The sequence below is a fragment of the Schistocerca gregaria genome, unplaced genomic scaffold (genome assembly GCF_023897955.1).
Source record: "Schistocerca gregaria isolate iqSchGreg1 unplaced genomic scaffold, iqSchGreg1.2 ptg000280l, whole genome shotgun sequence".
Taxonomy (NCBI): Eukaryota; Metazoa; Arthropoda; class Insecta; order Orthoptera; family Acrididae; genus Schistocerca; species Schistocerca gregaria.
Window position 1 is genome coordinate 818,727 of NW_026061773.1, and position 72,089 is coordinate 890,815.

Sequence of the window (72,089 nt, forward strand, 5' to 3'; positions counted from 1 at the left end):
GTCACATTGGCCGCTCTTCTCTCTGAAACGGTTTTACTTATCGTCTGCAAAGCTAGGTCGCGTGCTGCGGTATGCTGAGACACTAAAAGCACCATAGTAGAACACAGATCAAGCTTCTAAGTTGATGTAATAGCCAGTAAGAAGTAGTACCATTCAAGTTTTAGGTATTGAATATGGACCTTTTAGCTGGCTTAGGTGCCTTGGACATGAGCTAGGACCTTAAGATTCTGCATGAAAGGAGGACTAGCAGCCGAGTTGCACGGGAGAATGTGAAAAGTGTTCATATGTAGTAATAACCTGAGAAATCCGTCCTTTTTCGTCATTTGTTATCGAATCGACTTAAAGCCAGATCGTCACATTGGCCGCTCTTCTCTCTGAAACGGTTGTGCTTATCGTCTGCAAAGCTATGTCGCGTGTTGCCGTAGGAGCAAACAGGAAAAGCACCATAGTAGAACACAGACGAAGCTTCTAAGTTGATGTAATAGCCAGTAAGAAGTAGTCCAATTCAAGATTTAGGTATCGATTATTGACTTTTTAGCTGGCTTTGGTGCCTTGGACATGAGCTAGGACTTAAAGATTCTGCATAAAAGGAGGACTAGCAGCCCAGTTGAACGGGAGAATGTGAAAAGTGTTCATATGTAGTAAAAACCTGAGTAATCCGTCCGTTTTCGTCATTTGTTATCGAATCGACTTAAAGCCAGATCGTCACATTAGCCGCTCTTCTCTCTGAAACGGTTGTACTTATCGTCTGCAAAGCTATGTCGCGTACTGCAGTATTCGGAGACACTAAAAGCACCATAGTAGAACACAGATGAAGCTTCTAAGATGATGTAATAGCCAGTAAGAAGAAGTACAATTCAAGTTTTAGGTATCGGTTATTGTCTTTTTAGCTGTCTTTGGTGCCTTGGACATGAGCTAGGACCTTAAGATTCTGCATGAAAGGAGGACTAGCAGCCGAGTTGCACAGGAGAATGTGAAAAGTGTTCATATGTAGTAAAAACCTGAGAAATCCGTCCGTTTTCGGCAATTGTTATCGAATCGACATAAAGCCAGATCGTCACATTAGCCGCTCTTCTCTCTGAAACGGTTGTACTTATCGTCTGCAAAGCTATGTCACGTGCTGCGGTATGCGGTGACACTAAAATCACCACAGTAGAACACAGATGAAGCTTCTAAGTTGAAGTAATATAAAATAAGATGTAGTACAATTCAAGTTTTAGGTATCGATTATTGACTTTTTAGCTAGCTTTGGTGCATTGGACATAAGCTAGGACCTTAAGATTCTGCATGAAAGGTGGACTAGCAGCCGAGTTCCACGGGAGAATGTGAAAATTGTTCATATGTAGTAAAAACCTGAGAAATCCGTCCGTTTTCGTCATTTGTTATCGAATCGACTTAAAGCCAGATCGTCACATTGGCCGCTCTTCTCTCTGAAACGGTTGTACTTATCGTCTGCAATACTGTGTCGCGTGCTGCGGTATGCGGAGAAACTAAAAGCACCGTAGTAGAACACAGATGAAGCTTCTAAGTTGATGTAATAGCCAGTAAGAAGTAGTACAATTCAAGTTTTAGGTATTGATTATTGACTTTTTGGCTGGCTTTGGTGCCTTGGACATGAGCTAGGACATTAAGATTCTGCATGAACGGAGGACTAGCAGCCGAGTTGCACGAGAGAATGTGAAAAGTGTTCATATGTAGTAAAAACCTGAGTAATCCGTCCGTTTTCGTCATTTGTTATCGATTCGACTTAAAGACAGATCGTCACATTGGCCGCTCTTCTCTCTGAAACGGTTGTACTAATCGTCTGAAAAGCTATGTCGCGTGCTGCGGCATGCTGAGACACTAAAAGCACCATAGTAGAACACAGATCAAGCTTCTAAGTTGATGTAATAGCCAGTAAGAAGTAGTACAATTCAAGTTTTAGGTGTTGAATATGGACCTTTTAGATGGCTTTGGTGCCTTGGACATGAGCTAGGACCTTAAGATTCTGCATGAAAGGAGGACTAGCAGCCGAGTTGCACGAGAGAATGTGAAAAGTGTTCATATGTAGTAAAAACCTCAGAAATCCGTCCGTTTTCGTCATTTGTTATCCAATCGACTTAAAGCCAGATCGTCACATTGGCCGCTCTTCTCTCTGAAACGGTTGTACTTATCGTCTGCAAAGCTATGTCGCGTACTGCGGTATGCTGAGACACTAAAAGCACCATAGTAGAACACAGACGAAGCTTCTAAGTTGATGTAATAGCCAGTAAGAAGTAGTACAATTCACGTTTTAGGTATAGATTATTGAATTTTTAACAGGCTTTGGTGCCTTGGCCATGAGCTAGGACCTTGACATTCTGCATGAAAGGAGGACTAGCAGCCGAGTTGCACGGGAGAATGTGAAAAGAGTTCATATGTAGTAAAAACCTCAGAAATCCGTCCGTTTTCGTCATTTGTTATCGAATCGACTTAAAGCCAGATCGTCACATTGGCCGCTCTTCTCTCTGAAACGGTTGTACTTATCGTCTGCAAAGCTATGTCGCGTGCTGCGGTATGCGGAGACACTAAAAGCACCATAGTAGAACAAAGATGAAGCTTCTAAGTTGATGCAATAGCCAGTAAGAAGTAGAACAATTCAAGTTTTAGGTATCGATTATTGCCTTTTTAGCTGGCTTCGGTACCTTGGACATGAGCTAGGACCTTAAGATTCTGCATGAAAGGAGGACTAGCAGCCGAGTTGAACGGGAGAATTTGAAAAGTGTTCATATGTAGTAAAAACCTGAGAAATCCGTCCGTTTTCGTCATTTGTTATCGAATCGACTTAAATCCAGATCGTCACATTGGCCGCTCTTCTCTCTGAAACGGTTGTACTTATCATCTGCAAAGCTATGTCGCGTGTTGCCGTAGGCGGAAACAGGAAAAGCACCATAATAGAACACAGATGAAGCTTCTAAGTTGATGTAATAGCCAGTAAGAAGTAGTACAATTCAAGTTTTAGGTATCGATTATTGACTTTTTAGCTGGCTTTGGTGTCTTGGACATGAGCTAGGACTTTAAGATTCTGCATAAAAGGAGGACTAGCAGCCGAGTTGCACGGGAGAATGTGAAAAGTGTTCATATGTAGTAATAACCTGAGAAATCCGTCCTTTTTCGTCATTTGTTATCGAATCGACTTAAAGCCAGATCGTCACATTGGCCGCTCTTCTCTCTGAAACGGTTGTACTTATCGTCCGCAAAACTATGTCGCGTGCTGCGGTATGCGGAGAAACTAAAAGCACCGTGGTAGAACACAGATGAAGCTTCTAAGTTGATGTAATAGCCAGTAAGAAGTAGTACAATTCAAGTTTTAGGTATTGATTATTGACTTTTTAGCTGGCTTTGGTTCCTTGGACATGAGCTAGGACCTTAAGATTCTGCATGAAAGGAGGACTAGCAGCCGAGTTGCACGGGAGAAAGTGAAAAGTTTTCATATGTAGTAAAAACCTGAGAAATCAGTCCGTTTTCGTCATTTGTTATCGAATCGACTTAAAACCAGATCGTCACATTGGCCGCTCTTCTCTCTGAAACGGTTGTACTTATCGTCTGCAAAGCTATGTCACGTGTTGCCGTAGGCGGAAACAGGAAAAGCACCATAGTAGAACACAGACGAAGCTTCTAAGTTGATGTAATAGCCAGTAAGAAGTAGTACAATTCAAGTATTAGGTATCGATTATTGACTTTTTAACTGGCTTTGGTGCCTTGGCCATGAGCTAGGACCTTGACATTCTGCATGAAAGGAGGACTAGCAGCCGAGTTGCACGGGAGAATGTGAAAAGTGTTCATATGTAGTAAAAACATGAGAAATCCGTCCGTTTTCGTCATTTGTTATCGAATCGACTTAAAGCCAGATCGTCTCATTGGCCGCTCTTCTCTCTGAAATGGTTGTACTTATCGTCTGCAAAGCTATGTCGCGTGCTGCGGTATGCGGAGACACTAAAATCACCATAGTAGAACACAGATGAAGCTTCTAAGTTGATGCAATAGCCAGTAAGAAGTAGAACAATTCAAGTTTTTGGTATCGATTATTGACTTTTTAGCTGGCTTCGGTACCTTGGACATGAGCTAGGACCTTAAGATTCTGCATGAAAGGAGGACTAGCAGCCGAGTTGCACGTCAGAATGTGAAAAGTGTTCATATGTAGTAAAAGCCTGAGAAATCCGTCCGTTTTCGTCATTTGTTATCGATCCGACTTAAAGCCAGATCGTCACATTGGCCGCTCTTCTCTCTGAAACGGTTGTACTTATCGTCTGCAATACTTTGTCGCGTGCTGCGGTATGCGGAGAAACTAAAAGCACCGTAGTAGAACACAGATGAAGCTTCTAAGTTGATGTAATAGCCAGTAAGAAGTAGTACAATTCAAGTTTTAGGTATTGATTATTGACTTTTTAGCTGGCTTTGGTGCCTTGGACATGAGCTAGGACATTAAGATTCTGCATGAATGGAGGACTAGCAGCCGAGTTGCACGAGAGAATGTGAAAAGTGTTCATATGTAGTAAAAACCTGAGATATCCGTCCGTTCTCGTCATTTGTTATCGAATCGACTTAAAGCCAGATCGTCACATCGGCCGCTCTTCTCTCTGAAACGGTAGTGCTTATCGTCTGCAAAGCTATGTCGCGTGTTGCCGTATGCGGAAACAGGAAAAGCACCATAGTAGAACACAGATGAAGCTTCTAAGTTGATGTAATAGCCAGTAGGAAGTAGTCCAATTCAAGATTTAGGTATCGATTATTGACTTTTTAGCTGGCTTTGGTGCCTTGGACATGAGCTAGGACTTTAAGATTCTGCATAAAAGGAGGACTAGCAGCAGAGTTGCACGGGAGAATGTGAAAAGTGTTCATATGTAGTAAAAACCTGAGAAATCCGTCCGTTTTCGTCATTTGTTATCGAATCGACTTAAAGCCCGATCGTCACATTGGCCGCTCTTCTCTCTGAAACGGTTGTGCTTATCGTCTGCAAAGCTATGTCGCGTGTTGCCGTAGGCGGAAACAGGAACATCACCATAGTAGAACACAGATGAAGCTTCTAAGTTGATGCAATAGCCAGTAAGAAGTAGAACAATTCAAGTTTTAGGTATCGATTATTGACTTTTTAGCTGGCTTCGGTACCTTGGACATGAGCTAGGACCTTAAGATCCTGCATGAAAGGAGGACTAGCAGCCGAGTTGCACGTGAGAATGTGAAAAGTGTTCATATGTAGTAAAAACCTGAGAAATCCGTCCGTTTTCGTCATTTGTTATCGAATCGACTTAAAGCCAGATCGTCACATTGGCCGCTCTTCTCTCTGAAACGGTTGTACATATCGTCTGCAAAGATTGTCGCGTGCAGCGGTATGTGGAGACACTAAAATCACCATAGTAGAACACAGATGAAGCATCTAAGTTGATGTAATAGACAGTAAGAAGTAGTACAATTCAAGTTTTAGGAATCGATTATTGACTTTTAAGCTGGCTTTGGTGCCTTGGACATGAGCTAGGACCTTAAGATTCTGCATGAAAGGAGGACTAGCAGCCGAGTTGCACGGGAGAATGTGAAAAGTGTTCATATGTAGTAAAAACCTGAGAAATCCGTCCGTTTTCGTCATTTGTTATCGAATCGACATAAAGCCAGATCGTCACATTGGCCGCTCTTCTCTCTGAAACGGTTGTACTTATCGTCTGCAAAGCTATGTCGCGTGCTGCGGCATGCTGAGACACTAAAAGCACCATAGTAGAACACAGATCAAGCTTCTAAGTTGATGTAATAGCCAGTAAGAAGTAGTACAATTCAAGTTATAGGTATTGAATATGGAACTTTTAGCTGGCTTTGGTGCCTTGGACATGAGCTAGGACCTTAAGATTCTGCATGAAAGGAGGACTAGAAGCCGAGTTGCACGGGAGAATGTGAAAAGTGTTCATATGTAGTAATAACCTGAGAAATCCGTCCTTTTTCGTCATTCGTTATCGAATCGACTTAAAGCCAGGCCGTCAAATTGGCCGCTCTTCTCTCTGAAACGGTTGTGCTTATCGTCTGCAAAGCTATGTCGCGTGTTGCCGTAGGCGTAAACAGGAAAAGCACCATAGTAGAACACAGATGAAGCTTCTAAGTTGACGTAATAGCCGGTAAGATGTAGTCCAATTCAAGATTTATGTATCGATTATTGACTTTTTAACTGGTTTTGGTGCCTTGGACATGAGATAAGACCTTGACATTCTGCATGAAAGGAGGACTAGCAGCCGAGTTGCACGGGAGAATGTGAAAATTGTTCATATGTAGTAAAAACCTGAGAAATCCGTCCTTTTTCGTCATTTGTTATCGAATCGACTTAAATCCAGATCGTCACATTGGCAGCTCTTCTGTCTGAAATGGTAGTACTTATCGTTGGCAAAACTATGTCGCGTGCTGCGGTATGCGGAGAAACTAAAAGCACCGTAGTAGAACACAGATGAAGCTTCTAAGTTGATGTAATAGCCAGTAAGAAGTAGTACGATTCAAGTTTTAGGTATTGATTATTGTCTTTTTAGCTGGCTTTGGTGCCTTGGACATGAGCTAGGACCTTAAGATTCTGCATGAAAGGAGGACTAGCAGCCGAGTTGCACGGGAGAATGTGAAAAGTTGTCATATATAGTAAAAACCTGAGAAATCCGTTCGTTTTCGTCATTTGTTATCGAATCGACTTAAAGCCAGATCGTCACATTGGCCGCCCTTCTCTCTGAAACGGTTGTACTTATCGTCTGCAAACCTATGTCGCGTGCTGCGGTATGCTAAGACACTAAAAGCACCATAGTAGAACACAGATCAAGCTTCTAAGTTGATGTAATAGCCAGTAAGAAGTAGCACAATTGAAGTTTTAGGTAGTGAATATGGAACTTTTAGGTGGCTTTGGTGCCTTGGACATGAGCTAGGACCTTGAGATTCTGACTGAAAGGAGGACTAGCAGCCGAGTTGCACGGGAGAATGTGAAAAGTGTTCATATGTAGTAAAAACCTGAGAAATCCGTCCTTTTTCGTCATTTGTTATCGAATCGACTTAAAGCCAGATCGTCACATTGACCGCTCTTCTCTCTGAAACGGTTGTGCTTATCGTCTGCAAAACTATGTCGCGTGCTGCGGTATGCGGAGAAACTAAAAGCATCGTAGTAGAACACAGATGAAGCTTCTAAGTTGATGTAATAGCCAGTAAGAAGTAGTCCAATTCAAGTTTTAGGTATCGATTATTGACTTTTTAGCTGGCTTTGGTGCCTTGGAAATGAGATAGGACTTTAAGATTCTGCATAAAAGGAGGACTAGCAGCCCAGTTGCACAGGAGAATGTCAAAAGTGTTCACATGTAGTAAGAACCTGAGACATCCGTCCGTTTTCGTCATTTGTTATCAATCGACTTAAAGCCAGATCGTCACATTGGCCGCTCTTCTCTCTGAAACTGTTGTACTTATCGTCTGCAAAGCTATGTCGCGTGCTGCGGTATGCGGAGACACTAAAATCACCATAATAGAACTCAGATGAAGCTTCTAAGTTGATGCAATAGCCAGTAAGAAGTAGAACAATTCAAGTTTTAGGTATCGATTATTGACTTTTTAGCTGGCTTCGGTACCTTGGACATGAGCTAGGACGTTAAGATTCTGCATGAAAGGTAGACTAGCAGCCGAGTTGCACGGGAGAATGTGAAAAGTGTTCATATGTAGTAAAAACCTGAGAAATCAGTCCGTTTTCGTCATTTGTTATCGAATCGACTTAAAACCAGATCGTCACATTGGCCGCTCTTCTCTCTGAAACGGTTGTACTTATCGTCTGCAAAGCTATGTCACGTGTTGCCGTAGGCGGAAACAGGAAAAGCACCATAGTAGAACACAGACGAAGCTTCTAAGTTGATGTAATAGCCAGTAAGAAGTAGTACAATTCAAGTATTAGGTATCGATTATTGACTTTTTAACTGGCTTTGGTGCCTTGGCCATGAGCTAGGACCTTGACATTCTGCATGAAAGGAGGACTAGCAGCCGAGTTGCACGGGAGAATGTGAAAAGTGTTCATATGTAGTAAAAACATGAGAAATCCGTCCGTTTTCGTCATTTGTTATCGAATCGACTTAAAGCCAGATCGTCTCATTGGCCGCTCTTCTCTCTGAAATGGTTGTACTTATCGTCTGCAAAGCTATGTCGCGTGCTGCGGTATGCGGAGACACTAAAATCACCATAGTAGAACACAGATGAAGCTTCTAAGTTGATGCAATAGCCAGTAAGAAGTAGAACAATTCAAGTTTTTGGTATCGATTATTGACTTTTTAGCTGGCTTCGGTACCTTGGACATGAGCTAGGACCTTAAGATTCTGCATGAAAGGAGGACTAGCAGCCGAGTTGCACGTCAGAATGTGAAAAGTGTTCATATGTAGTAAAAGCCTGAGAAATCCGTCCGTTTTCGTCATTTGTTATCGATCCGACTTAAAGCCAGATCGTCACATTGGCCGCTCTTCTCTCTGAAACGGTTGTACTTATCGTCTGCAATACTTTTTCGCGTGCTGCGGTATGCGGAGAAACTAAAAGCACCGTAGTAGAACACAGATGAAGCTTCTAAGTTGATGTAATAGCCAGTAAGAAGTAGTACAATTCAAGTTTTAGGTATTGATTATTGACTTTTTAGCTGGCTTTGGTGCCTTGGACATGAGCTAGGACATTAAGATTCTGCATGAATGGAGGACTAGCAGCCGAGTTGCACGAGAGAATGTGAAAAGTGTTCATATGTAGTAAAAACCTGAGATATCCGTCCGTTCTCGTCATTTGTTATCGAATCGACTTAAAGCCAGATCGTCACATCGGCCGCTCTTCTCTCTGAAACGGTAGTGCTTATCGTCTGCAAAGCTATGTCGCGTGTTGCCGTATGCGGAAACAGGAAAAGCACCATAGTAGAACACAGATGAAGCTTCTAAGTTGATGTAATAGCCAGTAGGAAGTAGTCCAATTCAAGATTTAGGTATCGATTATTGACTTTTTAGCTGGCTTTGGTGCCTTGGACATGAGCTAGGACTTTAAGATTCTGCATAAAAGGAGGACTAGCAGCAGAGTTGCACGGGAGAATGTGAAAAGTGTTCATATGTAGTAAAAACCTGAGAAATCCGTCCGTTTTCGTCATTTGTTATCGAATCGACTTAAAGCCCGATCGTCACATTGGCCGCTCTTCTCTCTGAAACGGTTGTGCTTATCGTCTGCAAAGCTATGTCGCGTGTTGCCGTAGGCGGAAACAGGAACATCACCATAGTAGAACACAGATGAAGCTTCTAAGTTGATGCAATAGCCAGTAAGAAGTAGAACAATTCAAGTTTTAGGTATCGATTATTGACTTTTTAGCTGGCTTCGGTACCTTGGACATGAGCTAGGACCTTAAGATCCTGCATGAAAGGAGGACTAGCAGCCGAGTTGCACGTGAGAATGTGAAAAGTGTTCATATGTAGTAAAAACCTGAGAAATCCGTCCGTTTTCGTCATTTGTTATCGAATCGACTTAAAGCCAGATCGTCACATTGGCCGCTCTTCTCTCTGAAACGGTTGTACATATCGTCTGCAAAGATTGTCGCGTGCAGCGGTATGTGGAGACACTAAAATCACCATAGTAGAACACAGATGAAGCATCTAAGTTGATGTAATAGACAGTAAGAAGTAGTACAATTCAAGTTTTAGGAATCGATTATTGACTTTTAAGCTGGCTTTGGTGCCTTGGACATGAGCTAGGACCTTAAGATTCTGCATGAAAGGAGGACTAGCAGCCGAGTTGCACGGGAGAATGTGAAAAGTGTTCATATGTAGTAAAAACCTGAGAAATCCGTCCGTTTTCGTCATTTGTTATCGAATCGACATAAAGCCAGATCGTCACATTGGCCGCTCTTCTCTCTGAAACGGTTGTACTTATCGTCTGCAAAGCTATGTCGCGTGCTGCGGCATGCTGAGACACTAAAAGCACCATAGTAGAACACAGATCAAGCTTCTAAGTTGATGTAATAGCCAGTAAGAAGTAGTACAATTCAAGTTATAGGTATTGAATATGGAACTTTTAGCTGGCTTTGGTGCCTTGGACATGAGCTAGGACCTTAAGATTCTGCATGAAAGGAGGACTAGAAGCCGAGTTGCACGGGAGAATGTGAAAAGTGTTCATATGTAGTAATAACCTGAGAAATCCGTCCTTTTTCGTCATTCGTTATCGAATCGACTTAAAGCCAGGCCGTCAAATTGGCCGCTCTTCTCTCTGAAACGGTTGTGCTTATCGTCTGCAAAGCTATGTCGCGTGTTGCCGTAGGCGTAAACAGGAAAAGCACCATAGTAGAACACAGATGAAGCTTCTAAGTTGACGTAATAGCCGGTAAGATGTAGTCCAATTCAAGATTTATGTATCGATTATTGACTTTTTAACTGGTTTTGGTGCCTTGGACATGAGATAAGACCTTGACATTCTGCATGAAAGGAGGACTAGCAGCCGAGTTGCACGGGAGAATGTGAAAATTGTTCATATGTAGTAAAAACCTGAGAAATCCGTCCTTTTTCGTCATTTGTTATCGAATCGACTTAAATCCAGATCGTCACATTGGCAGCTCTTCTGTCTGAAATGGTAGTACTTATCGTTGGCAAAACTATGTCGCGTGCTGCGGTATGCGGAGAAACTAAAAGCACCGTAGTAGAACACAGATGAAGCTTCTAAGTTGATGTAATAGCCAGTAAGAAGTAGTACGATTCAAGTTTTAGGTATTGATTATTGTCTTTTTAGCTGGCTTTGGTGCCTTGGACATGAGCTAGGACCTTAAGATTCTGCATGAAAGGAGGACTAGCAGCCGAGTTGCACGGGAGAATGTGAAAAGTTGTCATATATAGTAAAAACCTGAGAAATCCGTTCGTTTTCGTCATTTGTTATCGAATCGACTTAAAGCCAGATCGTCACATTGGCCGCCCTTCTCTCTGAAACGGTTGTACTTATCGTCTGCAAACCTATGTCGCGTGCTGCGGTATGCTAAGACACTAAAAGCACCATAGTAAAACACAGATCAAGCTTCTAAGTTGATGTAATAGCCAGTAAGAAGTAGCACAATTGAAGTTTTAGGTAGTGAATATGGAACTTTTAGGTGGCTTTGGTGCCTTGGACATGAGCTAGGACCTTGAGATTCTGACTGAAAGGAGGACTAGCAGCCGAGTTGCACGGGAGAATGTGAAAAGTGTTCATATGTAGTAAAAACCTGAGAAATCCGTCCTTTTTCGTCATTTGTTATCGAATCGACTTAAAGCCAGATCGTCACATTGACCGCTCTTCTCTCTGAAACGGTTGTGCTTATCGTCTGCAAAACTATGTCGCGTGCTGCGGTATGCGGAGAAACTAAAAGCATCGTAGTAGAACACAGATGAAGCTTCTAAGTTGATGTAATAGCCAGTAAGAAGTAGTCCAATTCAAGTTTTAGGTATCGATTATTGACTTTTTAGCTGGCTTTGGTGCCTTGGAAATGAGCTAGGACTTTAAGATTCTGCATAAAAGGAGGACTAGCAGCCCAGTTGCACAGGAGAATGTCAAAAGTGTTCACATGTAGTAAGAACCTGAGACATCCGTCCGTTTTCGTCATTTGTTATCAATCGACTTAAAGCCAGATCGTCACATTGGCCGCTCTTCTCTCTGAAACTGTTGTACTTATCGTCTGCAAAGCTATGTCGCGTGCTGCGGTATGCGGAGACACTAAAATCACCATAATAGAACTCAGATGAAGCTTCTAAGTTGATGCAATAGCCAGTAAGAAGTAGAACAATTCAAGTTTTAGGTATCGATTATTGACTTTTTAGCTGGCTTCGGTACCTTGGACATGAGCTAGGACGTTAAGATTCTGCATGAAAGGTAGACTAGCAGCCGAGTTGCACGGGAGAATGTGAAAAGTGTTCATATGTAGTAAAAACCTGAGAAATCCGTCCGTTTAGGTCATTTGTTAACGAATCGACTTAAAGCCACATCGTCACATTGGCCGCTCTTCTCTCTGAAACGGTTGTGCTTATCGTCTGCAAAACTATGTCGCGTGCTGCGGTATGCGGAGAAACTAAAAGCACCGTAGTAGAACACAGATGACGCTTCTAAGTTGATGTAATAGCCAGTAAGAAGTAGTCCAATTCAAGTTTTAGGTATCGATTATTGACTTTTGAGCTGGCTTTGGTGCCTTGGACATGAGCTAGGACTTTAAGATTCTGCATAAAAGGAGGACTAGCGGCCCAGTTGCACAGGAGAATGTGAAAAGTGTTCACATGTAGTAAAAACCTGAGACATCCGTCAGTTTTCGTCATTTGTTATTCAATCGACTTATAGCCAGATCGTCACATTGGCAGCTCTTCTATCTGAAACGGTTGTACTTATCGTCTGCAAAGCTATGTCGCGTGCTGCGGTATGCGGAGACACTAAAAGCACCATAGTAGATCACAGATGATGCTTCTAGGTTGATGTAATAGCCAGTAAGAAGTAGTACAATTCAAGTTTTAGGTATCGGTTATTGACTATTTACCCTTCTTTGGTGCCTTGGACACGAGCTAGGAACTTAAGATTTTGCATGAAGGAGGACTAGCAGCCGAGTTGCACGGGAGAATGTGAAAAGTGTTCATATGTAGTAAAAACCTGAGAAATCCGTCCGTTTTCGTCATTTGTTATCGTATCGACTTAAAGCCACATCGTCACATTGGCCGCTCTTCTCTCTGAAACGGTTGTGCTTATCGTCTGCAAAACTATGTCGCGTGCTGCGGTATGCGGAGAAACTAAAAGCACCGTAGTAGAACACAGATGAAGCTTCTAAGTTGATGTAATAGCCAGTAAGAAGTAGTCTAATTCAAGTTTTAGGTATCGATTATTGACTTTTGAGCTGTCTTTGGTGCCTTGGACATGAGCTAGGACCTTAAGATTCTGCATGAAAGGAGGACTAGCAGCCGAGTTGCACGGGAGAATGTGAAAAGTGTTCATGTGTAGTAAAAACCTGAGAAATCAGTCCGTTTTCGTCATTTGTTAACGAATCGACTTAAAGCCACATCGTCACATTGGACGCTCTTCTCTCTGAACCGGTTGTACTTATCGTCTGCAAAGCTATGTCGCGTGTTGCCGTAGGCGGAAACAGGAAAAGCACCATAATAGAACACAGATGAAGCTTCTAAGTTGATGTAATACCCAGTAAGAAGTAGTCCAATTCAAGTTTTAGGTATCGATTATTGACTTTTTAGCTGGCTTTGGTGCCTTGGACATGAGCTAGGACTTTAAGATTCTGCATAATAGGAGGACCAGCAGCCGAGTTGCACGGGAGAATGTGAAAAGTGTTCATATGTAGCAAAAAACCTGAGAAATCCGTCCGTTTTCGTCATTTGTTATCCAATCGACTTAAAGCCAGATCGTCACATTGGCCGCTCTTCTCTCTGAAACGGTTGTACTTATCGTCTGCAAAGCTATGTCGCGTACTGCGGTATGCTGAGACACTAAAAGCACCATAGTAGAACACAGACGAAGCTTCTAAGTTGATGTAATAGCCAGTAAGAAGTAGTACAATTCAAGTTTTAGGTATAGATTATTGACTTTTTAACAGGCTTTGGTGCCTTGGCCATGAGCTAGGACCTTGACATTCTGCATGAAAGGAGGACTAGCAGCCGAGTTGCACGGGAGAATGTGAAAAGAGTTCATATGTAGTAAAAACCTCAGAAATCCGTCCGTTTTCGTCATTTGTTATCGAATCGACTTAAAGCCAGATCGTCACATTGGCCGCTCTTCTCTCTGAAACGGTTGTACTTATCGTCTGCAAAGCTATGTCGCGTGCTGCGGTATGCGGAGACACTAAAAGCACCATAGTAGAACACAGATGAAGCTTCTAAGTTGATGCAATAGCCAGTAAGAAGTAGAACAATTCAAGTTTTAGGTATCGATTATTGCCTTTTTAGCTGGCTTCGGTACCTTGGACATGAGCTAGGACCTTAAGATTCTGCATGAAAGGAGGACTAGCAGCCGAGTTGAACGGGAGAATTTGAAAAGTGTTCATATGTAGTAAAAACCTGAGAAATCCGTCCGTTTTCGTCATTTGTTATCGAATCGACTTAAATCCAGATCGTCACATTGGCCGCTCTTCTCTCTGAAACAGTTGTGCTTATCGTCTGCAAAGCTATGTCGCGTGTTGCCGTAGGCGGAAACAGGAAAAGCACCATAGTAGAACACAGATGAAGCTTCTAAGTTGATGTAATAGCCAGTAAGAAGTAGTCCAATTCAAGATTTAACAATCGATTATTGACTTTTTAGCTGGCTTTCGTGCCTTGGACATGAGCTAGGACTTTAAGATTCTGCATAATAGGAGGACTAGCAGCCCAGTTGCACGGGAGAATGTGAAAAGTGTTCATATGTAGTAAAAACCTGAGAAATCCGTCCGTTTTCGTCATTTGATATCGAATTGACTTAAAGCCAGATCGTCACATTGGCCGCTCTTCTCTCTGAAACGGTTGTACTTATCGTCTGCAAAGCTAGGTCGCGTGCTGCGGTATGCTGAGACACTAAAAGCACCATAGTAGAACACAGATCAAGCTTCTAAGTTGATGTAATAGCCAGTAAGAAGTAGTACAATTCAAGTTTTAGGTATTGAATATGGACCTTTTAGCTGGCTTAGGTGCCTTGGACATGAGCTAGGACCTTAAGATTCTGCATGAAAGGAGGACTAGCAGCCGAGTTGCACGGGAGAATGTGAAAAGTGTTCATATGTAGTAATAACCTGAGAAATCCGTCCTTTTTCGTCATTTGTTATCGAATCGACTTAAAGCCAGATCGTCACATTGGCCGCTCTTCTCTCTGAAACGGTTGTGCTTATCATCTGCAAAGCTATGTCGCGTGTTGCCGTAGGAGGAAACAGGAAAAGCACCATAGTAGAACACAGACGAAGCTTCTAAGTTGATGTAATAGCCAGTAAGAAGTAGTCCAATTCAAGATTTAGGTATTGATTATTGACTTTTTAGCTGGCTTTGGTGCCTTGGACATGAGCTAGGACTTTAAGATTCTGCATAAAAGGAGGACTAGCAGCCCAGTTGAACGGGAGAATGTGAAAATTGTTCATATGTAGTAAAAACCTGAGAAATCCGTCCGTTTTCGTCATTTGTTATCGAATCGACTTAAAGCCAGATCGTCACATTGGCCGCACTTCTCTCTGAAACGGTTGTACTTATCGTCTGCAATACTGTGTCGCGTGCTGCGGTATGCGGAGAAACTAAAAGCACCGTAGTAGAACACAGATGACGCTTCTAAGTTGATGTAATAGTCAGTAAGAAGTAGTCCAATTCAAGTTTTAGGTAACGATTATTGACTTTTGAGCTCTCTTTGGTGCCTTGGACATGAGCTAGGACTTTAAGATTCTGCATAAAAGGAGGACTAGCGGCCCAGTTGCACAGGAGAATGTGAAAAGTGTTCACATGTAGTAAAAACCTGAGACATCCGTCAGTTTTCGTCATTTGTTATTCAATCGACTTATAGCCAGATCGTCACATTGGCAGCTCTTCTATCTGAAACGGTTGTACTTATCGTCTGCAAAGCTATGTCGCGTGCTGCGGTATGCGGAGACACTAAAAGCACCATAGTAGATCACAGATGATGCTTCTAAGTTGATGTAATAGCCAGTAAGAAGTAGTACAATTCAAGTTTTAGGTATCGGTTATTGACTATTTACCCTTCTTTGGTGCCTTGGACACGAGCTAGGAACTTAAGATTTTGCATGAAGGAGGACTAGCAGCCGAGTTGCACGGGAGAATGTGAAAAGTGTTCATATGTAGTAAAAACCTGAGAAATCCGTCCGTTTTCGTCATTTGTTATCGAATCGACTTAAAGCCACATCGTCACATTGGCCGCTCTTCTCTCTGAAACGGTTGTGCTTATCGTCTGCAAAACTATGTCCCGTGCTGCGGTATGCGGAGAAACTAAAAGCACCGTAGTAGAACACAGATGAAGCTTCTAAGTTGATGTAATAGCCAGTAAGAAGTAGTACAATTCAAGTTTTAGGTATCGATTATTGACTTTTGAGCTGTCTTTGGTGCCTTGGACATGAGCTAGGACCTTAAGATTCTGCATAAAAGGAGGACTAGCAGCCGAGTTGCACGGGAGAATGTGAAAAGTGTTCATGTGTAGTAAAAACCTGAGAAATCAGTCCGTTTTCGTCATTTGTTAACGAATCGACTTAAAGCCACATCGTCACATTGGACGCTCTTCTCTCTGAACCGGTTGTACTTATCGTCTGCAAAGCTATGTCGCGTGTTGCCGTAGGCGGAAACAGGAAAAGCACCATAATAGAACACAGATGAAGATTCTAAGTTGATGTAATACCCAGTAAGAAGTAGTCCAATTCAAGTTTTAGGTATCGATTATTGACTTTTTAGCTGGCTTTGGTGCCTTGGACATGAGCTAGGACTTTAAGATTCTGCATAATAGGAGGACCAGCAGCCGAGTGGCACGGGAGAATGTGAAAAGTGTTCATATGTAGCAAAAAACCTGAGAAATCCGTCCGTTTTCGTCATTTGTTATCCAATCGACTTAAAGCCAGATCGTCACATTGGCCGCTCTTCTCTCTGAAACGGTTGTACTTATCGTCTGCAAAGCTATGTCGCGTACTGCGGTATGCTGAGACACTAAAAGCACCATAGTAGAACACAGACGAAGCTTCTAAGTTGATGTAATAGCCAGTAAGAAGTAGTACAATTCAAGTTTTAGGTATAGATTATTGACTTTTTAACAGGCTTTGGTGCCTTGGCCATGAGCTAGGACCTTGACATTCTGCATGAAAGGAGGACTAGCAGCCGAGTTGCACGGGAGAATGTGAAAAGAGTTCATATGTAGTAAAAACCTCAGAAATCCGTCCGTTTTCGTCATTTGTTATCGAATCGACTTAAAGCCAGATCGTCACATTGGCCGCTCTTCTCTCTGAAACGGTTGTACTTATCATCTGCAAAGCTATGTCGCGTGTTGCCGTAGGCGGAAACAGGAAAAGCACCATAATAGAACACAGATGAAGCTTCTAAGTTGATGTAATAGCCAGTAAGAAGTAGTACAATTCAAGTTTTAGGTATCGATTATTGACTTTTTAGCTGGCTTTGGTGCCTTGGACATGAGCTAGGACTTTAAGATTCTGCATAAAAGGAGGACTAGCAGCCGAGTTGCACGGGAGAATGTGAAAAGTGTTCATATGTAGTAATAACCTGAGAAATCCGTCCTTTTTCGTCATTTGTTATCGAATCGACTTAAAGCAAGATCGTCACATTGGCCGCTCTTCTCTCTGAAACGGTTGTACTTATCGTCCGCAAAACTATGTCGCGTGCTGCGGTATGCGGAGAAACTAAAAGCACCGTGGTAGAACACAGATGAAGCTTCTAAGTTGATGTAATAGCCAGTAAGAAGTAGTACAATTCAAGTTTTAGGTATTGATTATTGACTTTTTAGCTGGCTTTGGTTCCTTGGACATGAGCTAGGACCTTAAGATTCTGCATGAAAGGAGGACTAGCAGCCGAGTTGCACGGGAGAATGTGAAAAGTTTTCATATGTAGTAAAAACCTGAGAAATCAGTCCGTTTTCGTCATTTGTTATCGAATCGACTTAAAACCAGATCGTCACATTGGCCGCTCTTCTCTCTGAAACGGTTGTACTTATCGTCTGCAAAGCTATGTCACGTGTTGCCGTAGGCGGAAACAGGAAAAGCACCATAGTAGAACACAGACGAAGCTTCTAAGTTGATGTAATAGCCAGTAAGAAGTAGTACAATTCAAGTATTAGGTATCGATTATTGACTTTTTAACTGGCTTTGGTGCCTTGGCCATGAGCTAGGACCTTGACATTCTGCATGAAAGGAGGACTAGCAGCCGAGTTGCACGGGAGAATGTGAAAAGTGTTCATATGTAGTAAAAATATGAGAAATCCGTCCGTTTTCGTCATTTGTTATCGAATCGACTTAAAGCCAGATCGTCTCATTGGCCGCTCTTCTCTCTGAAATGGTTGTACTTATCGTCTGCAAAGCTATGTCGCGTGCTGCGGTATGCGGAGACACTAAAATCACCATAGTAGAACACAGATGAAGCTTCTAAGTTGATGCAATAGCCAGTAAGAAGTAGAACAATTCAAGTTTTTGGTATCGATTATTGACTTTTTAGCTGGCTTCGGTACCTTGGACATGAGCTAGGACCTTAAGATTCTGCATGAAAGGAGGACTAGCAGCCGAGTTGCACGTCAGAATGTGAAAAGTGTTCATATGTAGTAAAAGCCTGAGAAATCCGTCCGTTTTCGTCATTTGTTATCGATCCGACTTAAAGCCAGATCGTCACATTGGCCGCTCTTCTCTCTGAAACGGTTGTAATTATCGTCTGCAAAGCTATGTCGCGTGCTGCGGCATGCTGAGACACTAAAAGCATCATAGTAGAACACAGATCAAGCTTCTAAGTTGATGTAATAGCCAGTAAGAAGTAGTACAATTCAAGTTTTAGGTATTGAATATGGACCTTTTAGCTGGCTTTGGTGCCTAGGACATGAGCTCGGACCTTAAGATTCTGCATGAAATAAGGACTAGCAGCCGAGTTGCACGGGAGAATGTGAAAAGTGTTCATATGTAGTAATAACCTGAGAAATCCGTCCTTTTTCGTCATTTGTTATCGAATCGACTTAAAGCCAGATCGTCACATTGGCCGCTCTTCTCTCTGAAACAGTTGTGCTTATCGTCTGCAAAGCTATGTCGCGTGTTGCCGTAGGCGGAAACAGGAAAAGCACCATAGTAGAACACAGATGAAGCTTCTAAGTTGATGTAATAGCCAGTAAGAAGTAGTCCAATTCAAGATTTAAGAATCGATTATTGACTTTTTAGCTGGCTTTCGTGCCTTGGACATGAGCTAGGACTTTAAGATTCTGCATAATAGGAGGACTAGCAGCCCAGTTGCACGGGAGAATGTGAAAAGTGTTCATATGTAGTAAAAACCTGAGAAATCCGTCCGTTTTCGTCATTTGATATCGAATTGACTTAAAGCCAGATCGTCACATTGGCCGCTCTTCTCTCTGAAACGGTTGTACTTATCGTCTGCAAAGCTAGGTCGCGTGCTGCGGTATGCTGAGACACTAAAAGCACCATAGTAGAACACAGATCAAGCTTCTAAGTTGATGTAATAGCCAGTAAGAAGTAGTACAATTCAAGTTTTAGGTATTGAATATGGACCTTTTAGCTGGCTTAGGTGCCTTGGACATGAGCTAGGACCTTAAGATTCTGCATGAAAGGAGGACTAGCAGCCGAGTTGCACGGGAGAATGTGAAAAGTGTTCATATGTAGTAATAACCTGAGAAATCCGTCCTTTTTCGTCATTTGTTATCGAATCGACTTAAAGCCAGATCGTCACATTGGCCGCTCTTCTCTCTGAAACGGTTGTGCTTATCGTCTGCAAAGCTATGTCGCGTGTTGCCGTAGGAGGAAACAGGAAAAGCACCATAGTAGAACACAGACGAAGCTTCTAAGTTGATGTAATAGCCAGTAAGAAGTAGTCCAATTCAAGATTTAGGTATTGATTATTGACTTTTTAGCTGGCTTTGGTGCCTTGGACATGAGCTAGGACTTTAAGATTCTGCATAAAAGGAGGACTAGCAGCCCAGTTGAACGGGAGAATGTGAAAATTGTTCATATGTAGTAAAAACCTGAGAAATCCGTCCGTTTTCGTCATTTGTTATCGAATCGACTTAAAGCCAGATCGTCACATTGGCCGCTCTTCTCTCTGAAACGGTTGTACTTATCGTCTGCAATACTGTGTCGCGTGCTGCGGTATGCGGAGAAACTAAAAGCACCGTAGTAGAACACAGATGAAGCTTGTAAGTTGATGTAATAGCCAGTAAGAAGTAGTACAATTCAAGTTTTAGGTATTGATTATTGACTTTTTAGCTGGCTTTGTTGCCTTGGACATGAGCTAGGACATTAAGATTCTGCATGAATGGAGGACTAGCAGCCGAGTTGCACGAGAGAATGTGAAAAGTGTTCATATGTAGTAAAAACCTGAGATATCCGTCCGTTCTCGTCATTTGTTATCGAATCGACTTAAAGCCAGATCGTCACATCGGCCGCTCTTCTCTCTGAAACGGTAGTGCTTATCGTCTGCAAAGCTATGTCGCGTGTTGCCGTATGCGGAAACAGGAAAAGCACCATAGTAGAACACAGATGAAGCTTCTAAGTTGATGTAATAGCCAGTAAGAAGTAGTCCAATTCAAGATTTAGGTATCGATTATTGACTTTTTAGCTGGCTTTGGTGCCTTGGACATGAGCTAGGACTTTAAGATTCTGCATAAAACGAGGACTAGCAGCAGAGTTGCACGGGAGAATGTGAAAAGTGTTCATATGTAGTAAAAACCTGAGAAATCCGTCCGTTTCCGTCATTTGTTATCGAATCGACTTAAAGCCCGATCGTCACATTGGCCGCTCTTCTCTCTGAAACGGTTGTGCTTATCGTCTGCAAAGCTATGTCGCGTGTTGCCGTAGGCGGAAACAGGAAAATCACCATAGTAGAACACAGATGAAGCTTCTAAGTTGATGCAATAGCCAGTAAGAAGTAGAACAATTCAAGTTTTAGGTATCGATTATTGACTTTTTAGCTGGCTTCGGTAACTTGGACATGAGCTAGGACCTTAAGATTCTGCATGAAAGGAGGACTAGCAGCCGAGTTGCACGTGAGAATGTGAAAAGTGTTCATATGTAGTAAAAACCTGAGAAATCCGTCCGTTTTCGTCATTTGTTATCGAATCGACTTAAAGCCAGATCGTCACATTGGCCGCTCTTCTCTCTGAAACGGTTGTACATATCGTCTGCAAAGATTGTCGCGTGCAGCGGTATGTGGAGACACTAAAATCACCATAGTAGAACACAGATGAAGCATCTAAGTTGATGTGATAGACAGTAAGAAGTAGTACAATTCAAGTTTTAGGAATCGATTATTGACTTTTAAGCTGGCTTTGGTGCCTTGGACCTGAGCTAGGACCTTAAGATTCTGCATGAAAGGAGGACTAGCAGCCGAGTTGCACGGGAGAATGTGAAAAGTGTTCATATGTAGTAAAAACCTGAGAAATCCGTCCGTTTTCGTCATTTGTTATCGAATCGACATAAAGCCAGATCGTCACATTGGCCGCTCTTCTCTCTGAAACGGTTGTACTTATCGTCTGCAAAGCTATGTCGCGTGCTGCGGCATGCTGAGACACTAAAAGCACCATAGTAGAACACAGATCAAGCTTCTAAGTTGATGTAATAGCCAGTAAGAAGTTGTACAATTCAAGTTATAGGTATTGAATATGGAACTTTTAGCTGGCTTTGGTGCCTTGGACATGAGCTAGGACCTTAAGATTCTGCATGAAAGGAGGACTAGAAGCCGAGTTGCACGGGAGAATGTGAAAAGTGTTCATATGTAGTAATAACCTGAGAAATCCGTCCTTTTTCGTCATTCGTTATCGAATCGACTTTAAGCCAGGTCGTCAAATTGGCCGCTCTTCTCTCTGAAACGGTTGTGCTTATCGTCTGCAAAGCTATGTCGCGTGTTGCCGTAGGCGTAAACAGGAAAAGCACCATAGTAGAACACAGATGAAGCTTCTAAGTTGACGTAATAGCCGGTAAGATGTAGTCCAATTCAAGATTTATGTATCGATTATTGACTTTTTAACTGGTTTTGGTGCCTTGGACATGAGATAAGACCTTGACATTCTGCATGAAAGGAGGACTAGCAGCCGAGTTGCACGGGAGAATGTGAAAATTGTTCATATGTAGTAAAAACCTGAGAAATCCGTCCGTTTTCGTCATTTGTTATCGAATCGACTTAAAGCCAGATGGTCACATAAGCCGCTCTTCTCTCTGAAACGGTTGTACATATCGTCTGCAAAGCTATGTCGCGTGCAGCGGCATGTGGAGACACTAAAATCACCATAGTAGAACACAGATGAAGCATCTAAGTTGATGTAATAGCCAGTAAGAAGTAGTACAATTCAAGTTTTAGGAATCTATTATTGACTTTTTAGCTGGCTTTGGTGCCTTGGACATGAGGTAGGACCTTAAGATTCTGCATGAAAGGAGGACTAGCAGCCGAGTTGCACGGGAGAATGTGAAAAGTGTTCATATGTAGTAAAATCATGAGAAATCCGTCCGTTTTCGTCATTTGTTATCGAATCGACTTAAAGCCAGATCGTCACATTGGCCGCCCTTCTCTCTGAAACGGTTGTACTTATCGTCTGCAAACCTATGTCGCGTGCTGCGGTATGCTAAGACACTAAAAGCACCATAGTAGAACACAGATCAAGCTTCTAAGTTGATGTAATAGCCAGTAAGAAGTAGCACAATTAAAGTTTTAGGTAGTGAATATGGAACTTTTAGGTGGCTTTGGTGCCTTGGACATGAGCTAGGACCTTGAGATTCTGACTGAAAGGAGGACTAGCAGCCGAGTTGCACGGGAGAATGTGAAAAGTGTTCATATGTAGTAAAAACCTGAGAAATCCGTCCTTTTTCGTCATTTGTTATCGAATTGACTTAAAGCCAGATCGTCACATTGACCGCTCTTCTCTCTGAAACGGTTGTGCTTATCGTCTGCAAAACTATGTCGCGTGCTGCGGTATGCGGAGAAACTAAAAGCATCGTAGTAGAACACAGATGAAGCTTCTAAGTTGATGTAATAGCCAGTAAGAAGTAGTCCAATTCAAGTTTTAGGTATCGATTATTGACTTTTTAGCTGGCTTTGGTGCCTTGGAAATGAGCTAGGACTTTAAGATTCTGCATAAAAGGAGGACTAGCAGCCCAGTTGCACAGGAGAATGTCAAAAGTGTTCACATGTAGTAAGAACCTGAGACATCCGTCCGTTTTCGTCATTTGTTATCAATCGACTTAAAGCCAGATCGTCACATTGGCCGCTCTTCTCTCTGAAACTGTTGTACTTATCGTCTGCAAAGCTATGTCGCGTGCTGCGGTATGCGGAGACACTAAAATCACCATAATAGAACTCAGATGAAGCTTCTAAGTTGATGCAATAGCCAGTAAGAAGTAGAACAATTCAAGTTTTAGGTATCGATTATTGACTTTTTAGCTGGCTTCGGTACCTTGGACATGAGCTAGGACGTTAAGATTCTGCATGAAAGGTAGACTAGCAGCCGAGTTGCACGGGAGAATGTGAAAAGTGTTCATATGTAGTAAAAACCTGAGAAATCCGTCCGTTTTCGTCATTTGTTATCGAATCGACTTAAAGCCACATCGTCACATTGGCCGCTCTTCTCTCTGAAACGGTTGTGCATATCGTCTGCAAAACTATGTCGCGTGCTGCGGTATGCGGAGAAACTAAAAGCACCGTAGTAGAACACAGATGAAGCTTCTAAGTTGATGTAATAGCCAGTAAGAAGTAGTCCAATTCAAGTTTTAGGTATCGATTATTGACTTTGAGCTGGCTTTGGTGCCTTGGACATGACCTAGGACTTTAAGATTCTGCATAAAAGGAGGACTAGCGGCCCAGTTGCACAGGAGAATGTGAAAAGTGTTCACATGTAGTAAAAACCTGAGACATCCGTCAGTTTTCGTCATTTGTTATTCAATCGACTTATAGCCAGATCGTCACATGGGCAGCTCTTCTATCTGAAACGGTTGTACTTATCGTCTGCAAAGCTATGTCGCGTGCTGCGGTATGCGGAGACACTAAAAGCACCATAGTAGATCACAGATGATGCTTCTAAGTTGATGTAATAGCCAGTAAGAAGTAGTACAATTCAAGTTTTAGGTATCGGTTATTGACTATTTACCCTTCTTTGGTGCCTTGGACACGAGCTAGGAACTTAAGATTTTGCATGAAGGAGGACTAGCAGCCGAGTTGCACGGGAGAATGTGAAAAGTGTTCATATGTAGTAAAAACCTGAGAAATCCGTCCGTTTTCGTCATTTGGTTTCGAATCGACTTAAAGCCACATCGTCACATTGGCCGCTCTTCTCTCTGAAACGGTTGTGCTTATCGTCTGCAAAACTATGTCGCGTGCTGCGGTATGCGGAGAAACTAAAAGCACCGTAGTAGAACACAGATGAGGCTTCTAAGTTGATGTAATAGCCAGTAAGAAGTAGTCCAATTCAAGTTTTAGGTATCGATTATTGACTTTTGAGCTGTCTTTGGTGCCTTGGACATGAGCTAGGACCTTAAGATTCTGCATAAAAGGAGGACTAGCAGCCGAGTTGCACGGGAGAATGTGAAAAGTGTTCATATGTAGTAAAAACCTGAGAAATCCGTCCGTTTTGGTCATTTGTTATCGAATCGACTTAAAGCCAGATCGTCACATTGGCCGCTCTTCTCTCTGAAACGGTTGTACTTTTCGTCTGCAAAGCTATGTCGCGTGTTGCCGTAGGCGGAAACAGTAAAAGCACCATAGTAGAACACAGATGAACCTTCTACGTTAATGTAATAGCCAGTAAGAAGTAATCCAATTCAAGATTTAGGTATCGATTATTGACTTTTTAGCTGGCTTTGGTGCCTTGGACATGAGCTAGGACTTTAAGATTCTGCATAAAAGGAGGACTAGCAGCCCAGTTGCACGGGAGAATGTGAAAAGTGTTCATATGTAGTAAAAACCTGAGAAATCCGTCCGTTTTCGTCATTTGTTATCGAATCGACTTAAAGCCAGTTCGTCACATTGGCCGCTCTTCTCTCTGAAACGGTTGTACTTATCGTCTGCAAAGCTATGTCGCGTGCTGCGGTATGCCGTGACACTAAAATCACCATAGTAGAACACAGATGAAGCTTCTAAGTTGATGCAATAGCCAGTAAGAAGTAGAACAATTCAAGTTTTAGGTATCGATTATTGACTTTTTAGCTGGCTTTGGTCCCTTGGACATGAGCTAGGAACTCAAGATTCTGCATGAAAGGAGGACTAGCAGCCGATTTGCACGGGAGAATGTGAAAAGTGTTCATATGTAGTAAAAACCTTAGAAATCCGTCCGTTTTCGTCAATTGTTATCGAATCGACATAAAGCCAGATCGTCACATTGGCCGCTCTTCTCTCTGAAACGGTTGTACTTATCGTCTGCAAAGCTATGTCGCGTGCTGCGGTATGCTGAGACACTAAAAGCACCATAGCAGAACACAGATCAAGGTTCTAAGTTGATGTAATAGCCAGTAAGAAGTAGTACAATTCAAGTTTTAGGTATTGAATATGGATCTTTTAGCTGGCTTTGGTGCCTTGGACATGAGCTAGGACCTTAAGATTCTGCATGAAAGGAAGACTAGCAGCCGAGTTGCACGGGAGAATGTGAAAAGTGTTCATATGTAGTAATAACCTGAGAAATCCGTCCTTTTTCGTCATTTGCTATCGAATCGACATAAAGCCAGATCGTCACATTGGCCGCTCTTCTCTCTGAAACGGTTGTGCTTACCGTCTGCAAAGCTATGTCGCGTGTTGCCGTAGGCGGAAACAGGAAAAGCACCATAGTAGAACACAGATGAAGCTTCTAAGTTGATGTAATAGCCAGTAATAAGTAGTCCAATTCAAGATTTAGGTATCGATTATTGACTTTTTAGCTGGCTTTCGTGCCTTGGACATGAGCCAGGACTTTAAGATTCTGCATGAAAGGAGGACTAGCAGCCGAGTTGCACGGGAGAAAGTGAAAAGTGTTCATATGTAGTAAAAACCTGAGAAATCCGTTTTCGTCATTTGTTATCGAATCGACGTAAAGCCAGATCGTCACATTGGCCCCTCTTCTCTCTGAAACGGTTGTAGTTATCGTCTGCAAAGCTATGTCGCGTGCTGCGGTATGCGGAGACACTAAAATCACCATAGTAGAACACAGATGAAGCTTCTAAGTTGATGTAATATCCAGTAAGATGTAGTACAATTCAAGTTTTAGGTATCGATTATTGACTTTTTAGCTGGCTTTGGTGCATTGGACATGAGCTAGGACCTTAAGATTCTGCATGAAACGTGGACTAGCAGCCGAGTGGCACGGGAGAATGTGAAAAGTGTTCATATGTAGTAAAAACCTGAGAATACCGTCCGTTTTCGTCATTTGTTATCGAATCGACTTAAAGCCAGATCGTCACATTGGCCGCTCTGCTCTCTGAAACGGTTGTACTTATCGTCTGCAAAGCTATGTCGCGTACTGCGGTATTCGGAGACACTAAAAGCACCATAGTAGAACACAGATGAAGCTCCTAAGATGATGTAATAGCCAGTAAGAAGTAGTACAATTCAAGTTTTAGGTATCGGTTATTGACTTTTTAGCTGGCTTTGGTGCCTTGGACATGAGCTAGGACCTTAAGATTCTGCATGAAAGGAGGACTAGCAGCCGAGTTGCACGGGAGAATATGAAAAGTGTTCATATGTAGTAAAAACCTGAGAAATCCGTCCGTTTTCGTCATTTGTTATCGAATCGACTTAAAGCCAGATCGTCACATTGGCCGCTCTTCTCTCTGAAACGGTTGTACTTTTCGTCTGCAAAGCTATGTCGCGTGTTGCCGTAGGCGGAAACAGTAAAAGCACCATAGTAGAACACAGATGAACCTTCTACGTTGATGTAATAGCCAGTAAGAAGTAATCCAATTCAAGATTTAGGTATCGATTATTGACTTTTTAGCTGGCTTTGGTGCCTTGGACATGGGCTAGGACTTTAAGATTCTGCATAAAAGGAGGACTAGCAGCCCAGTTGCACGGGAGAATGTGAAAAGTGTTCATATGTAGTAAAAACCTGAGAAATCCGTTTTCGTCATTTGTTATCGAATCGACTTAAAGCCAGATCGTCACATTGGCCCCTCTTCTCTCTGAAACGGTTGTAGTTATCGTCTGCAAAGCTATGTCGCGTGCTGCGGTATGCGGAGACACTAAAATCACCATAGTAGAACACAGATGAAGCTTCTAAGATGATGCAATAGCCAGTAAGAAGTAGAACAATTCAAGTTTTAGGTATCGATAATTGACTTTTTAGCTGGCTTCGGTACCTTGGACATGAGCTAGGACCTTAAGATTCTGCATGAAAGGAGGACTAGCAGCCGGGTTGCACGAGAGAATGTAAAAAGTGTTCATATGTAGTAAAAACCTGAGAAATCCGTCCGTTTTCGTCATTTGTTATCGAATCGACTTAAAGCCAGATCGTCACATTGGCCGCTCTTCTCTCTGAAACGGTTGTACTTATCGTCTGCAAAGCTATGTCGCTTGCTGCGGTATGCTGAGACACTAAAAGCACCATAGTAGAACACAGATGAAGCATCTAAGTTGATGTAATAGCCAGTAAGAAGTAGTACAATTCAAGTTTTAGGTATCGATTATTGACTTTTTATCTGCCTTTGGTGCCTTGGACATGAGCTAGGACCTTGACATTCTGCATGAAAGAAGGACTAGCAGCCGCGTTGCACGGGAGACTGTGAAAAGTTTTCATATGTAGCAAAATCCTTAGAAATCCGTCCGTTTTCGTCATTTGTTATCGAATCGACTTAAAGCCAGATCGTCACATTGGCCGCTCTTCTCTCTGAAACGGTTGTGCTTACCGTCTGCAAAGCTATGTCGCGTGTTGCCGTAGGCGGAAACAGGAAAAGCACCATAGTAGAACACAGATGAAGCTTCTAAGTTGATGTAATAGCCAGTAAGAAGTAGTACAATTCAAGTTTTAGGAATCGATTATTGACTTTTTAGCTGGCTTTTCCCTTGGACATGAGCTAGGACTTTAAGATTCTGCATAAAAGGAGGACTAGCAGCCCAGTTGCATGGGAGAATGTGAAAAGTGTTCATATGTAGTAAAAACCTGAGAAATCCGTCCGTTTTCGTCATTTGTTATCGAATCGACTTAAAGCCAGATCGTCACATTGGCCGCTCTGCTCTCTGAAACGGTTGTACTTATCGTCTGCAAAGCTATGTCGCGTGCTGCGGTATGCCGTGACACTAAAATCACCATAGTAGAACACAGATGAAGCTTCTAAGTTGATGCAATAGCCAGTAAGAAGTAGAACAATTAATGTTTTAGGTATCGATTATTGACTTTTTAGCTGGCTTTGGTGCCTTGGACATGAGCTAGGACCTCAAGATTCTGCATGAAAGGAGGACCAGCAGCCGATTTGCACGGGAGAATGTGAAAAGTGTTCATATGTAGTAAAAACCTGAGAAATCCGTCCGTTTTCGTCATTTGTTATCGAATCGACTTAAAGCCAGATCGTCACATTGGCCGCTCTGCTCGCTGAAACGGTTGTACTTATCGTCTGCAAAGCTATGTCGCGTACTGCGGTATTCGCAGACACTAAAAGCACCATAGTAGAACACAGATGAAGCTCCTAAGATGATGTAATAGCCAGTAAGAAGTAGTACAATTCAAGTTTTAGGGATCGGTTATTGACTTTTTAGCTGGCTTTGGTGCCTTGGACATGAGCTAGGACCTTAAGATTCTGCATGAAAGGAGGACTAGCAGCCCAGTTGCACGGGAGACTGTGAAAAGTTTTCATATGTAGTAAAATCCTTAGAAATCCGTCCGTTTTCGTCATTTGTTATCGAATCGACTTAAAGCCAGATCGTCACATTGGCCGCTCTTCTCTCTGAAACGGTTGTACTTATCGTCTGCAAAGCTATGTCGCGTGCTGCGGTATGCTGAGACACTAAAAGCACCATAGTAGAACACAGATCAAGGTTCTAAGTTGATGTAATAGCCAGTAAAAAGTAGTACAATTCAAGTTTTAGGTATTGAATATGGACCTTTTAGCTGGCTTTGGTGCCTTGGACATGAGCTAGGACCTTGACATTCTGCATGAAAGAAGGACTAGCAGCCGAGTTGCACGGGAGACTGTGAAAAGTTTTCATATGTAGTAAAAACCTGAGAAATCCGTCCGTTTTCGTCATTTGTTATCGAATCGACTTAAAGCCAAATCGTCACATTGGCTACTCTTCTCTCTGAAACGGTTGTACTTATCGTCTGCAAAGCTATGTCGCGTGCTGCGGTATGTGGAGACACTATAAGCACCGTAGTAGAACACAGATGAAGCTTCTAAGTTGATGTAATAGCCAGTAAGAAGTAGTCCAATTCAAGTTTTAGATATCGATTATTGACTTTTTAGCTGGCTTTGGTGCCTTGGGCATGAGCTATGACTTAAAGATTCTGCATAAAATGAGGACTAGCAGCCTAGTCTCACGGGAGAATGTGAAAAGTGTTCACATGTAGTAAAAACCTGAGACATCCGTCCGTTTTCGTCATTTGTTATTGAATCGGCTTAAAGCCAGATCGTCACATTGGCCGCTCTTCTCTCTGAAACGGTTGTACTTATCGTCTGCAAAGCTATGTCGCGTGCTGCGGTATGCTGAGACACTAAAATCACTATAGTAGAACACAGATGAAGCTTCTAAGTTGATGTAATAGCTAGTAAGAAGTAGTACAATTCAAGTTTTAGGAATCGATTATTGACTTTTTAGCTGGCTTTTGCCTTGGACATGAGCTAGGACTTTAAGATTCTGCATAAAAGGAGGACTAGCTGCCCAGTTGCACGGGAGAATGTGAAAAGTGTTCATATGTAGTAAAAACCTGAGAAATCCGTCTGTCTTCGTCATTTGTTATCGAATCGACTTAAAGCCAGTTCGTCACATTGGCCGCTCTGCTCTCTGAAACGGTTGTACTTATCGTCTGCAAAGCTATGTCGCGTGCTGCGCTATGCGGAGACACTAAAAGCACCACAGTAGAACACAGCTGAAGCTCCTAAGATGACGTAATAGCCAGTAAGAAGTAGTACATTTCAAGTTTTAGGTATCGGTTATTGACTTTTTAGCTGGCTTTGGTGCCTTGGACATGAGCTAGGACCTTAAGATTCTGCATGAAAGGAGGACTAGCAGTCGAGTTGCACGGGAGAATGTGAAAAGTGTTCATATGTAGTAAAAACCTGAGAAATCCGTCCGTTTTCGTCATTTGTTATCGAATCGACTTCAAGCCAGATCGTCACATTGGCCGCTCTTCTCTCTGAAACGGTTGTACTTATCGTCTGCAAAGCTATGTCGCGTGCTGCGGTATGCGGAGACACTAAAATCACCATAGTAGAACACAGATTAAGCTTCTAAGTTGATGTAATAGCCAGTAAGAAGTAGTACAATTCAGGTTTTAGGTATTGAATATGGACCTTTTAGCTGGCTTTGGTGCCTTGGACATGAGCTAGGACCTTAAGATTCTGCATGAAAGGAGGACTAGCAGCCGAGTTGCACGGAAGAATGTAAAAAGTGTTCATATGTAGTAAAAACCTGAGAAATCCGTCCTTTTTCGTCATTTGTTATCGAATCGACATAAAGCCAGATCGTCACATTAGCCGCTCTTCTCTCTGAAACGTTTGTGCTTATCGTCTGCAAAGCTATGTCGCGTGTTGCCGTAGGCGGAAACAGGAAAAGCACCATAGTAGAACACAGATGAAGCTTCTATGTTGATGTAATAGACAGTAATAAGTAGTCCTATTCAAGATTTAGGTATCGATTATTGACTTTTTAGCTGGCTTTCGTGCCTTGGACATGAGCCATGACCTTAAGATTCTGCATAAAAGGAGGACTAGCAGCCCAGTTGCACGGGAGAATGTGAAAAGTGTTCATATGTAGTAAAAACCTGAGAAATCCGTCCGTTTTCGTCATTTGTTATCGAATCGACTTAAAGCAAGATCGTCACATTGGCCGCTCTTCTCTCTGAAAAGGTTGTACTTATCGTCTGCAAAGATTTGTCGCGTGCTGCGGTATGCGGAGACACTAAAAGCACCATAGTAGAACACAGAAGAAGCTTCTAAGTTAATGTAATAGCCAGTAAGAAGTAGTACAATTCAAGTTTTAGATATCGATTATTGACTTTTAACTGGCTTTGGTGCCTTGGACATGAGCTAGGACCTTGAAATTCTGCATGAAAGGAGGACTAGCAGCCGAGTTGCACGGGAGAATGTGAAAAGTGTTCATATGTAGTAAAAACCTGAGAAATCCGTCCGTTTTCGTCATTTGTTATCGAATCGACTTAAAGCCAGATCGTCACATTGGCCGCTCTTCTCTCTGAAACGGTTGTATTTATCGTCTGCAAAGCTATGTCGCGTGCTGCGGTATGCGGAGACACTAAAAGCACCGTAGTAGAACACAGATGAAGCTTCTAAGATGATATAATAGCCAGTAAGAAATAGTAGAATTCAAGTTTTAGGTATTGAATATTGACCTTTTAGCTGGCTTTGGTGCCTTGGACATGAGCTACGACCTTAAGATTCTGCATGAAAGGAGGACTAGCAGCCGAGTTGCACGGCACAATGTGAAAAGTGTTCATATGTAGTAATAACCTGAGAAATCCGTCCGTTTTCGTCATTTGTTACCGAATTCACTTAAAGCCAGATCGTCACATTGGCCGCTCTTCTCTCTGAAACGGTTGTACTTATCGTCTGCAAAGCTGTGTCGCGTGCTGCGGTATGCGGAGAAACAAAAAGCACCGTAGTAGAACACAGATGAAGCTTCTAAGTTGATGTAATAGCCAGTAAGAAGTTAGGTATCGATTATTGACTTTTTAGCTGGCTTTGGTGCCTTGGAAATGAGCTAGGACCTTAACATTCTGCATGAAAGGAGGACTAGCAGCCGCGTTGCTCGGGAGAATGTGAAAAGTGTTCATATGTAGTAAATACCTGAGAAATCCGTCCGGTTTCGTCATTTGTTATCGAATCGAGTTAAAGCCAGATCGTCACATTGGCCGCTCTTCTCTCTGAAACGGTTGTACTTATCGTCTGCAAAGCTATGTCGCGTGCTGCGGTATGCTGAGACACTAAAAGCACCATAGTAGAACACAGATGAAGCTTCTAAGTTGATGTAATAGCCAGAAAGAAGTAGGCCAATTCAAGTTTTAGGTATCGATTATTGACTTTTTAGCTGGCTTTGGTGCCTTGGACATGAGCTGGGACCTTAAGATTCTGCATAAAAGGAGGACTAGCAGCCCCGTTGCACGGGAGAACGTGAAAAGTGCTCATATGTAGTAAAAACCTGAGAAATCCGTCCGTTTTCGTCATTTGTTATCGAATCGACTTAAAGCCAGATCGTCACATTGGCCGCTCTTCTCTCTGAAACGGTTGTACTTATCGTCTGCAAAGCTATGTCTCGTGCTGCGGTATGCGGAGACACTAAAAGCACCATAGTAGAACACATATGAAGCTTCAAAGTTGATGTAATAGCCAGTAACAAGTAGTACAGTTCAAGTTTTAGGTATGGATTATTGACTTTTTAGCTGGCTTTGGTGCCTTGGACATGACCAAGGACCTTAAGATTCTGCATGAAAGGAGGACTAGCAGCCGAGTTGCACGGGAGAATGTGAAAAGTGTTCATATGTAATAAAAAAATGAGAAATCCGTCCGTTTTCGTCATTTGTTATCGAATCGACTTAAAGCCAGATCGTCACATTGGCCGCTCTTCTCTCTGAAACGGTTGTATTTATCGTCTGCAAAGCTATGTCGCGTGCTGCGCTATGCGGAGACACTAAAAGCACCATAGTAGAACACAGATGAAGCTTCTAAGTTGATGTAATAGCCAGTAAGAAGTAGTACAATTCAAGTTTTAGGTATCGATTATTGACTTCTTAGCTGGCTTTGGTGCCTTGTACATGAGCTAGGACCTTAAGATTCTGCATGAAACGAGGAGTAGCAGCCGAGTTGCACGGGAGAATGTGAAAAGTGTTTATATGTAGTAAAAACAGGAGAAATTCGTCCGTTTTCGTCATTTGTTATCGAATCGACTGAAAGCCAGATCGTCACATTGGCCGCTCTTCTCTCTGAAACGGTTGTGCTTATCGTCTGCAAAGCTATGTCGCGTGTTGCCGTAGGCGGAAACAGGAAAAGCACCATAGTAGAACACAGATGAAGCTTCTAAGTTGATGTAATAGACAGTAATAAGTAGTCCTATTCAAGATTTAGGTATCGATTATTGACTTTTTAGCTGGCTTTCGTGCCTTGGACATGAGCCATGACCTTAAGATTCTGCATAAAAGGAGGACTAGCAGCCCAGTTGCACGGGAGAATGTGAAAAGTGTTCATATGTAGTAAAAACCTGAGAAATCCGTCCGTTTTCGTCATTTGTTATCGAATCGACTTAAAGCAAGATCGTCACATTGGCCGCTCTTCTCTCTGAAAAGGTTGTACTTATCGTCTGCAAAGATTTGTCGCGTGCTGCGGTATGCGGAGACACTAAAAGCACCATAGTAGAACACAGAAGAAGCTTCTAAGTTGATGTAATAGCCAGTAAGAAGTAGTACAATTCAAGTTTTAGATATCGATTATTGACTTTTTAACTGGCTTTGGTGCCTTGGACATGAGCTAGGACCTTGAAATTCTGCATGAAAGGAGGACTAGCAGCCGAGTTGCACGGGAGAATGTGAAAAGTGTTCATATGTAGTAAAAACCTGAGAAATCCGTCCGTTTTCGTCATTTGTTATCGAATCGACTTAAAGCCAGATCGTCACATTGGCCGCTCTTCTCTCTGAAACGGTTGTATTTATCGTCTGCAAAGCTATGTCGCGTGCTGCGGTATGCGGAGACACTAAAAACACCATAGTAGAACACAGATCATGCTTCTAAGTTGATGTAATAGCCAGTAAGAAGTAGTACAGTTCAAGTTTTAGGTATTGAATATTGACCTTTTAGCTGGCTTTGGTGCCTTGGACATGAGCTACGACCTTAAGATTCTGCATGAAAGGAGGACTAGCAGCCGAGTTGCACGGCAGAATGTGAAAAGTGTTCATATGTAGTAATAACCTGAGAAATCCGTCCGTTTTCGTCATTTGTTATCGAATTGACTTAAAGCCAGATCGTCACATTGGCCGCTCTTCTCTCTGAAACGGTTGTACTTATCGTCTGCAAAGCTGTGTCGCGTGCTGCGGTATGCGGAGAAACAAAAAGCACCGTAGTAGAACACAGATGAAGCTTCTAAGTTGATGTAATAGCCAGTAAGAAGTTAGGTATCGATTATTGACTTTTTAGCTGGCTTTGGTGCCTTGGAAATGAGCTAGGACCTTAACATTCTGCATGAAAGGAGGACTAGCAGCCGCGTTGCTCGGGAGAATGTGAAAAGTGTTCATATGTAGTAAATACCTGAGAAATCCGTCCGGTTTCGTCATTTGTTATCGAATCGAGTAAAAGCCAGATCGTCACATTAGCCGCTCTTCTCTCTGAAACGGTTGTACTTATCGTCTGCAAAGCTATGTCGCGTGCTGCGGTATGCTGAGACACTAAAAGCACCATAGTAGAACACAGATGAAGCTTCTAAGTTGATGTAATAGCCAGAAAGAAGTAGGCCAATTCAAGTTTTAGGTATCGATTATTGACTTTTTAGCTGGCTTTGGTGCCTTGGACATGAGCTGGGACCTTAAGATTCTGCATAAAAGGAGGACTAGCAGCCCAGTTGCACGGGAGAATGTGAAAAGTGCTCATATGTAGTAAAAACCTGAGAAATCCGTCCGTTTTCGTCATTTGTTATCGAATCTACTTAAAGCCAGATCGTCACATTGGCCGCTCTTCTCTCTGAAACGGTTGTACTTATCGTCTGCAAAGCTATGTCTCGTGCTGCGGTATGCGGTGACACTAAAAGCACCATAGTAGAACACATATGAAGCTTCAAAGTTGATGTAATAGCCAGTAACAAGTAGTACAGTTCAAGTTTTAGGTATGGATTATTGACTTTTTAGCTGGCTTTGGTGCATTGGACATGAGCTAGGACCTTAACATTCTGCATGAAAGGAGGACTAGCAGCCGAGTTGCACGGGAGAATCTGAAAAGTGTTCATATGTGGTAAAAACCTGAGAAATTCGTCCGTTTTCGTCATTTGTTATCGAATCGACTTAAAGCCAGATCGTCACATTGGCCGCTCTTCTCTCTGAAACGCTTGTACTTATCGTCTGAAAAGCTATGTCGCGTGCTGCGGTATACGGAGACACTAAAAGCACCATAGTAGAACACAGATGAAGCTTCTAAGTTGATGTAATAGCCAGTAAGAAGTAGTACAATTCAAGTTTTAGGTATCGATTATTGACTTCTTAGCTGGCTTTGGTGCCTTGTACATGAGCTAGGACCTTAAGATTCTGCATGAAAGGAGGAGTAGCAGCCGAGTTGCACGGGAGAATGTGAAAAGTGTTTATATGTAGTAAAAACCGGAGAAATTCGTCCGTTTTCGTCATTTGTTATCGAATCGACTGAAAGCCAGATCGTAACATTGGCCGCTCTTCTCTCTGAAACGGTTGTGCTTATCGTCTGCAAAGCTATGTCGCGTGTTGCCGTAGGCGGAAACAGGAAAAGCACCATAGTAGAACACAGATGAAGCTTCTAAGTTGATGTAATAGACAGTAATAAGTAGTCCTATTCAAGATTTAGGTATCGATTATTGACTTTTTAGCTGGCTTTCGTGCCTTGGACATGAGCCATGACCTTAAGATTCTGCATAAAAGGAGGACTAGCAGCCCAGTTGCACGGGAGAATGTGAAAAGTGTTCATATGTAGTAAAAACCTGAGAAATCCGTCCGTTTTCGTCATTTGTTATCGAATCGGCTTAAAGCAATATCGTCACATTGGCCGCTCTTCTCTCTGAAAAGGTTGTACTTATCGTCTGCAAAGATTTGTCGCGTACTACGGTATTCGGAGACACTAAATGAACCATAGCAGAACACAGATGAAGCTCCTAAGATGATGTAATAGCCAGTAAGAAGTAGTAGAATTCAAGTTTTATGTAATGAATATTGACCTTTTAGCTGGCTTTGGTGCCTTGGACATGAGCTAGGACCTTAAGATTCTGCATGAAAGGAGGACTAGCAGCCGAGTTGCACGGGAGAATGTGAAAAGTGTTCATATGTAGTAAAAACCTGAGAAATCCGTCCGTTTTCGTCATTTGTTATCGAATCGACTTAAAGCCAGATCGTCACATTGGCCGCTCTTCTCTCTGAAACGGTTGTATTTATCGTCTGCAAAGCTATGTCGCGTGCTGCGGTATGCGGAGACACTAAAACACCATAGTAGAACACAGTTCAAGCTTCTAAGTTGATGTAATAGCCAGTAAGAAGTAGTACAGTTCAAGTTTTAGGTATTGAATATTGAACTTTTAGCTGGCTTTGGTGCCTTGGACATGAGCTAGGACCTTAAGATTCTGCATGAAAGGAGGACTAGCAGCCGAGTTGCACGGAAGAATGTGAAAAGTGTTCATATGTAGTAAAAACCTGAGAAATCCGTCCTTTTTCGTCATTTGTTATCGAATTGACTTAAAGCCAGATCGTCACATTGGCCGCTCTTCTCTCTGAAACGGTTGTACTTATCGTCTGCAAAGCTGTGTCGCGTGCTGCGGTATGCGGAGAAGCTAAACGCACCGTAGTAGCACACAGATGAAGCTCCTAAGATGATGTAATAGCCAGTAAGAAGTAGTACAATTCAAGTTTTAGGTATCGATTATTGACTTCTTAGCTGGCTTTGGTGCCTTGTACATGAGCTAGGACCTTAAGATTCTGCATGAAAGGAGGAGTAGCAGCCGAGTTGCACGGGAGAATGTGAAAAGTGTTTATATGTAGTAAAAACCGGAGAAATTCATCCGTTTTCGTCATTTGATATCGAATCGACTGAAAGCCAGATCGTCACATTGGCCGCTCTTCTCTCTGAAACGGTTGTACTTATCGTCTGCAAAGCTATGTCACGTGCTGCGGTATGCGTAGACACTAAAATCACCATAGTAGAACACAGATGAAGCTACTAAGATGATGCAATAGCCAGTAAGAAGTAGTTCAATTCAAGATTTAGGTATCGATTATTGACCTTTTAGCTGGCTTCGGTACCTTGGACATGAGCTAGGACCTTAAGTTTCTGCATAAAAGGAGGACTAGCAGCCCAGTTGCACGGGAGAATGTGAAAAGTGTTCATATGCAGCAAAAACCTGAGAAATCCGTCGGTTTTCGTCATTTGTTATCGAATCGACTTAAAGCCAGATCGTCACATTGGCCGCCCTTCTCTCTGAAACGCTTGTACTTATCGTCTGCAAAGCTATGTCGCGTACTACGGTATTCGGAGACACTAAATGCACCATAGTAGAACACAGATGAAGCTCCTAAGATGATGTAATAGCCAGTAAGAAGTAGCAGAATTCAAGTTTTAGGTAATGAATATTAACCTTTTAGCTGGCTTTGGTGCCTTGGACATGAGCTAGGACCTTAAGATTCTGCATGAAAGGAGGACTAGCAGCCGAGTTGCACGGGAGAATGTGAAAAGTGTTCATATGTAGTAAAAACCTGAGAAATCCGTCCGGTTTCGTCATTTGTTATCGAATCGAGTTAAAGCCAGATCGTCACATTGGCCGCTCTTCTCTCTGAAACGGTTGTACTTATCGTCTGCACAGCTATGTCGCGTGCTGCGGTATGCTGAGACACTAAAAGCACCATAGTAGAACACAGATGAAGCTTCTAAGTTGATGTAATAGCCTGTAAGAAGTAGTCCAATTCAAGTTTTAGGTATCGACTATTGACTTTTTAGCTGGCTTTGGTGCCTTGGACATGAGCTAGGACTCTAAGGTTCTGCATAAAAGGAGGACTAGCAGCCCAGTTGCACGGGAGAATGTGAAAAGTGCTCATATGTAGTAAAAACCTGAGAAATCCGTCCGTTTTCGTCATTTGTTATCGAATCGACTTAAAGCCAGATCGTCACATTGGCCGCTCTTCTCTCTGAAACGGTTGTACTTATCGTCTGCAAAGCTATGTCGCGTACTACGGTATTCGGAGACACTAAATGCACCATAGTAGAACACAGATGAAGCTCCTAAGATGATGTAATAGCCAGTAAGAAGTAGCAGAATTCAAGTTTTAGGTAATGAATATTAACCTTTTAGCTGGCTTTGGTGCCTTGGACATGAGCTAGGACCTTAAGATTCTGCATGAAAGGAGGACTAGCAGCCGAGTTGCACGGGAGAATGTGAAAAGTGTTCATATGTAGTAAAAACCTGAGAAATCCGTCCGGTTTCGTCATTTGTTATCGAATCGAGTTAAAGCCAGATCGTCACATTGGCCGCTCTTCTCTCTGAAACGGTTGTACTTATCGTCTGCAAAGCTATGTCGCGTGCTGCGGTATGCGGAGACACGAAAATCATCATAGTAGAACACAGATGAAGCTTCTAAGTTGATGCAATAGTCAGTAAGAAGTAGTACAGTTCAAGTTTTAGGTATCAATTATTGACTTTTTAGCTGTCTTTGGTGCCTTGGACATGAGCTAGGACCTTAAGATTCTGCATGAAAGGAGGACTATCAGCCGAGTTGCACGGGAGAATGTGAAAAGTGTTCATATGTAGTAAAAACCTTAGAAATCCGTCCGTTTTCGTCATTTGTTATCGAATCGACTTAAAGCCAGATCTTAACATTGGCCGCTCTTCTCTCTGAAACGGTTGTACTTATCTTCTGCAAAGCTATGTCGCGTGCTGCGGTATGTGGAGACACTAAAAGCACCATAGTAGAACAGAGATGAAGCTTCGAAGTTTTTGTAATAGCCAGTAAGAAGAAGTAGAATTCAAGTTTTAGGTATCGATTATTGACTTTTTAGCTGGCTTTGGTGCCTTGGACATGAGCAAGGACCTTAAGATTCTGCATGAAAGAAGGACTAGCAGCCGAGTTGCACGGTAGAATGTGAAAAGTGTTCATATGTAGTAAAAACCTGAGAAATCCGTCCGTTTTCGTCATTTGTTATCAGCAACTTAAAGCCAGATCGTCACATTGGCCACTCTTCTCCGTGAAACGGTTGTACTTATCGTCTGCAAAGCTATGTCACGTGCTGCGGTATGCGGAGACACGAAAATCATCATAGTAGAACACAGATGAAACTTCTAAGTTGATGTAATAGCCAGTAAGAAGTAGTAAAATTCAAGTTTTAGGTATCGATTATTGACTTTTTAGCTGGCTTTGGTGCCTTGGACATGAGCTACGACCTTGAGATTCTGCGTGAATGGAGGACTAGCAGCAGAGTTGCACGGGAGAATGTGAAAAGTGTTCATATGTAATAAAAACCTGAGAAATCCGTCCGTTTTCGTCATTTGTTATCGAATCGACTTAAAGCCAGATCGTCACATTGGCCGCTCGTCTCTCTGAAACGGTTGTACTTATCGTCTACAAAGCTATATCGCGTGCTGCGGTATGCGGAGACACTAAAATCACCATAGTAGAACACAGATGAAGCTACTAAGTTGATGCAATAGCCAGTAAGAAGTAGTCCAATTCAAGATTTAGGTATTGAATATTGACCTTTTAGCTGGCTTTGGTGCCTTGGACATAAGCTAGGACCTTAAGTTTCTGCATAAAAGGAGGACTAGCAGCCCAGTTGCACGGGAGAATGTGAAAAGTGTTCATATGCAGTAAAAACCTGAGAAATCCGTCCGTTTTCGTCATTTGTTATCGAATCGACTTAAAGCCAGATCGTCACATTGGCTGCTCTTCTCTCTGAAACGGTTGTGCTTATCGTCTGCAAAGCTATGTCGCGTGCTGCGCTACGCGGAGGCACTAAAAGCACCATAGGAGAACAGAGATGAAGCTTCTAAGTTGATGTAATAGCCAGTAAGAAGTAGTACAATTTAAGTTTTAGGTATCGATTATTGACTACTTAGCTGGCTTTGGTGCCTTGGACATGAGCTATTACCTTAAGATTCTGCATGAAAGTAGGACTAGCAGCCGAGTTGCACGGGAGAATTTGAAAAGTGTTCATATGTAGTAAAAACCTGAGAAATTCGTCCGTTTTCGTCATTTGTTATCGAATCGACTTAAAGCCAGATCGTCACATTGGCCGCTCTTCTCTCTGAAACGCTTGTACTTATCGTCTGAAAAGCTATGTCGCGTGCTGCGGTATGCGGAGACACTAAAATCACCATAGTAGAACACAGATGAAGCTACTAAGTTGATGCAATAACCAGTAAGAAGTAGTCCAATTCAAGATTTAGGTATTGAATATTGACCTTTTAGCTGGCTTTGGTGCCTTGGACATGAGCAAGGACCTTAAGATTCTGCATGAAAGGAGGACTAGCAGCCGAGTTGCACGGGAGAATGTGAAAAGTGTTCATATGTAATAAAAACCTGAGAAATCCGTCCGTTTTCGTCATTTGTTATCGAATCGACTTAAAGCCAGATCGTCACATTGGCCGCTCTTCTCTCTGAAACGGTTGTATTTATCGTCTGCAAAGCGATGTCGCGTGCTGCGCTATGCGGAGACACTAAAAGCACCATAGTAGAACACAGATGAAGCTTCTAAGTTGATGTAATAGCCAGTAAGAAGTAGTACAATTCAAGTTTTAGGTATCGATTATTGACTTCTTAGCTGGCTTTGGTGCCTTGTACATGAGCTAGGACCTTAAGATTCTGCATGAAAGGAGGAGTAGCAGCCGAGTTGCACGGGAGAATGTGAAAAGTGTTTATATGTAGTAAAAACCGGAGAAATTCGTCCGTTTTCGTCATTTGTTATCGAATCGACTGAAAGCCAGATCGTCACATTGGCCGCTCTTCTCTCTGAAACGGTTGTACTTATCGTCTGCAAAGCTATGTCACGTGCTACGGTATGCGTAGACACTAAAATCACCATAGTAGAACACAGATGAAGCTACTAAGATGATGCAATAGCCAGTAAGAAGTAGTCCAATTCAAGATTTAGGTATCGATTATTGACCTTTTAGCTGGCTTCGGTACCTTGGACATAAGCTAGGACCTTAAGTTTCTGCATAAAAGGAGGACTAGCAGCCCAGTTGCACGGGAGAATGTGAAAAGTGTTCATATGCAGTAAAATCCTGAGAAATCCGTCGGTTTTCGTCATTTGTTATCGAATCGACTTAAAGCCAGATCGTCACATTGGCCGCCCTTCTCTCTGAAACGCTTGTACTTATCGTCTGCAAAGCTATGTCGCGTACTACGGTATTCGGAGACACTAAATGCACCATAGTAGAACACAGATGAAGCTCCTAAGATGATGTAATAGCCAGTAAGAAGTAGTAGAATTCAAGTTTTAGGTAATGAATATTGACCTTTTAGCTGGCTTTGGTGCCTTGGACATGAGCTAGGACCTTAAGATTCTGCATGAAAGGAGGACTAGCAGCCGAGTTGCACGGGAGTATGTGAAAAGTGTTCATATGTAGTAAAAACCTGAGAAATCCGTCCGGTTTCGTCATTTGTTATCGAATCGAGTTAAAGCCAGATCGTCACATTGGCCGCTCTTCTCTCTGAAACGGTTGTACTTATCGTCTGCAAAGCTATGTCGCGTGCTGCGGTATGCTGAGACACTAAAAGCACCATAGTAGAACACAGATGAAGCTTCTAAGTTGATGTAATAGCCTGTAAGAAGTAGTCCAATTCAAGTTTTAGGTATCGACTATTGACTTTTTAGCTGGCTTTGGTGCCTTGGACATGAGCTAGGACTTTAAGATTCTGCATAAAAAGAGGACTAGCAGCCCAGTTGCACGGGAGAATGTGAAAAGTGCTCATATGTAGTAAAAACCTTAGAAATCCGTCCGTTTTCGTCATTTGTATCGAATTGACTTAAAGCCAGATCGACACATTGGCCACTCTCTCCGTGAAACGGTTGTACTTATCGTCTGCAAAGCTATGTCGCGTGCTGCGGTATGCGGAGACACGAAAATCATCATAGTAGAACACAGATGAAGCTTCTAAGTTGATGCAATAGTCCGTAAGAAGTAGTACAGTTTAAGTTTTAGGTATCAATTATTGACTTTTTAGCTGTCTTTGGTGCCTTGGACATGAGCTAGGACCTTAAGATTCTGCATGAAAGGAGGACTATCAGCCGAGTTGCACGGGAGAATGTGAAAAGTGTTCATATGTAGTAAAAACCTTAGAAATCCGTCCGTTTTCGTCATTTGTTATCGAATCGACTTAAAGCCAGATCTTCACATTGGCCGCTCTTCTCTCTGAAACGGTTGTACTTATCTTCTGCAAAGCTATGTCGCGTGCTGCGGTATGTGGAGACACTAAAAGCACCATAGTAGAACAGAGATGAAGCTTCGAAGTTGATGTAATAGCCAGTAAGAAGAAGTAGAATTCAAGTTTTAGGTATCGATTATTGACTTTTTAGCTGGCTTTGGTGCCTTGGACATGGGCTACGACCTTGAGATTCTGCGTGAATGGAGGACTAGCGGCAGAGTTGCACGGGAGAATGTGAAAAGTGTTCGCATGTAGTAAAAACCTGAGAAATCCGTCCGTTTTCTTCATTTGTTATCGAATCGACTTAAAGCCAGATCGTCACATTGGCCGCTCTTCTCTCTGAAACGGTTGTACTTATCTTCTGCAAAGCTATGTCGCGTGCTGCGGTATGTTAAGACAATAAAAGCACCATAGTAGAACAGAGATGAAGCTTCTAAGTTGATGTAATAGCCAGTAAGAAGTAGTACAATTCAAGTTTTAGGAACTGAATATTGAATATTTAGATGGCTTTGGTGCCTTGGACATGAGCTAGGACCTTAATATTCTGCATGAAAGGAGGACTAGCAGCCGAGTTGCACGGGAGAATGTGAAAAGTGTTCATATGTAATAAAAACCTGAGAAATCCGTCCGTTTTCGTCATTTGTTATCGAATCGACTTAAAGCCAGATCGTCACATTGGCCGCTCGTCTCTCTGAAACGGTTGTACTTATCGTCTACAAAGCTATATCGCGTGCTGCGGTATCCGGAGACACTAAAATCACCATAGTAGAACACAGATGAAGCTACTAAGTTGATGCAATAGCCAGTAAGAAGTAGTCCAATTCAAGATTTAGGTATTGAATATTGACCTTTTAGCTGGCTTTGGTGCCTTGGACATGAGCAAGGACCTTAAGATTCTGCATGAAAGGTGGACTAGCAGCCGAGTTGCACGGGAGAATGTGAAAAGTGTTCATATGTAGTAAAAACCTGAGAAATCCGTCCGTTTTCGTCATTTGTTATCGAATCGACTTAAAGCCAGATCATCACATTGGCCGCTCTGCTTTCTGAAACGGTTGTACTTATCGTCTGCAAAGCTATGTCGCGTACTGCGGTATTCGGAGACACTAAAAGCACCATAGTAGAACACAGATGAAGCTCCTAAGATGATGTAATAGCCAGAAAGAAGTAGTACAATTCAAGTTTTAGGTAATGAATATTGACCTTTTAGCTGGCTTTGGTGCTTTGGACATGAGCTAGGACCTTAAGATTCTGCATGAAAGGAGGACTAGCAGCCGAGTTGCACGGGAGAATGTGAAGTGTTCATATGTAGTAAAAACCTGAGAAATCCGTCCGTTTTCGTCATTTGTTATCGAATCGACTTAAAGCCAGATCGTCACATTGGCCGCTCTTCTCTCTGAAACGGTTGTGCTTATCGTCTGCAAAACTATGTCGCGTGCTGCGCTACGCGGAGGCACTAAAAGCACCATAGTAGAACAGAGATGAAGCTTCTAAGTTGATGTAATAGCCAGTAAGAAGTAGTACAATTCAAGTTTTAGGTATCGATTATTGACTACTTAGCTGGCTTTGGTGCCTTGGACATGAGCTATTACCTTAAGATTCTGCATGAAAGTAGGACTAGCAGCCGAGTTGCACGGGAGAATTTGAAAAGTGTTCATATGTAGTAAAAACCGGAGAAATTCGTCCGTTTTCGTCATTTCTTATCGAATCGACTTAAAGCCAGATCGTCACATTGGCCGCTCTTCTCTCTGAAACGCTTGTACTTATCGCCTGAAAAGCTATGTCGCGTGCTGCGGTATGCGGAGACACTAAAATCACCATAGTAGAACACAGATGAAGCTACTAAGTTGATGCAATAACCAGTAAGAAGTAGTCCAATTCAAGATTTAGGTATTGAATATTGACCTTTTAGCTGGCTTTGGTGCCTTGTACATGAGCTAGGACCTTAAGATTCTGCATGAAAGGAGGAGTAGCAGCCGAGTTGCACGGGAGAATGTGAAAAGTGTTTATATGTAGTAAAAACCGGAGAAATTCGTCCTTTTTCGTCATTTGTTATCGAATCGACTTAAAGCCAGATCGTCACATTGGCCGCTCTTCTCTCTGAAACGGTTGTACTTATCGTCTGCAAAGCTATGTCACGTGCTGCGGTATGCGTAGACACTAAAATCACCATAGTAGAACACAGATGAAGCTACTAAGATGATGCAATAGCCAGTAAGAAGTAGTCCAATTCAAGATTTAGGTATCGATTATTGACATTTTAGCTGGCTTCGGTACCTTGGACATGAGCTAGGACCTTAAGTTTCTGCATAAAAGGAGGACTAGCAGCCCAGTTGCACGGGAGAATGTGAAAAGTGTTCATATGCAGTAAAAACCTGAGAAATCCGTCGGTTTTCGTCATTTGTTATCGAATCGACTTAAAGCCAGATCGTCACATTGGCCGCCCTTCTCTCTGAAACGCTTGTACTTATCGTCTGCAAAGCTATGTCGCGTACTACGGTATTCGGAGACACTAAATGCACCATAGTAGAACACAGATGAAGCTCCTAAGATGATGTAATAGCCAGTAAGAAGTAGTAGAATTCAAGTTTTAGGTAATGAATATTGACCTTTTAGCTGGCTTTGGTGCCTTGGACATGAGCTAGGACCTTAAGATTCTGCATGAAAGGAGGACTAGCAGCCGAGTTGCATGGGAGAATGTGAAAAGTGTTCATATGTAGTAAAAACCTTAGAAATCCGTCCGTTTTCGTCATTTGTATCGAATCGACTTAAAGCAAGATCGTCACATTGGCCACTCTCTCCGTGAAACGGTTGTACTTATCGTCTGCAAAGCTATGTCGCGTGCTGCGGTATGCGGAGACACGAAAATCATCATAGTAGAACACAGATGAAGCTTCTAAGTTGATGCAATAGTCAGTAAGAAGTAGTACAGTTCAAGTTTTAGGTATCAATTATTGACTTTTTAGCTGTCTTTGGTGCCTTGGACATGAGCTAGGACCTTAAGATTCTGCATGAAAGGAGGACTATCAGCCGAGTTGCACGGGAGAATGTGAAAAGTGTTCATATGTAGTAAAAACCTTAGAAATCCGTCCGTTTTCGTCATTTGTTATCGAATCGACTTAAAGCCAGATCTTCACATTGGCCGCTCTTCTCTCTGAAACGGTTGTACTTATCTTCTGCAAAGCTATGTCGCGTGCTGCGGTATGTGGAGACACTAAAAGCACCATAGTAGAACAGAGATGAAGCTTCGAAGTTGATGTAATAGCCAGTAAGAAGAAGTAGAATTCAAGTTTTAGGTATCGATTATTGACTTTTTAGCTGGCTTTGGTGCCTTGGACATGAGCAAGGACCTTAAGATTCTGCATGAAAGGAGGACTAGCAGCCGAGTTGCACGGTAGAATGTGAAAAGTGTTCATATGTAGTAAAAACCTGAGAAATCCGTCCGTTTTCGTCATTTGTTATCAGCAACTTAAAGCCAGATCGTCACATTGGCCACTCTTCACCGTGAAACGGTTGTACTTATCGTCTGCAAAGCTATGTCACGTGCTGCGGTATGCGGAGACACGAAAATCATCATAGTAGAACACAGATGAAACTTCTAAGTTGATGTAATAGCCAGTAAGAAGTAGTACAATTCAAGTTTTGGGTATCGATTATTGACTTTTTAGCTGGCTTTGGTGCCTTGGACATGAGCTACGACCTTGAGATTCTGCGTGACTGGAGGACTAGCAGCAGAGTTGCACGGGAGAATGTGAAAAGTGTTCGCATGTAGTAAAAACCTGAGAAATCCGTCCGTTTTCTTCATTTGTTATCGAATCGACTTAAAGCCAGATCGTCACATTGGCCGCTCTTCTCTCTGAAACGGTTGTACTTATCTTCTGCAAAGCTATGTCGCGTGCTGCGGTATGTTAAGACAATAAAAGCACCATAGTTGAACAGAGATGAAGCTTCTAAGTTGATGTAATAGCCAGTAAGTAGTAGTACAATTCAAGTTTTAGGAACTGAATATTGAATATTTAGATGGCTTTGGTGCCTTGGACATGAGCTAGGACCTTAATATTCTGCATGAAAGGAGGACTAGCAGCCGAGTTGCACGGGAGAATGTGAAAAGTGTTCATATGTAATAAAAACCTGAGAAATCCGTCCGTTTTCGTCATTTGTTATCGAATCGACTTAAAGCCAGATCGTCACATTGGCCGCTCGTCTCTCTGAAACGGTTGTACTTATCGTCTACAAAGCTATATCGCGTGCTGCGGTATGCGGAGACACTAAAATCACCATAGTAGAACACAGATGAAGCTACTAAGTTGATGCAATAGCCAGTAAGATGTAGTCCAATTCAAGATTTAGGTATTGAATATTGACCTTTTAGCTGGCTTTGGTGCCTTGGACATGAGCAAGGACCTTAAGATTCTGCATGAAAGGTGGACTAGCAGCCGAGTTGCACGGGAGAATGTGAAAAGTGTTCATATGTAGTAAAAACCTGAGAAATCCGTCCGTTTTCGTCATTTGTTATCGAATCGACTTAAAGCCAGATCATCACATTGGCCGCTCTGCTTTCTGAAACGGTTGTACTTATCGTCTGCAAAGCTATGTCGCGTACTGCGGTATTCGGAGACACTAAAAGCACCATAGTAGAACACAGATGAAGCTCCTAAGATGATGTAATAGCCAGAAAGAAGTAGTACAATTCAAGTTTTAGGTAATGAATATTGACCTTTTAGCTGGCTTTGGTGCTTTGGACATGAGCTAGGACCTTAAGATTCTGCATGAAAGGAGGACTAGCAGCCGAGTTGCACGGGAGAATGTGAAGTGTTCATATGTAGTAAAAACCTGAGAAATCCGTCCGTTTTCGTCATTTGTTATCGAATCGACTTAAAGCCAGATCGTCACATTGGCCGCTCTTCTCTCTGAAACGGTTGTATTTATCGTCTGCAAAGCTATGTCGCGTGCTGCGCTATGCGGAGACACTAAAAGCACCATAGTAGAACACAAATGAAATTTCTAAGTTGATGTAATAGCCAGTAAGAAGTAGTACAATACAAGTTTTAGGTTTCGATTATTGACTTCTTAGCCGGCTTTGGTGCCTTGGACATGAGCTAGGACCTTAAGATTCTGCATGAAAGGAGGAGTATCAGCCGAGCTGCACGGGAGAATGTGAAAAGTTTTTATATGTAGTAAAAACCGGAGAAATTCGTCCGTTTTCGTCATTTGTTATCCAATCGACTGAAAGCCAGATAGTCACATTGGCCGCTCTTCTCTCTGAAACGCTTGTACGTATCGTCTGCAAAGCTATGTCACGTGCTGCGGTATGCGGAGACACTAAAATCACCATAGTAGAACACAGGTGAAGCTACTAAGTTGATGCAATAGCCAGTAAGAAGTAGTCCAATTCAAGATTTAGGTATCGATTATTGACTTTTTAGCTGGCTTCGGTACCTTGGACATAAGCTAGGACCTTAAGATTCTGCATAAAAGGAGGACTAGCAGCCCAGTTGCACGGGAGAATGTGAAAAGTGTTCATATGCAGTAAAAACCTGAGAAATCCGTCCGTTTTCGTCATTTGTTATCGAATCGACTTAAAGCCAGATCGTCACATTGGCCGCTCTTCTCTCTGAAACGGTTGTGCTTATCGTCTGCAAAGCTATGTCGCGTGCTGCGCTACGCGGAGGCACTAAAAGCACCATAGTAGAACAGAGATGAAGCTTCTAAGTTGATGTAATAGCCAGTAAGAAGTAGTACAATTTAAGTTTTAGGTATCGATTATTGACTACTTAGCTGGCTTTGGCGCCTTGGACATGAGCTATTACCTTAAGATTCTGCATGAAAGTAGGACTAGCAGCCGAGTTGCACGGGAGAATTTGAAAAGTGTTCATATGTAGTAAAAACCTGAGAAATCCGTCCGTTTTCGTCATTAGTTATCGAATCGACTTAAAGCCAGATCGTCACATTGGCCGCTCTTCTCTCTGAAACGGTTGTACTTATCGTCTGCAAAGCTGTGTCGCGTGCTGCGGTATGCGGAGAAACTAAAAGCACCGTAGTAGAACACAGATGAAGCTTCTAAGTTGATGTAATAGCCAGTAAGAAGTTAGGTATCGATTATTGACTTTTTAGCTGGCTTTGGTGCCTTGGACATGAGCTAGGACCTTAACATTCTGCATGAAAGGAGGACTAGCAGCCGAGTTGCACGGGAGAATGTGAAAAGTGTTCAGATGTAGTGAAAACCTGAGAAATCCGTCCGTTTTCGTCATTTGCTATCGAATCGACTTAAAGCCAGATCGTCACATTGGCCGCTCTTCTCTCTGAAACGGTTGTACGTATCGTCTGCAAAGCTATGTCGCGTACTGCGGTATTCGGAGACACTAAAAGCACCATAGTAGAACACAGATGAAGCTCCTAAGATGTTTGTAATAGCCAGTATGAAGTAGTACAATTCAAGTTTTAGGTAATGAATATTGACCTTTTAGCTGGCTTTGGTGCCTTGGACATGAGCTAGGACCTTAAGGTTCTGCATAAAAGGAGGAGTAGCAGCCGAGCTGCACGAGAGAATGTGAAAAGTGTTCATATGTAGTAAAAACCTGAGAAATCCGTCCGTTTTCGTCATTTGTTATCGAATCGACTTAAAGCCAGATCGTCACATTGGCCGCTCTTCTCTCTGAAACGGTTGTACTTATCGTCTGCAAAGCTGTGTCGCGTGCTGCGGTATGCGGAGAAACTAAAAGCACCGTAGTAGAACACAGATGAAGCTTCTAAGTTGATGTAATAGCCAGTAAGAAGTTAGGTATCGATTATTGACTTTTTAGCTGGCTTTGGTGCCTTGGACATGAGCTAGGACCTTAACATTCTGCATGAAAGGAGGACTAGCAGCCGAGTTGCACGGGAGAATGTGAAAAGTGTTCAGATGTAGTAAAAACCTGAGAAATCCGTCCGTTTTCGTCATTTGCTATCGAATCGACTTAAAGCCAGATCGTCACATTGGCCGCTCTTCTCTCTGAAACGGTTGTACGTATCGTCTGCAAAGCTATGTCGCGTACTGCGGTATTCGGAGACACTAAAAGCACCATAGTAGAACACAGATGAAGCTCCTAAGATGATGTAATAGCCAGTAAGAAGTAGTACAATTCAAGTTATAGGTATCGGTTATTGACTTTTTAGCTGGCTTTGGTGCCTTGGACATGAGCTAGGACCTTAAGATTCTGCATGAAAGGAGGACTAGCAGCCGACTTGCACGGGAGAATGTGAAAAGTGTTCATATGTAGTAAAAACCTGAGAAATCCGTCCGTTTTCGTCATTTGTTATCGAATCGAGTTAGAGCCAGATCGTCACATTGGCCGCTCTTCTCTCTGAAACGGTTGTACTTATCGTCTGCAAAGCTATGTCGCGTGCTGCGCTACGCGGAGGCACTAAAAGCACCATAGTAGAACACAGATGAAGCTTCTAAGTTGATGTAATAGCCAGTAAGAAGTAGTACAATTCAAGTTTTAGGTATTTATTATTGACTTCTTAGCTGGCTTTGGTGCCTTGGACATGAGCTATTACCTTAAGATTCTGCATGAAAGTAAGACTAGCAGCCGAGTTGCACGGGAGAATGTGAAAAGTGTTCATATGTAGTAAAAACCTGAGAAATCCGTCCATTTTCGTCATTTGCTATCGAATCGACTTAAAGCCGGGATCGTCACATTGGCCGCTCGTCTCTCTGAAACGGTTGTACTTATCTTCTGCAAAGCTATGTCGCGTGCTGCGGTATGTGGACACACTAATAGCACCATAGTAGAACAGAGATGAAGCTTCTAAGTTGATGTAATAGCCAGTAAGAAGAAGTAGAATTCAAGTTTTAGGTATCGATTATTGACTTTTTAGCTGGCTTTGGTGCCTTGGACATGAGCAAGGACCTTAAGATTCTGCATGAAAGGAGGACTAGCAGCCGAGTTGCACGGGAGAATGTGAAAAGTGTTCATATGTAGTAAAAACCTGAGAAATCCGTCCGTTTTCGTCATTTGTTATCGAATCGACTTAAAGCCAGATCGTCACATTGGCCGCTCTTCTCTCTGAAACGGTTGTACTTATCGTCTGCACAGCTATGTCGCGTGCTGCTGTATGCTGAGACACTAAAAGCACCATAGTAGAACACAGATGAAGCATCTAAGTTGATGTAATAGCCAGTAAGAAGTCGTCCAATTCAATTTTTACGTATCGACTATTGACTTTCTAGCTGGCTTTGGTGACTTGGACATGAGCTAGGACCTTAACATTCTGCATGAAAGGAGGACTAGCAACCGCGTTGCACGGGAGAATGTGAAAAGTGTTCATATGTAGTAAAAACCTGAGAAATCCCTCCGTTTTCGTCATTTGTTATCGAATCGACTTAAAGCCAGATCGTCACATTGGCCGCTCTTCTCTCTGAAACGGTTGTACTTATCGTCTGCAAAGCTGTGTCGCGTGCTGCGGTATGCGGAGAAACTAAAAGCACCGTAGTAGAACACAGATGAAGCTTCTAAGTTGATGTAATAGCCAGTAAGAAGTTAGGTATCGATTATTGACTTTTTAGCTGGCTTTGGTGCCTTGGACATGAGCTAGGACCTTAACATTCTGCATGAAAGGAGGACTAGCAGCCGCGTTGCTCGGGAGAATGTGAAAAGTGTTCATATGTAGTAAAAACCTGAGAAATCCGTCCGTTTTCGTCATTTGTTATCGAATCGACTTAAAGCCAGATCGTCACATTGGTCGCTCTTCTCTCTGAAACGGTTGTACTTATCTTCTGCAAAGCTATGTCGCGTGCTGCGGTATGCGGAGACACTAAAAGCACCGTAGTGGAACACATATGAAGCTTCAAAGTTGATATAATAGCCAGTAACAAGTAGTACACTTCAAGTTTTAGGTATCGCTTATTGACTTTTTAGCTGGCTTTGGTGCATTGAACATGAGCTAGGACCTTAACGTTCTACATGAAAGGAGGACTAGCAGCCGAGTTGCATGGGAGAATGTGAAAAGTGTTCATATGTAGTAAAATCCTTGTAAATCCGTCCGTTTTCGTCATTTGTTATCGAATCGACTTATAGCCAGATCGTCACATTGGCCACTCTTTTCCGTGAAACGTTTGTACTTATCGTCTGCAATGCTATGTCGCGTGCTGCGGTATGCGGAGACACGAAAATCATCATAGTAGAACACAGATGAAGCTTCTAAGTTGGTGTAATAGCCAGTAAGAAGTAGTACAGTTCAAGTTTTAGGTATCGATTATTGACTTTTTAGCTGGCTTTGGTGCTTTGGACATGAACTAGGACCTTGAGATTCTGCGTGAAAGGAGGACTAGCAGCAGAGTTGCACGGGAGAATGTGAAAAGCGTTCGCATGTAGTAAAAACCTGAGAAATCCGTCCGTTTTCGTCATTTGTTATCGAATCCACTTAAAGCCAGATCGTCACATAGGCCGCTCTTCTCTCTGAAACGGTTGTACTTATCGTCTACAAAGCTATGTCGCGTGCTGCGGTATGCGGAGACACTAAAAGCACCATAGTAGAACACAGATGAAGCTTCTAAGTTGATGTAATAGCCAGTAAGAAGTAGTACAATTCAAGTTTTAGGTATCGATTATTGACTTTTTAGTTGGCTTTGGTGCCTTGGACATGAGCTACGACCTTGAGATTCTGCGTGAATGGAGGACTAGCAGCAGAGTTGCACGGGAGAATGTGAAAAGTGTTCGCATGTAGTAAAAACCTGAGAAATCCGTCCGTTTTCTTCATTTGTTATCGAATCGACTTAAAGCCAGATCGTCACATTGGCCGCTCTTCTCTCTGAAACGGTTGTACTTATCGTCTGCAAAGCTATGTCGCGTACTGCGGTATGCTGAGACACTAAAAGCACCATAGTACAACACAGATCAAGCTTCTAAGTTGATGTAATAGCCAGTAAGAAGTAGTACAATTCAAGTTTTAGGTATTGAATATTGACCTTTTAGCTGGCTTTGGTGCCTTGGACATGAGCTAGGACCATAAGATTCTGCATGAAAGGAGGACTAGCAGCCGAGTTGCACGGGAAAGTGTGAAAAGTGTTCATATGTAGTAAAAACCTGAGAAATCCGTCCGTTTTCGTCATTTGTTATCGAATCGACTTTTAGCCAGATCGTCACATTGGCCGCTCTTCTCTCTGAAACGGTTGTGCTTATCGTCTGCAAAACTATATCGCGTGCTGCGGTATGCGGAGAAACTAAAAGCACCGTAGTAGAACACAGATGAAGCTTCTTAGTTGATGTAATAGCCAGTAAGAAGTAGTCCAATTCAAGTTTTAGGTATAGATTATTGACTTTTTAGCTGGCTTTGGTGCCTTGGACATGAGCTAGGACCTTAAGATTCTGCATAAAAGGAGGACTAGCAGCCCAGTTGCACGGGAGAACATGAAAAGTGTTCACATGTAGTAAAAACCTGAGACATCCGTCCGTTTTCGTCATTTGTTATCGAATCGACTTAAAGCCAGATCGTCACATTGGCCGCACTTCTCTCTGAAACGGTTGTACTTATCTTCTGCAAAGCTATGTTGCGTGCTGCGTTATGTGGAGACACTAAAAGCACCATAGTTGAACAGAGATGAAGCTTCTAAGTTGATGTAATAGCCAGTAAGAAGTAGTAGAATTCAAGTTTTAGGTATTGATTGTTGACATTTTAGCTGGCTTTGATGCCTTGGACATTAGCTAGGACCTTAAGATTCTGCATGAAAGGAGGACTAGCAGCCGAGTTGCACGGGAGAATGTGAAAAGTGTTCATATGTAATAAAAACCTGAGAAATCCGTCCGTTTTCGTCATTTGTTATCGAATCGACTTAAAGCCAGATCGTCACATTGGCCGCTCTTCTCTCTGAAACGGTTGTACTTATCGTCTACAAAGCTATGTCGCGTGCTGCGGTATGCGGAGACACTAAAAGCACCATAGTAGAACACAGATCAAGGTTCTAAGTTGATGTAATAGCCAGTAAGAAGTAGTCCAATTCAAGTTTTAGGTATAGATTATTGACTTTTTAGCTGGCTTTGATGCCTTGGACATGAGCTAGGACCTTCAGATTCTGCATGAAAGGAGGTCTAGCAGCCGAGTTGCACGGGAGAATGTGAAAAGTGTTCGCATGTAGTAAAAACCTGAGAAATCCGTTCGATTTCGTCATTTATACTTATCGTCTACAAAGCTATGTCGCGTGCTGCGGTATGCGGAGACACTAAAAGCACCATAGTAGAACACAGATGAAGCTTCTAAGTTGATGTAATAGCCAGTAAGAAGTAGTACAATTGAAGTTTTAGGTATCGGTTATTGACTTTTTAGCTGGCTTTGGTGCCTTGGACATGAGCTAGGACCTTAAGATTCTGCATGAAAGGGCTAGCTGCCGAGTTGCACGGGAGAATGTGAAAAGTGTTCATATGTAGTAAAAACCTAAGAAATCCGTCCGTTTTCGTCATTTGTTATCGAATCGTCTTAAAGCCAGATCGTCACATTGACCACTCTTCTCTCTGAAACGGTTGTACTTATCGTCTGCAAAGCTATGTCGCGTGCTGCGGTATGCGGAGACACTGAAAGCACCATGGTAGAACACAGATGAAGCTTCTTAGTTGATGTAATAGCCAGTAAGAAGTAGTACAATTGAAGTTTTAGTTATCGATTACTGACTTTGTAGCTATCTTTGATGCCTTGGACATGAGCTAGGACCTTAAGATTCTGCATGAAAGGAGGACTAGCAGCCGAGTTGCACGGGAGAATGTGAAAACTGTTGATATGTAGTAAAAACCTGAGAAATCCGTCCGTTTTCGTCACTTGGTATCGAATCGACTTAAAGCCAGATCGTAACATTGGCCGCTCTTCTCTCTGAAACGGATGTACTTATCGTCTGCAAAGCTATGTCGCGTGCTGCGGTATGCGGATACACTAAAATCACCATAGTAGAACACAGATGAAGCTTCTAAGTTGATGTAATAGCCAGTAAGAAGTACTACAATTCAAGTTTTAAGTATTGATTACTGACCTTTTAGCTGCCTTGGTGCCTTGGACATGAGGTAGGACTTTGAGATTCTGCATGAAAGGAGGACTAGCAGCCGAGTTGCACGGGAGAATGTGAAAAGTGTTCACATGTAGTAAAAACCTGAGATATCCGTCCGTTTTCGTCATTTGTTATCGAATCGACTTATAGCCAGATCGTCACATTGGCCGCTCTTCTCTCTGAAACGGTTGTACTTATCGTCTGCAAAGCTGTGTCGCGTGCTGCGGTATGTGGAGACACTAAAAGCACCATAGTAGAACAGAGATGAAGCTTCTAAGTTGATGTAATAGCCAGTAAGAAGTAGTAGAATTCAAGTTTTAGGTATTGATTATTGACTTTTTAACTGGCTTTGGTGCCTTGGACATGAGCTAGGACCTTAAGATTCTGCATGAAAGGAGGACTAGCAGCCGAGTTGCACGGGAGAATGTGAAAAGTGTTCATATGTAATAAAATCCTGAGAAATCCGTCCGTTTTCGTCATTTGTTATCGAATCGACTTAAAGCCAGATCGTCACATTGGCCGCTCTTCTCTCTGAAACGGTTGTACTTATCGTCAGCAAAGCTATTTCGCGTGCTGCGGTATGCGGAGACACTAAAATCACCATAGTAGAACACGGATGAAGCAACTAAGTTGTTGTAATAGCCAGTAAGAAGTAGTCCAATTCAAATTTAGGTATCGATTATTGACTTTTTAGCTGGCTTTGGTGACTTGGACATGAGCTAGGACCTTAAGATTCTGCATGAAAGGAGGACTAGCAACCGAGTTGCACGGGAGAATGTGAAAAGTGTTCATATGTAATAAAAACCTTAGAAATAAGTCCGTTTTCGTCATTTGTTATCGAATCGACTTAAAGCCAGATCGTCACATTGGCCGCTCTTCTCTCTGAAACGGTTGAACTTATCGTCTACAAAGCTATGTCGCGTGCTGCGGTATGCGGAGACACTAAAAGCACCATAGTAGAACACAGACGAAGCTTCTAAGTTGATGTAATAGCCAGTAAGAAGTAGTACAATTCAAGTTTTAGGTATCGGTTATTGACTTTTTAGCTGGCTTTGGTGCCTTGGACATGAGCTAGGACCTTAAGATTCTGCATGAAAGGAGGACTAGATGCCGAGTTGCACGGGAGAATGTGAAAAGTGTTCATATGTAGTAAAAACCCAAGAAAACCGTCCGTTTTCGTCATTTGTTATCGAATCGTCTTAAAGCCAGATCGTCACATTGACCGCTCTTCTCTCTGAAACCGTTGTACTTATCGTCTGCAAAGCTATGTCGCGTGCTGCGGTATGCGGAGACATTAAAAGCACCATAGTAGAACACAGATGAAGCTTCTAAGTTGATGTAATAGCCAGTAAGAAGTAGTACAATTCAAGTTTTAAGTATTGATTATTGACCTTTTAGCTGCCTTGGTGCCTTGGACATGATCTAGGACCTTAAGATTCTGCATGAAAGGAGGACTAGCTGCCGAGTTGCACGGGAGAATGTGAAAAGTGTTCATATGTAGTAAAAACCCAAGAAATCCGTCCGTTTTCGTCATTTGTTATCGAATCGTCTTAAAGCCAGATCGTCACATTGACCGCTCTTCTCTCTGAAACCGTTGTACTTATCGTCTGCAAAGCTATGTCGCGTGCTGCGATATGCGGAGACACTAAAAGCACCATAGTAGAACACAGATGAAGCTTCTAAGTTAATGTAATAGCCAGTAAGAAGTAGTACAATTCAAGTTTTAGATATTGATTATTGACTTTTTAGCTGGCTTTGATGCCTTGGACATGATCTAGGACCTTAAGATTCTGCATGAAAGAAGGACTAGCAGACGAGTTGCCCGGGAGAATGTGAAAAGTGTTCATATGTAGTAAAAACCTGAGAAATCCGTCCGTTTTCGTCATTTGTTATCGAATCGACTTTTAGCCAGATCGTCACACTTGCCGCTCTTCTCTCTGAAACGGTTGTACTTATCTTCTGCAAAGCTATGTCGCGTGCTGCGGTGTGTGGAGACACTAAAAGCACCATAGTAGAACAGAGATGAAGCTTCTAAGTTGATGTAATAGCCAGTAAGAAGTAGTAGAATTCAAGTTTTAGGTATTGATTATTGACTTTTTAGCTGGCTTTGGTGCCTTGGACATGAGCTAGGACCTTAAGATTCAGCATGAAAGGAGGACTAGCTGCCGAGTTGCACGGGAGAATGTGAAAAGTGTTCATATGTAATTAAATCCTGAGAAATCCGTCCGTTTTCGTCATTTGTTATCGAATCGACTTAAAGCCAGATCGTCACATTGGCCGGTCTTCTCTCTGAAACGGTTGTACTTATCGTCTACAAAGCTATGTCGCATGCTGCGGTATGCGGAGACACTAAAAGCACCATAGTAGATCACAGATGAAGCTTCTAAGTTGATGTAATAGCCAGTAAGAACTAGTACAATTCAAGTTTTAGGTATCGGTTATTGACTTTTTAGCTGGCTTTGGTGACTTGGACAAAAGCTAGGACCTTAAGATTCTGCATGAAAGGAGGACTAGCTGCCGAGTTGCACGTGAGAATGTGAAAAGTGTTCATATGTAGTAAAAACCCAAGAAATCCGTCCGTTTTCGTCATTTGTTATCGAATCATCTTAAAGCCAGAACGTCACATTGACCGCTCTTCTCTCTGAAACGGTTGTACTTATCGTCTGCAAAGCTATGTCGCGTGCTGCGGTATGCGGAGACACTAAAATCACCATAGTAGAACACAGATGAAGCATCTAAGTTGATGTAATAGCCAGTAAGAAGTAGTCCAATTGAAGTTTTTGGTATCGATTATTGACATTTTAGCTGGCTTTGGTGACTTGGACATGAGCTAGGACCTTAAGATTCTGCATGAAAGGAGGACTAGCAGCCGAGTTGCACGGGAGAATGTGAAAAGTGTTCATATGTAGTAAAAACCTGAGAAATCCGACCGTTTTCGTCATTTGTTATCGAATCGACTTAAAGCCAGATCGTCACATTGGCCGCTATTCTCGCTGAACGGTTGTACATATCGTCTGCAAAGCTATGTCGGGTGCTGCGGTATGCGGAGACAAGAAAATCTTCATAGTAGAACACAGATGAAGCTTCTAAGTTGATGTAATAGCCAGTAAGAAGTAGTACAATTCAAGTTTTAGTTATCGATTATTGACTTTTTAGCTGGCTTTGATGCCTTGGACATGAGCTAGGACCTTAAGATACTGCATGAAAGGAGGACTAGCAGAGGAGTTGCACGGGTGAATGTGAGAAGTGTTCATACGTAGTAAAAACCTGAGAAATCCGTCCGTTTTCGTCATTTGTTATCGAATCGACTTAAAGCCAGATCGTCACATTGGCCGCTCTTCTCTCTGAAACCGTTGTACTTATCGTCTGCAAACCTACGTCGCGTGCTGCGGTATGGGGAAACACTAAAAGCACCATAGTAGAACACAGATGAAGCTTCTAAGTTGATGCAATAGCCAGTAAGAAGTAGTAGAATTCAAGTTTTATTTATCGATTTTTGACTTTTTAGCTGGCTTCGGTGTCTTGGACATGAGCTAGGACCTTAAGATTCTGCATGAAAGGAGGACTAGCAGCCGAGTTGCACGGGAAAAAGTGGAAAGTGTTCATATGTAGTAAAAACCTGAGAAATCCGTCCGTTTTCTTCATTTGTTATCGAATCGACTTAAAGCCAGATGGTCACATTGGCCGCTCTTCTCTCTGAAACGGTTGTACTTATGGTCTGCAAAGCTATGTCACGTACTGCGGTATTCGGAGACACTAAAAACACCATACTAGAACACAGATGAAGCTTCTAAGATGATGTAATAGCCAGTAAGAAGTTGTACAATTCAATTTTTAGGTATCGGTTATTGACTTTTTGGCTCGCTTTGGTCCCTTGGACATGAGCAAGGACCTTAAGATTCTGCATGAAAGGAGGACTAGGAGCAGAGTTGCACGGGAGATTGTGAAAAGTGTTCATATGTAGTAAAAACCTGAGAAATCCGTCCGTTTTCGTCATTTGTTATGGAATCGACTTAAAGCCAGATCGTCACATTGGTCACTCTTCTCTCTGAAACGGTTGTACTTGTTGTCTGCATAGCAATGTCGCGTGCTGCGGTATGCGGAGACACGAAAGTCATCATAGTAGAACACAGATAAAGCTTCTAAGTTGATGTAATAGCCAGTAAGAACTAGTACAATTCAAGTTTTAGGTATCGATTATTGACTGTTTAGCTGGCTTTGGTGCCTTGGATATGAGCTAGGACCTTACGATTGTGCATGAAAGGAGGACTAGCAGCCGAGTTGCACGGGAGAATGCGAAAAGTGTTTATATGTAGTAAAAACCTGAGAAATCCGTCCGTTTTCGTCATTTGTTATCGAATCGACTTAAAGCCAAATCGTCACATTGGCCGCTCTGCTCTCTGAAACGGTTGTACTTATCGTCTGCAAAGCTATGTCGCGTACTGCGGTATTCGGAGACACTAAACGCACCATAGTAGTACACAGATGAAGCTTCTAAGATGATGTAATAGCCAGTAAGAAATAGTACAATTCAAGTTTTAAATATCGTTATTGACTTTTTAGCTGGCTTTGGTGCCTTGGACATGGGCTATGACCTTAAGATTCTGCATGAAAGGAGGACTAGCAGCCGAGTTGCATGGGAGAATGTGAAAAGTGTTCATATCTAGTAAAAACCTGAGAAATCCGTCCGTTTGCGTCATTTGTTATCGAATCGACTTAAAGCCAGATCGTCACATTGGCCGCTCTTCTCTCTGAAACCGTTGTACTTATCGTCTGCAAAGCTATGTCGCGTGCTGCGATATGCGGAGACACTAAAAGCACCATAGTAGAACACAGATGAAGCTTGTAAGTTGATGTAATAGCCAGTAAGAAGTAGTACAATTCAAGTTTTAGATATTGATTAGTGACTTTTTAGCTGGCTTTGGTGCCTTGGACATGATCTAGGACCTTAAGATTCTGCATGAAAGAAGGACTAGCAGCCGAGTTGCCCGGGAGAATGTGAAAAGTGTTCATATGTAGTAAAAATCTGAGAAATCCGTCCGTTTTCGTCATTTTTTTATCCAATCGAGTTAAAGCCAGATCGTCACATTGGCCGCTCTTCTCTCTGAAACGGTTGTACTTATCGTCTGCAAAACTATGTCGCGTGCTGCGGTATGCGGAGAAACTAAAAGCACCGTAGTAGAACATAGATGAAGGTTCTAAGTTGATGTAATATCCAGTAAGAGGTAGTCCAATTCAAGTTTTAGGTATCGATTATTGACTTTTTAGCTGGCTTTGGTGCCTTGGACATGAGCTAGGACCTTAATATTCTGCATAAAAGGAGGACTAGCAGCCGAGTTGCACGGGAGAATGTGAAAAGTGATCATATGTAGTAAAAACCTGAGACATCCGTCCGTTTTCGTCATTTGTTATCACATCGACTTAAAGCCAGATGGTCACATTGGTCGCTCTTCTCTCTGAAACGGTTGTACTTATCGTCTGCAAAGCTATGTCACGTACTTCGGTATTCGGAGACACTAAAAACACCATAGTAGAACACAGATAAAGCTTCTAAGTTGATAATAGCCAGTAAGAACTAGTACAATTCAAGTTTTAGGTATCGATTATTGACTTTTTAGCTGGCTTTGGTGCCTTGGACATGAGCTAGGACCTTACGATTCTGCATGAAAGGAGGACTAGCAGCCGAGTTGCACGGGAGAATGTGAAAAGTGTTTATATGTAGTAAAAACCTGAGAAATCCGTCCGTTTTCGTCATTTGTTATCGAATCGACTTAAAGCCAAATCGTCACATTGGCCGCTCTGCTCTCTGAAACGGTTGTACTTATCGTCTGCAAAGCTATGTCGCGTACTGCGGTATTCGGAGACACTAAACGCACCATAGTAGAACACAGATGAAGCTTCTAAGTTGATGTAATAGCCAGTAAGAAGTAGTACAATTAAAGTTTTAGATATTGATTATTGACTTTTTAGCTGGCTTTGGTGCCTTGGACATGAGCTAGGACCTTAAGATTCTGCATAAAAGGAGGACTAGCAGCCGAGTTGCACGGGAGAATGTGAAAAGTGTTCATATGTAGTAAAAACCTGAGACATCCGTCCGTTTTCGTCATTTGTTATCGAATCGACTTAAAGCCAGATCGTAACATTGGCCGCTCTTCTCTCTAAAACGGTTGTACTTATCGTCTGCAAAGCTGTGTCGTGTGCTGCGGTATGCGGAGAAACTAAAAGCACCGTAGTAGGACATTGATGAAGGTTCTAAGTTGATGTAATAGCCAGTAAGAAGTAGTCCAATTCAAGTTTTAGGTATCGATTATTGACTTTTTAGCTGGCTTTGGTGCCTTGGACATGAGCTAGGACCTTAAGATTCTGCATAAAAGGAGGACTAGCAGCCGAGTTGCACGGGAGAATGTGAAAAGTGTTCATATGTAGTAAAAACCTGAGAAATCCGTCCGTTTTCGTCATTTGTTATCGAATCGACTTAAAGCCAGATCGTCACATTGGCCGATCTTCTCTCTAAAACGGTTGTACTTATCGTCTGAAAAGCTATGTCGCGTGCTGCGGTATGCGGAGACACTAAAATCACCATAGTAGAGCACAGATGAAGCATCTAAGTTGATGTAATAGCCAGTAAGAAGTAGTCCAATTCAAGTTTTAGGTATCGATTATTGACTTTTTAGCTGGCTTTGGTGACTTGGACATGAGCCAGGACCTTACGATTCTGCATGAAAGGAGGACTAGCAGCCGAGTTGCACGGGAGAATGTGAAAAGTGTTCATATGTAGTAAAAACCTGAGAAATCCGTCCGTTTTCGTCATTTGTTATCGAATCGACTTAAAGCCAGATCGCCACATTGGCCGCTCTCCTCTCTGAACGGTTGTACTTATCGTCTGCAAAGCTATGTCGCGTACTGCGGTATTCGGAGACACTAAACGCACCATAGTAGAACACAGATGAAGCTTCTAAGATGATGTAATAGCCAGTAAGAAATAGTACAATTCAAGTTTTAGGTATCGATTATTGACTTTTTAGCTGGCTTTGGTGCCTTGGACATGAGCTAGGACCTTAAGATTATGCATGAAAGGAGGACTAGCACCCGAGTTGCACGGGAGACTGTGAAAAGTGTTCATATCTAGTAAAAACCTGAGAAATCCGTCCGTTTGCGTCATTTGTTATCGAATCGACTTAAAGCCAGATCGTCACATTTGCCGCTCTTCTCTCTGAAACCGTTGTACTTATCGTCTGCAGAGCTATGTCGCGTGCTGCGATATGCGGAGACACTAAAAGCACCATAGTAGAACACAGATGAAGCTTTTAAGATGATGTAATAGCCAGTAAGAAGTAGTACAATTCAGTTTTTAGGTATCGGTTATTGACATTTTAGCTGGCTTTGGTGCCTTGGACATGAGCCAGGACCTTAAGATTCTGCATTAAAGGAGGACTAGCAGCCGAGTTGCACGGGAGAATGTGAAAAGTGTTCATCTGTAGTAAGAACCTGAGAAATCCGTCCGTTTTCGTCATTTGTTATCGAATAGACTTAAAGCCAGATCGTCACATTGGCCACTCTTCTCTCTGAAACGGTTGTACTTATTGTCTGCAAAGTTATGTCGCGTGCTGCGGTATGCGGAGACACGAAAATCCTCATAGTAGAACACAGATAAAGCTTCTAAGTTGATGTAATAGCCAGTAAGAAGTAGTACAATTCAAGTTTTAGGTATCGATTATTGACTTTTTAGCTGGCTTTGGTGCCTTGGACATGAGCTAGGACCTTAAGATTCAGCATGAAAGTAGGACTAGCAGCCGAGTTGCACGGGAGAATGTGAAAAGTGTTCAAATGTAGTAAAAACCTGAGAAATCCGTCCGTTTGCGTCATTTGTTATCGAATCGACTTAAAGCCAAATCGGCACATTGGCCGCTCTGCTCTCTGAAACGTTTGTACTTATCGTCTGCAAAGCTATGTCGCGTACTACGGTATTCGGAGACACTAAACGCACCATAGTAGAACACAGATGAGGCTTCTAAGATGATATAATAGCCAGTAAGAAATAGTACAATTCAAGTTTTAGGTATAGTTATTGACTTTTTAGCTGGCTTTGGTGCCTTGGACATGAGCTATGACCTTAAGATTCTGCATGAAAGGAGGACTAGCACTCGAGTTGCACGGGAGAATGTGAAAAGTGTTCATATGTAGTAAAAACCTGAGAAATCCGTCCGTTTTCGTCATTTGTTATCGAATCGACTTAAAGCCAGATCGTCACATTGGCCGCTCTTCTCCCTGAAACGGTTCTACTTATCGTCTGCAAAGCTATGTCGCGTGCTGCGGTATGCGGAGACACTAAAAGCACCATAGTAGAACACAGATGTAGCTTCTAAGTTGATGTAATAGCCAGTAAGAATTAGTACAATTCAAGTTTTAGATATTGATTATTGACTTATTAGCTGGCTTTGGTGCCTTGGACATGATCTAGGACCTTAAGATTCTGTATAAAGAAGGACTAGCAGCCGAGTTGCACGGGAGAATGTGAAAAGTGTTCATATGTAGTAAAAACCAACCTGAGAAATCGGTCCGTTTTCGTCATTTGTTATCGAATCGACTTAAAGCCAAATCATCACATTGGCAGCTCTGCTCTCTGAAACGGTTGTTCTTATCGTCTGCAAAGCTATGTCGCGTACTGCGGTATGTGGAGACACTAAAATCACCATAGTAGAACACAGATGAAGCTTCTAAGTTGATGTAATAGCCAGTAAGAGGTAGTACAATTCAAGTTCTAGGTATCGATTATTGACTTTTTAGCTGGCTTTGGTGCCTTGGACATGAGCAAGGACCTTGAGATTCTGCATGAAAGGAAGACTAGCTGCCCAGTTGCACGGGAGAATGTGAAAAGTGTTCATATGTAGTAAAAACCTGAGAAATCCGTCCGTTTTCGTCATTTGTTATCGAATAGACTTAAAGCCAGATCGTCACATTGGCCGCTCTTCTCTCTGAAACCGTTGTACTTATCGTCTGCAAGGCTATGTCGCGTGCTGCGGTATGCGGAGACACTAAAAGCACAATAGTAGAACACAGATGAATCTTTTCAGTTGACGTAATAGCCAGTAAGAAGTAGTATAATTCAAGTTTTAGGTATCGATTATTGACTTTTTAGCTGGCTTCGGTGCCTAGGACATGAGCTAGGACCTTAAGATTCTGCATGAAATTAGGACTAGCAGCCGAGTTGCACGGGAGAATGTGAAAGGTGTTCATATGTAGTAAAAACCTGAGAAATCGGTCCGTTTTCGTCATTTGTTATCGAATCGACTTATAGCCAGATCGTCACATTTGCCGTTCTTCTCTCTGAAACCGTTGTACTTATCGTCTGCAAAGCTATGTCGCGTACTGCGGTATTCGGAGACACTAAACGCACCATAGTAGAACACAGATGAAGCTTCTAAGTTGATGTAATAGCCAGTAAGAAGTAGTACAATTCAAGTTTTTGATATTGATTAATGACTTTTTAGCTGGCTTTGGTGCCTTGGACATGAGCTAGGACCTTAAGATTCTGCATAAAAGGAGGACTAGCAGCCGAGTTGCACGGGAGAATGTGAAAAGTGTTCATATGTAGTAAAAACCTGAGACATCCGTCCGTTTTCGTCATTTGTTATCGAATCGACTTAAAGCCAGATCGTAACATTGGCCGCTCTTCTCTCTAAAACGGTTGTACTTATCGTCTGCAAAGCTGTGTCGCGTGCTGCGGTATGAGGAGAAACTAAAAGCACCGTAGTAGAACATTGATGAAGGTTCTAAGTTGATGTAATAGCCAGTAAGAAGTAGCCCAATTCAAGTTTTAGGTATCGATTATTGACTTTTTAGCTGGCTTTGGTGCCTTGGACATGAGCTAGGACCTTAAGATTCTGCATAAAAGGAGGACTAGCAGCCGAGTTGCACGGGAGAATGTGAAAAGTGTTCATATGTAGTAAAAACCTGAGAAATCCGTCCGTTTTCGTCATTTGTTATCGAATCGACTTAAAGCCAGATCGTCACATTGACCGATCTTCTCTCTAAAACGGTTGTACTTATCGTCTGAAAAGCTATGTCGCGTGCTGCGGTATGCGGAGACACTAAAATCACCATAGTAGAACACAGATGAAGCATCTAAGTTGATGTAATAGCCAGTAAGAAGTAGTCCAATTCAAGTTTTAGGTATCGATTATTGACTTTTTAGCTGGCTTTGGTGACTTGGACATGAGCCAGGACCTTAAGATTCTGCAGGAAAGGAGGACTAGCAGCCGAGTTGCACGGGAGAATGTGAAAAGTGTTCATATGTAGTAAAAACCTGAGAAATCCGTCCGTTTTCGTCATTTGTTATCGAATCGACTTAAAGCCAGATCGTCACATTGGCCGCTCTTCTCTCTGAACGGTTGTACTTATCGTCTGCAAAGCTATGTCGCGTACTGCGGTATTCGGAGACACTAAACGCACCATAGTAGAACACAGATGAAGCTTCTAAGATGATGTAATAGCCAGTAAGAAATAGTACAATTCAAGTTTTAGATATCGTTATTGACTTTTTAGCTGGCTTTGGTGCCTTGGACATGAGCTATGACCTTAAGATTATGCATGAAAGGAGGACTAGCACCCGAGTTGCACGGGAGAATGTGAAAAGTGTTCATATCTAGTAAAAACCTGAGAAATCCGTCCGTTTGCGTCATTTGTTATCGAATCGACTTAAAGCCAGATCGTCACATTGGCCGCTCTTCTCTCTGAAACCGTTGTACTTATCGTCTGCAAAGCTATGTCGCGTGCTGCGATATGCGGAGACAATAAAAGCACCATAGTAGAACACAGATGAAGCTTCTAAGTTGATGTAATAGCCAGTAAGAAGTAGTACAATTCAAGTTTTAGATATTGATTATTGACTCTTTAGCTGGCTTTGGGGCCTTGGACATGATCTAGGACCTTAAGATTCTGCATGAAAGAAGGACTAGCAGCCGAGTTGCACGGGAGAATGTGAAAAGTGTTCATATGTAGTAAAAACCTGAGAAATCCGTCCGTTTTCGTCATTTGTTATCCAATCGACTTAAAGCCAGATCGTCACATTGGCCGCTCTTCTCTCTGAAACGGATGTACTTATCGTCTGCAAAGCTATGACGCGTACTGCGATATTCGGAGACACTATAAACACCATAGTAGAACACAGATGAAGCTTTTAAGATGATGTAATAGCCAGTAAGAAGTAGTACAATTCAATTTTTGGGTATCGGTTATTGACATTTTAGCTGGCTTTGGTGCCATGGACATGACAAGGACCTTAAGATTCTGCATGAAAGGAGGACTAGCAGCCGAGTTGCACGGGAGAATGTGAAAAGTGCTCATATGTAGTAAGAACCTGAGAAATCCGTCCGTTTTCGTCATTTGTTATCGAATCGACTTAAAGCCAGATCGTCACATTGGCCACTCTTCTCTCTGAAACGGTTGTACTTATTGTCTGCAAAGTTATGTCGCGTGCTGCGGTATGCGGAGACACGAAAATCCTCATAGTAGAACACAGATAAAGCTTCTAAGTTGATGTAATAGCCAGTAAGAAGTAGTACAATTCAAGTTTTAGGTATCGATTATTGACTTTTTAGCTGGCTTTGCTGCCTTGGACATGAGCTAGGACCTTAAGATTCAGCATGAAAGTAGGACTAGCAGCCGAGTTGCACGGGAGAATGTGAAAAGTGTTCAAATGTAGTAAAAACCTGAGAAATCCGTCCGTTTTCGTCATTTGTTATCGAATCGACTTAAAGCCAGATCGTCACATTTGCCGTTCTTCTCTCTGAATCCGTTGTACTTATCGTCTGCAAAGCTATGTCGCGTGCTGCGGTATGCGGAGACACTAAAAGCACCATAGTAGAACACAGATGAAACTTTTAAGTTGATGTAATAGCCAGTAAGAAGTAGTACAATTCAAGTTTTAGATATTGATTATTGACTTTTTAGCTGGCTTTGGTGCCTTGGACATGATCTAGGACCTTAAGATTCTGCATGAAAGAAGGACTAGCAGCCGAGTTGCACGGGAGAATGTGAAAAGTGTTCATATGTAGTAAAAACCAACCTGAGAAATCGGTCCGTTTTCGTCATTTGTTATCGAATCGACTTAAAGCCAAATCATCACATTGGCAGCTCTGCTCTCTGAAATGGTTGTTCTTATCGTCTGCAAAGCTATGTCGCGTACTGCGGTATTCGGAGACACTAAAAGCACCATAGTAGAACACAGATGAAGCTTCTAAGTTGATGTAATAGCCAGTAAGAAGTAGTAGAATTCAAGTTTTAGGTATCGATTATTGACTTTTTAGGTGGCTTTGGAGCCTTGGACATGAGCTAGGACCTTAAGATTCTGCATGAAAGGAGGACTAGCAGCCGAGTTGCACGGGAGAATGTGAAAAGTGTTCATATGTAGTCAAAACCTGAGAAATCCGTCCGTTTTCGTCATTTGTTATCGAATCGACTTAAAGCCAGATCGTCACATTGGCCGCTCTTCTCTCTGAAACGGTTGTACTTATCGTCTGCAAAGCTATGTCGCGTGCTGCGGTATGTGGAGACACTAAAATCACCATAGTAGAACACAGATGAAGCTTCTAAGTTGATGTAATAGCCAGTAAGAGGTAGTACAATTCAAGTTCTAGGTATCGATTATTGACTTTTTAGCTGGCTTCGTTGCCTAGGACATGAGCTAGGACCTTAAGATTCTGCATGAAATTAGGACTAGCAGCCGAGTTGCACGGGAGAATGTGAAAGGTGTTCATATGTAGTAAAAACCTGAGAAATCGGTCCGTTTTCGTCATTTGTTATCGAATCGACTTGTAGCCAGATCGTCACATTGGCCGCTCTTCTCTCTGAAACGGTTGTACTTATCGTCTGCAAAGCTATGTCGCGTACTGTTGTATTCGGAGACACTAAACGCACCATAGTAGAACACAGATGAAGCTTCTAAGATGATATAATAGCCAGTAAGAAATAGTAGAATTCAAGTTTTAGGTATACTTATTGACTTTTTAGCTGGCTTTGGTGCCTTGGACATGAGCTATGACCTTAAGATTCTGCATGAAAGGAGGACTAGCACCCGAGTTGCACGGGAGAATGTGAAAAGTGTTCATATGTAGTAAAAACCTGAGAAATCCGTCCGTATTCGTCAATTGTTATCGAATCGACTTAAAGCCAGATCGTCACATTTGCCGTTCGTCTCTCTGAAACCGTTGTACTTATCGTCTGCAAAGCTATGTCGCGTGCTGCGGTATGCGGAGACACTAAAAGCACCATAGTAGAACACAGACGAAGCTTCTAAGTTGATGTAATAGCCAGTAAGAAGTAGTCCAATTCAAGTTTTAGGTATCGATTATTGACTTTTTAGCTGGCTTTGGTGCCTTGGACATGAGCTAGGACCTTAAGATTCTGCAAAAAAGGCGGACTAGCAGCCGAGTTGCACTGGAGAATGTGAAAAGTGTTCATATGTAATAAAAACCTGAGACATCCGTCAGTTTTCGTCATTTGTTATCGAATTGACTTAAAGCCAGATGGTCACATTGACCGCTCTTCTCTCTGAAACGGTTGAACTTATCGTCTGCAAAGCTATGTCGCATGCTGCGGTATGTGGAGACACTTAAATCACCATAGTAGAACACAGATGAAGCTTCTAAGTTGATGTAATAGCCAGTAAGAAGTAGTACAATTCAAGTTTTAGGTATCGATTATTGACTTTTTAGCTGGCTTTGGTGCCTTTGACATGGGCTAGGACCTTAAGATTCTACATGAAAGGAGGACTAGCAGCCGAGTTGCACGGGACAATGTGAAAAGTGTTCATATGTAGTAAAAACCTGAGAAATCCGTCCGTTTTCGTCATTTGTTATCGAATCGACTTAAAGCCAGATCGTCACATTGGCCGCTCTTCTCTCTGAAACGGTTGTACTTATCGTCTGCAAAGCTATGTCGCGTGCTGCGGTGTGCGGAGGCACTAAAAGCACCATAGTAGAACACAGATGAAGCTTCTAAGATGATGTAATAGAAAGTAATAAGTTGTACAATTCAAGTTTTAGGTATTGATTATTGACTTTTTAGCTGGCTTTGGTGCCTTGGACATGAGCTAGGACCTTAAGATTCTTCATGAAAAGAGGAGTGGCAGCCGAGTTGCACGGGAGAATGTGAAAAGTGTTCATATGTAGTAAAAACCTGAGAAATCCGTCCGTTTTCGTGATTTGTTATCGAATCGACTTAAAGCCAGATCGTCACATTGGTTGCGTTTCTCTCTGAAACGGTTGTACTTATCGTCTGCAAAGCTATGTCGCGTGATGCGGTATGCGGAGACACTAAAAGCACCATAGTAGAACACAGATGAAGCTTCTAAGTTGATGTAATAGCCAGTAAGAAGTAGTCCAATTCAAGTTTTAGGTATCGATTATTGACTTTTTAGCTGTCTTTGGTGCCTTGGACATGAGCTAGGACCTTAAGATTCTGCATAAAAGGAGGACTAGCAGCCCAGTTGCACGGGAGAATATGAAAGGTGTTCATATGTAGTAAAAACCTGAGACATCCGTCCTTTTTCGTCATTTGTTATCGAATCGAATTAAAGCCAGATCGTCAGATTGGCCGCTCTTCTCTCTGAAACCGTTGTACTTATCGTCTGCAAAGCTATGTCGCGTGCTGCGATATGCGGAGACACTAAAAGCACCATAGTAGAACACAGATGAAGCTTCTAAGTTGATGTAATAGCCAGTAAGAAATAGTACAATTCAAGTTTTAGGTATCGTTATTGACTTTTTAGCTGGCTTTGGTGCCTTGGACATGAGCTAGGACCTTAAGATTCTGCATGAAAGGAGGACTAGCAGCCGAGTTGCACGGGAGAATGTGAAAACTGTTCATATGTAGTAAAAACCTGAGAAAACCGTTCGTTTTCGTCATTTGTTATCGAATCGACTTAAAGCCAGATCGTCACATTGGCCGCTCTTCTCTCTGAGACGGTTGTACTTATCGTCTGCAAAGCTATGTCGCGTGCTGCGCTATGCGGAGACACTAAAAGCACCATAGTAGAACACAGATGAAGCTTCTTAGTTGATGTAATAGCCAGTATTAAGTAGTACAATTCAAGTTTTAGGTACCGGTTATTGACTTTTTAGCTGGCTTTGGTGCCTTGGACATGAGCTAGGACCTTAAGATTCTGCATGAAAGGAGGACTAGCAGCCGAGTTGCACGGGAGAATGTAAAAGTGTTCAAATGTAGTAAAAACCTGAGAAACCCGTCCGTTTTCGTCATTTGTTATCGAATCGACTTAAAGCCAGATCGTCACATTGGCCGCTCTTCTCTCTGAAACGGTTGTACTTATCGTCTGCAAAACTATGTCGCGTGCTGCGGTATGCGGAGACACGAAAATCATCATAGTAGAACACAGATGAAGCTTCTAAGTTGATGTAATAGCCAGTAAGAACTAGTACAATTCAAGTTTTAGGTATCGATTATTGACTTTTTACCCTTGTTTGGTGACTTGGACATGAGCTAGCACCTTAAGATTCTGCATGAAAGGAGGACTAGCAGATGAGTTGCACGGGAAAATGTGTAAAGTGTTCATATGTAGTAAAAACCTGAGAAATCCCTTCGTTTTCGTCATTTGTTATCGAATCGACTTAAAGCCAGATGGTCACATTGGCCGCTCTTCTCTCTGAAACTTTTGTACTTACCGTCTGCAGAGCTATGTCGCGTGCTGCGGTATGCAGAGACACTAAAAGCACCATAGTAGAACACAGATGATACTTCCAAGTTGATGTAATAGCCAGTAAGAAGTAGTAAAATTCAAGTTTTAGGTACTGCTTATTGACTTTTTAGCTGGCTTTGGTGCCTTGGACATGAGCTAGGACCTTAAGATTCTGCATAAAAGGAGGACTAGAAGCCGAGTTGCACGGGAGAATGTGAAAAGTGTTCATATGTAGTAAAAACCTGAGAAATTCGTTCGTTTTCGTCATTTGTTATCGAATCGACTTAAAGCCAGATGGTTACATTGGCCGCTCTTCTCTCTGAAACGGTTGTACTTACCGTCTGCAGAGCTATGTCGCGTGCTGCGGTATGCAGAGACACTAAAAGCACCATAGTAGAACACAGATGATACTTCCAAGTTAATGTAATAGCCAGTAAGAAATAGTAAAATTCAACTTTTAGGTACTGATTATTGACTTTTTAGCTGGCTTTGGTGCCTTGGACATGAGGTAGGACCTTAAGATTCTGCATGAAAGGAGGAATAGCAGCCTAATTGCACGGGAGAATGTGAAAAGTGTTCATATAGAGTAAAAACCTGAGAAATCCGTTCGTTTTCGTCATTTGTTATCGAATCGACTTAAAGCCAAATCGTCACATTGGCCGCTCTTCTCTCTGAAACGGTTGTACTTATCGTCTGCAAAGCTATGTCGCGTACAGCGGTATTCGGAGACACTAAAAGCACCATAGTAGAACACAGATGAAGCTTCTAAGATGATGTAATAGGCTGTAAGAAATAGTACAATTCAAGTTTTAGGAATCGGTTATTGTCTTTTTACCCTTGTTTGGCGCCTTGGACATGAGCTATGACCTTAAGATTCAGCATGAAAGGAGGACTAGCACTCGAGTTGCACGGGAGAATTTGAAAAGTGTTCATATGTAGTAAAAACCTCAGAAATCCGTCCATTTCGTCATTTGTTATCGAATCGACTTAAAGCCAGATCGTCACATTTGCCGTTCTTCTCTCTGAATCCGTTGTACTTATCGTCTGCAAAGCTATGTCGCGTGCTGCGGTATGCGGAGACACTAAAAGCACCATAGTAGAACACAGATGAAACTTCTAAGTTGATGTAATAGCCAGTAAGAAGTAGTACAATTCAAGTTTTAGATATTGATTATTGACTTTTTAGCTGGCTTTGGTGCCTTGGACATGATCTAGGACCTTAAGATTCTGCATGAAAGTAAAACTAGCAGCCGAGTTGCACGGGAGAATGTGAAAGGTGTTCATATGTAGTAAAAACCTGAGAAATCGGTCCGTTTTCGTCATTTGTTATCGAATCGACTTATAGCCAGATCGTCACATCGCCGCTCTTCTCTCTGAAACGGTTGTACTTATCGTCTGCAAAGCTATGTCGCGTGCTGCGGTGTGCGGAGGCACTAAAAGCACCATAGTAGAACACAGATGAAGCTTCTAAGATGATGTAATAGAATGTAATAAGTTGTACAATTCAAGTTTTAGGTATTGATTATTGACTTTTTAGCTGGCTTTGGTGCCTTGGACATGAGCTAGGACCTTAAGATTCTTCATGAAAGGAGGAGTAGCAGCCGAGTTAAACGGGAGAATGTGAAAAGTGTTCATATGTAGTAAAAACCTGAGAAATCCGTCCGTTTTCGTGATTTGTTATCGAATCGACTTAAAGCCAGATCGTCACATTGGTTGCTCTTCTCTCTGAAACGGTTGTACTTATCGTCTGCAAAGCTATGTCGCGTGCTGCGGTATGCGGAGACACTAAAAGCACCATAGTAGAACACAGATGAAGCTTCTAAGTTGATGTAATAGCCAGTAAGAAGTAGTCCAATTCAAGTTTTAGGTATCGATTATTGACTTTTTAGCTGTCTTTGGTGCCTTGGACATGAGCTAGGACCTTAAGATTCTGCATAAAAGGAGGACTAGCAGCCCAGTTGCACGGGAGAATATGAAAGGTGTTCATATGTAGTAAAAACCTGAGACATCCGTCCTTTTTCGTCATTTGTTATCGAATCGACTTAAAGCCAGATCGTCACATTGGCCGCTCTTCTCTCTGAAACCGTTGTACTTATCGTCTGCAAAGCTATGTCGCGTGCTGCGGTATGCGGAGACACTAAAAGCACCATAGTAGAACACAGATGAAGCTTCTAAGTTGATGTAATAGCCAGTAAGAAATAGTACAATTCAAGTTTTAGGTATCGTTATTGACTTTTTAGCTGGCTTTGGTGCCTTGGACATGAGCTAGGACCTTAAGATTCTGCATGAAAGGAGGACTAGCAGCCGAGTTGCACGGGAGAATGTGAAAACTGTTGATATGTAGTAAAAACCTGAGAAAACCGTCCGTTTTCGTCATTTGTTATCGAATCGACTTAAAGCCAGATCGTCACATTGGCCGCTCTTCTCTCTGAGACGGTTGTACTTATCGTCTGCAAAGCTATGTCGCGTGCTGCGGTATGCGGAGACACTAAAAGCACCATAGTAGAACACAGACGAAGC